Raw genomic sequence first — 60948 nt, 5'->3', positions numbered from 1 at the left:
ATTACAAACACAGTGGAGGCTGATGCCTCTGGTTTTCACAGTCTGCAGGCTCCCTTGTGGTGATGATGGTGTAGTTAATCTTCACATGAAGAATAGAGATTTTGTTTTGATGTATTTAATGGAGATGTAAATGCAGATGTGTGCTTGACTATGCTGCCATCTTGTGATTTCCTCTGGACATGTACAGGATGTAAATTAGAGAGCTAAGTGTATACCCTGGACATTAACATTAATGCAAAACTAAATGTCAACATTGAATTTTAGATAAATAAAGGATGTGTAGACGACTCAGTGTGTGACATTGCTGTCTTTGTTTTATGGATGTGAAAGCTTTAACTCCTTTGAATCTACATCAAGATGCAGATCGTATTCAGATCATATTTTATCAAGAGAAAATATCCTGAGAACTACTGAGAAGAACCTGCAGTGATCAGAAAAAAGTTGTATTGAAACTGAGAATCTCCCTCTTTAAAAATTTAGACAAGTGTCTGCCAGCACTGTGTGAAATCAATAAATCCTTTTTTTCATCTGGAAAGTTAGCAATTAAATCTTTATTAGGTCTGCAAAGACTTAACAAAAAAGGTTAATATAACAAAAAAAAGTCAATGTAACATTCTTAAACCATACAAAACCACATTGCATCACACTGTAATACCGTTGATTACTCCAGCATTTTTCTTAACATTCTGTATTATTCATACGTTTACACCAAAACAGAAAGCACAATCTTTTTATGGACCAGGCAAAAAATTTCAACCAACATCACTCATGTTCTTCTAATCCTCACTGACACATCTACATCCCTCTAATTATAAAAAACAGATTTCCTGGCATGAATACAAAACTTTGGCACAGTAGATGTGCTGCCATCCAAAAAGCTTTTGCAAAGCTGAAGTGCCAGAAAAAAAGTAGTAGAGGAGTTCAACCAATTTGTGCAGATGATGAGAAAAAAAAAGTGGCGGGTCAAAGAAGGAAAGGATGATGGCATTTGTGCAGTTTATTTTCTCTTGTTAAGGTACGGCCACTTTAAAAGGACTCCCAGAGACGTTATCATCACCCCATTTGACGATGACGGTGTAACTGCCCTTGTCCTTGACTGTATAGGTGACATTATAGAGCTTGTTGCCCATGTGCTTGACATATACCTCCTCACAGGGCGTATGGGGGCCATGCACGCCTACCATCAGCATGTTGGTACCTTGATGGACAGACAAGAAGGGGATTTAATGATTTTGGTGAACAATGGTCAGAATATATTTTTTTCCTGTATAAATATTAAGATATTTATAACCATAACCACACCTGCTTTGCTGCAATCAACAGTGAAATTATTCTTCTGCCCAACCAAGGCTTTGGACAGTCCTGTTCCATGACAAACCACCTTGCTGGCATCAGATGTCAATTTGGTTGAGGTGGTGGAAGAGGAGGAGCTGTAGGCTCCACCCATTTTGGAGGTTTTGGTGACAGTCTCGACCAAGACAGAGGAGGTCTCATGGAGGCTGTGTCCCCCTGACAGTCTTGCACCTGCAGGAAAGAAAAGCATCAGGAGAGACAATTTATCTCAAATTGTCATGTGTTGAACGTTGCATAACACACTCAGTATTGATGAAGATGCTAAGAAATGCAGGGATGCTGTTGCTCAGGGTAAAGGCAACAGCATCTCTGGCCTGAGCTTAAATATGAAAATATTTATTACCAACTTCAAATAAAGTGAAGTTCAAGGACTCTTGGGGATTGTTTGAATCTTGAATGTGTTTTTTTATGTTAAATTTGAACATTTGTGAGGACCGGGCAGTATCAAGAATTTATCAGAATAGTAAAGAAAGAAGCCACTTTTATCCAAGATACACAGTGTACCGCACAAATGTGCATGGCATAACATTTCTCCAGCTTCCACACTTTTTTTAGAGGAACATTTGTTTCATAATCAAGGCATTTGTCATCCACAGATCAGATGGGCGAATGACTGTCAAGCAGACCTGTGATTCTGGCTTTGAAAGGGCTGCCCACTATGTGCTGTGGCCCGCCGTATTTGATGGTGATTAGATAGTTGCCAGGTGCCATGGGTGTGTAGGTGATCCTGTAGCCCTCAGGACACTCTCGACAGTCCATCTTCACCTTTGACGGCCCATCGATGTTGACCGATAGGGTACCAGAGCCTGCATTGCAGGTGTTGACCACAAACTCTGAAGGTACACCTGGAAGAGACAGGGCAATGCAGATGTAAACAAAATTATTTATTCATTCCACATAAAACTCTGGTATATGTGAAATAGATGTGACACCTACCTGTGGTTCCTCCTTGCAATCCAGAGCCATGTGCAGTCACCATACCCGGGTCTCCAATCAGCCCTGGATCTCCCACTCGCACATTAAAGGGGCTTCCAGGAATGTGGCATCCATTGAACTTAACATCTATGGAGTGAACTCCGTTCTCACGTGGAATAAAACGGATTGCACTTTTGTCTGAAAAGACGAGGGGAGAGGATTTGACCCTGCGTTCATCCATGTTGCTTCATTATTGTGGAAAAATAAAGCATGGTGCTTACCACTGTCAAGCTCAGAGACGTAGCATTCTTCAGAAGAGCCAGATGGCGTGTTAACTTTGGCATCAACTACACCTCGGGCCCCATTACGCTGCACCATAAAGGATGCCTCTTGGTTTACCTTCAAGTCTTTATCCTACAAAAAAAGACAAGCTTGCAATTAACTTATTTGTGTGCATGTGTCTATTCCTGAAGGGACATGAGTGTGACTCATCAAGCCTGAACAAGAATAGTGAGAGCAGTTTGATGTAAGAGGGAGAAAAGGTCAGAGTTTACAACGAGGTGTGTAGTGTTTTTTGCCCCACCGGAGGACAAGAGGTAGAACCAGACAGAGATAGCATGACATTTTAGATACTGCTTTCCTCCTCATCTGCTGTCCAGTGTTAGAAAAAAGCTCTGAAGTGGCATTTCAGTTAACTAAAAATGCATGTTTTTTACATTGTTGGCAGCTGTAATAACGAAGGTATAAGTCAATAAAAACAACATACGCTCGGTGATGAGACCAATTTTGTGAGCTGCTGCAGGTTTGTTCTGTTCTATCTTGCTGCCTCTCAGGCAGAAACACAAACACTTGGACTAGTTGAGCGCTCACATAGCACAGCTTGTGTTGCCCCACATTAGAGGGGGACAGTTAATCCAGCCCTTCATCACCAGCCAGCATCACAGTATTATAGTTATGTATACTGCTCCAATACAAGCATTCAATTACACTTCAAGGGCAAAGTTAGACAGCAATATCTACAACCAATCATACATGCTGTCTGCTATTCAGCCTTTATATTTTGCATATGTTGATGTTTTATGTGTATGATTGCCATTGAGCAAACAATTAAAAGGACTGTTAACTGTGTGTGTGTGTGTGTGTGTGTGTGTGTGTGTGTGTGTGTGTGTGTGTGTGTGTGTGTGTGTGTGTGCACGCGCTCACCTGAAGACTTGTCACAGTGAGCCTGCGGGCCTCGTCTGACAGTGTAGCAATTGGAACGATGAAGGGGCTGTCAGGGATGTGCTCGTTGTTGAATTTGATTGACACCTCATAATCACCTGGGGAAGTGGACAAATGATTTATTTTGAAGATCAAAATGAACTGCAGGAAGCAGGACAAACTAATGGAAAGCTTAACAGTTCAGAGACATCAAAATAAACAGATAGAGCACATAATGCAGGAAATTTTGTACTTCTGGGGGAGAAAATGCACTACCTGGTTCTTTTACTATGTAAGAGACACCGCAAGACCCATCCTTCCTGTCCTCAAAGGAGATTTCAGCCTTGCTAGGACCTTCTACTGCAATAGACAGCCCACCAGCACCTGCCTCTCTGGTCCAGATACTAAATTCCGCTAAAGGGAATAAAACAACATTTTGTTAAGGCAGAGTCAAATACTGATAAGCAAGTTTTATAAGCCAAAAAGAAAACTGGATTCTTTTCCAGTCCACATCCACAGAGTAAACTTACAAGGAGCTCCAGCCACGCCTCTTTCAAGGCCAGGACCTCCTGCACGGACCTTGTGTGCTCCACCTTCACCCATGGGCCCCACAGTAAACTGGAAGGGACTACCAGGAACATGCTGGCCTCTGTACTTGACATTGACAGTGTGGGGTCCAATTTCCTGGGGGATGAAGCGCACGCTGTATGTGCTGCTCCCTCCATCCACAATGTCAGCGTCCACTGTTTTCCCACTGGGACTTGTCACCTGCGCTGTCATTGCCTGGGAACCACTCTCAACTAGTAAGCCAGAGAAAACAAAGGAAGTTAGATACAATCTCTAACACATGCATGGGATGTGGTCTTGATCTTAGGACTCACCCTCAGGTCTGGCAGTGATTCCAGCAAAGCTGCTGAGGCTCTCTCTGCCCAAAAAGTCCCCGAAAACATCTCTGAAAGGGCTTCCTCCTCCTCCCACCTGGGTGCTCTCCTCTACCCGAACCTCTCTCTTGGTCTCTCCACCACGTGTTTTGCTGATCTCTGTGCGCTCAGTGCGAGTGTAAGTGTGGCTGCTACGGGTGAATGTCCTGGTCAGTCTCTCCTGAGCCGAAACCATCTGGAACCAGTTTCCTACAGCATGGAAAACACCGTGAGAATACAAATATATGTGCACAGCAGCTTAATTCCTCTTAAAAGGGTTGACTGCTGCCCTCTAACTGTTTCTGACTGACTCCTGTGCTCACCTGGGATCTTGAGGTTAAGACCACATGTGCTTCCCACTGAGGCGATGGAAGATGCCTGTCTCTTCCTAGTAATACTCTCCTTGATCCTTCCTTCTCCAGTCACCTTCACTGTGAAAGGGCTTCCTGGAGAGAACAAACAAAGATAGAAACTAAATTAATTTAAGGATATACATATTTAAAGTATTTATAAATTCACTGGGTAAAAGAGTCAAACCTGGGATGTGCTTTTCGGCAAACTTGATATTAACAGTGTAACTTCCAGGTTCTGTTGGGCAGTATGTCACTCTGCACGTCCCATCCTCCACATCCTCACAGTTGATATCCACTTTACTTGGACCCTCAATCGACAATGCTAGACCTCCATAGCCTAAATAGAAAGATATCTGGCTTAGCTTCATAGTTTTATCCAGCTGTGTGTATGACAGCAAAGAAGAAAGAATTGTGGCACAGAAGATTTCAGAAACTCACCTGCATTCCTTGTATCCACAAAAAATTCTGCCATTTCAAAAGTGTGTGCCTCAATCAAGCCTTTACCAAAAGCCTTCACTCTGCTGGCCTCGCCAATCTCTGACTGGCCGACCATGATTTTAAAAGGACTGTTGGCAACATGCATGCCGCTCTTCCTCACGCTCACTTCGTGCTCGCCAACCTCTTTAGGGGTGAAAGAGATGCCTGGAAACGTAACAGGAGCAGGGAGGAAAAACAATCAAGACAGGGATACAGGAAAAGGAAATATCTTTCAACAAACTGTGGCTTTTCACAGTTCTATTAGTCTTATTTTTTGTGTTTCAGGCAAATATCTCACCAAGGTGTCTATTGGGCAGCCTCTTAAGCAGGCAGGGCTCTTCGTTGCCTGATGGAGCTCGGATACTGGCAGTCAAGGAGCTCAGATCAGTCTCTGCAATCTTCAGGGACACGTCGGCTGCTGTGCCGACATTCAGCTGGGATGTTCTAGTTATGGAGTCATCCCCTGACATAAAAAAAAGGCCATTTAGATGTTTGTCTACCCATAAAGATCGATTTACCACAAATATTCTGTATAAATTCAGGTGAAAAGGAAAAATGTCTGCAGGACACATGATATATTTCCTCACCAGTGATCTTGGCAGTAAAGGGACTGCCAGGAATGTGCTTGTTGTCAAATTTGACAATGATGTTGTAATCTCCAGGAGCTGTGGGCAGGTAGGACACAGTGCATGTGCCATCTTTGTTGTCTTTACAGGTGATCTCAGCTTTAGACGGACCCTCCACTGCAAGTGACAGTCCACCTGGGGGGAAGAAAAAGAGAAAACTCGTTTTCTTGTTCAAAACTGTTTTCCTGAAGGCAGACTACTACCAAAAAAACACAGGAAAACATGTTTTACCTTCTCCTGCATTCTTTGTGACTACTGTGAAAGTAGCAGCTTTGTTGACCATGCCATAGCTCAGACCTGGACCAAAAGCAGTCACCACTCCGCTGTTCACTGCATCCACATAAAACTGCAGCGGGCTCCCTGAATTATGAATATAATTCATTTAGTTCTGGCACCAACTCTCCAAGTGCAAAAGAAAAGTAGTAAATAGGGCACAATTTCTACACTGCCAACATGGTATATTACTGACCTGGGATGTGATTTCCATCATATTTGATGTCCATCTCATGGAGACCTCTCTCTGTGGGCTGGTACTTGATAGTGATGGTGCCATCCTTATTGTCCGTGATGTGCGGGCGAGCAGTCTTGCCAGAAGGCATCCGCACCTCACCTGGAGAAGAGTAAAATATCTTAAAATCAGTGGCCTTGCAAAAAGGAGGTGTTTTGCAGGTGTGTGTATATATGTGCTGGGTTAGTCTCACCTGTGATTTCTCCTTGTTGTGGTGTGAAAGGGACCAGGAAGTTAACAGGTCGGAAGAGAGGATCCACAGTATCACGGGGAACCACTGGCTCATTTGTGGCCTGTAAATACAGAGAGGAGGAAAATTACTGGTTTTATTTGACAAAATGTCAGAACAACAGTAGCCTCACTCAAAACTGTAGCAATTATCGAATACTCGTTTACTCACCACCGCATGGAAGGGGCTCTTTGGGATGTTCTGCCCCCCAAAGCGGATGGTAATAACATATTTTCCAGGTTCAGGAGCTGTGTAGTATATGTCAAAGGTCCCATCATGATTTTCCACCACATCCATGTCCAGCTCCATCCCCTGTGGGGTCAGCACCTTACAGGTCACCTTGCCTTTCCCAGCTGCCTTGGCATCCACAGTGATGACTGTGTCCTCAGAAGTCTGCAGCTTCTGGAGATTGGCTGTTAATGAGAGAGATGGAAGATGGGTGGAAGGTAATACATACAGATTCTTGTAAACTCTTGCAATTTAGCAAATAAATAAAGTCTTAGCCACTCACACACTCCATGTCCTCCAATTGAAACTGCAAATTAAAAGAGGGAAGGTAGTGAATTTCCATAACAAATAGCTGCTCTAAATGTGATAATGATTTAATTTATCAGAATCATTTCTACCTGTGAGGCGACATTTGCTAGCATCTCCTGTTGGCAGGGACTGGATGCGATATGGGGAGTAGGGAATTTCATCTCCTCCATATTTAATAGTAATGGTGTAGGGCCCTGTAGAGTCAGGTACATAAGACACAGTGTAGGTCCCATCCCTGTTGTCTTGGATGGTTGCATTCTTTGGTTTGCCTTCTGGGTCCTGCAGCAGAAATGTTAAGTTTATTTAAAGGACTGACTTTTAGCTGAGATTATTATTTTATAAATGGCAGCTGAACCCACCAGAATCTGCACAGTGAGCAGTCCCTCTCCAGCATCACGAGCATCAATGGTGAACTCAACAGGCAGGCTGGCAGACACTCCTTTGGTGTCTAGACCAGGGCCACTGGCACGCACCTTGCTGGCATCATGCCCAGGCTGAGACATTACCTTGAAAGGGCTGTTGAAAGGGGAGGAAATAGAGAGGGGTAATTAAAAAAAAGCCCAGTCTGAGAAAAGACAGAATAAGAACAGAAAATCAGCTGAGATGCACTTCTTTCTTTCTGAAACCCAGTGTTTAATTATACACATCTAAACCTGCTGCCTCACTGGGAGTTATTTAAAACTCTCAAAACTTCACATGATACCTGTGTGGGACTTCCTGATCTGCATATTTCACTGCTACAGTGTAGGGACCGTCCTGTGCTGGGGTGTAGTGAACTGTGTGGGTGCCGTCGCCATTGTTCTTCACACCAACAGGCTCCACAGTACCTGTAAAATAATGACATGCCACATAGTTGCTATTTTTTTCTTGAGTCAGCATGTGAAAGATTCAGTTAAATCTTCACACAGTATGCCCTCACCTGTTGGACCATAGAGTTTGACATCCAGAGGGGCCTGTCCAGCCTGGGTAGAGTCTACCGTGAAAGTCTGGGGAACATGAGCTCTCACTCCGGCACCCAGTCCTGGACCAGAGCATTTTACTTTGCTTGGGTCCACTGGATCCTTCACAGGCACACGGAATGGACTGCCAGGGATTGGTTGACCTCCGTAAGTAATATTTACGTCGTAGTCTCCAGGAGTGAATGGCACATACTCCACACTGCAGCTGCCATCTTTGTTGTCCTTGCATGATATTTTAGCCTCAGAGGCTCCCTCAATAGTCAGACCCAAACCTCCTGTACCAGCACCTCTGACAGAGAAGTCAATATTTAGAATTTCTCTAACACGTTTTTTTTTTTTTTTTGACAACTGGCAACTTAACAGCTAAAATACATGCACATTTTCTAATTAAAGCCCCCATAAATTGCTCAGCTTTGTTGTACCTGGTTTCCACGGTGAAACAGTTTGGCTTATTGGTTATTCCTCCCTCCAGACCTGGCCCATAGGCACGGACCCGAGTGGGATCACATCCTTCAACTACAGACACTCTGAAGGGGCTCTTTGGAACAGGCGCATCATCATACAGCACTTCAATCAGATGCATTCCTGCATACAAGCAGATTCATCAGTTCATTGTTCACTGATGTTGCACCTCTTTGTCTGAATATTCTCAAATATTTTCTGGTACTGCTTCTACGAGCCAGACAAATTCCCTTTAAGGGAGATAAACATCTGTTTATTTATAAAAGACACTGTCTAGAGTGCAGACGCTCTGGTGAATGTACAAGATGTTACATCTGCTCCCAATTCATTATTCTGTTACAACATTTTTCTGACAGAACGCTCTCAGTAGGCCTATAAGCCAGATTTCCAGCCACACTGCTATGATATTAGAGCATGTCTGGTGGTAGTGAAGTTCTCTGTGATCTCTTTGCTTTGTGTTATAGGTCTCTATTAATATCCCTTGTCATTCCCTTGCTGTATTGCCACATGCAGGCAGTCTTCAGCACACATACCTGCCTGGTTAAGAGCTTCTGTTCCAGAGCACACTATTTATAAAGCAGAGCCTGTCTGCCTCTCTGCCTCCCTGCTCCCTGCCCCTCACATCATTGCTCGACTGCATCATTCTGTATTTATACCCCTCTCTCACTCGCTCTTTCTTCTCCCGCTCTCTTGCCTTATTCCCAAATGGCGCCCAGCACAAGCACCTGTTAGTGATTTTTCTGTCTGACTGTAGGCTCTCTTTTTAGATTTTGTGCTTTCTAAAAAAAAAAAAAAAAAACTATCTGCATCAAATGTTGTAATTTAAATTTTGAAGCCTTATGTAGTCCCATCACACCTGTCTAACTTTTAATTGTAATAATCAACACTGTTGTATAAGCTTATGTGATATTTTTTCAGTGCTCTTACCATCTTCAAAAGCTGTATACTCCACTCTGTAAGTACCGTCTCCCTTGTCAGTAATGTAGGAGTCTGTGTTGGTGCCGGAAGGGTTGATAATGTGAACCTTTACGTGACCACCTCCAACCTTGTTGAGGGCACGGGCATCAACAATGAAGTGGGTTGTAACTTCCCTGAGGACTCCTTAAAACAAAAAAAAAGCACTTCAAGTGATTTGTTGCCCAATACGACCATCAAACAGGCTCAGTGACACTGACACATCATGTCTCATTAGTGATACTAATTTAGTACTTAATTTATTACTAGATAATCCACTCAGATTTTCTTCTTCTTCTTACAATAAAATGCAAATTAATTTTACACTTAAATTATTCTGTTGAGCGTTACCTCTGGGCTCCACTCCAGGACCATAGACATGCACTCCACTGGTGTCCACAGAGGGCTCAACCTGCAGGACCTTTGGAAAATATGGAATCATGTGGCCACCATACTTTATGGTGATGGTGTGTGAGCCTTGGAAAGATGGGATGTATGTAACAGAGAAGGTCCCCTCAGTAGTTTTCTGGATGTGCACTTCAGCTTTCACCCCTGTCTCTGATACGATCTCAATGGTGAGCTCGGCATCTCCTGCTCTGGTGCAGTCCACTGTGAAGGTAGCCGGTTCACCTGCCTTGGCTCTCTCCAGACCCGGCCCACTGGCCATCACCTTGCTGGGATCGAAGGCTGGGCGAATAGCAGCTTTGTAGGGGGAGCCCGGTATGTGCTGCTCTGCAAACAGGATGTTAATGGCGTATTCACCAGCCTCAGTGGGAAGGTAGGATACTGAACATGTGCCATCGCCATTGTCTTGGCACTCAATTTTTGCTTCACACGGACCCTCTACTGTCAGGCCCAGCCCACCAGCACCAGCTCCCTTTGTGTCAATAGTGAATGGAGCTGGTTTACCCACAATGCCACCCTGCAGGCCTGGGCCAAAGGCTCGCACCTGTGATGCAACAGATAAAGTCGTTTTTAAGACATGCTTTTAAAAACTTACTTTTTTTTTTACTCATGAGGTCTAATTCTGGTTCAAGTGTAAACCAGAAGTGTAAAAGTGCAGCTTTCAGAAGTATTTACCTTTGAAGAATCCGCTGGCATGACTGCTTCAACCCCAAAGGGGCTGCCCATGACAGGGTTCCCATCATAGCTGACATCAACCTTGTACTGCCCCTCCTCTGGAGGGATGTACTTCACACTGTGAGTCCCTTTGTCTTTGTCTGACTCCAGCTTGCATGGGATTGGACGGCCGGAGGGAGATGCCATCTTCACACCTACGTTGCCCTGCCCACCAGCCCCTTTTGTGTTTACTGTGAACTCCTGATCCTTTCCAACCTCCACTTCTGCAAGTGAAATTAAAAAAGTAAATGAAAAACCATTCCAGTTGACACCCTTCATAAGGTGCACAGATGCATAAAAGTGGGTATTTTATAACTTACTGGTGTCTAACCCCTCCACTTTCACCTTGCCAATATCCATAGCTGGTGCCACTGTGATGTGGAAGGGGCTCTTAGGAATGGGATCTCCTCCATGACTCACAGAAATTGCCATGTTGCCCTGAAATGCCGGCAGAAAAACAATGAATAATTGATGATGTGGGACATAATAGTGAATAATATTGCTCAACGGACATAGGCCTGCTGTACCTGTTTAAGAGCTGTGTACTTGACAGTGTAGGAGTAATCATGGTTATCGATGATCTCAAAGTCACGAACTGCCTCTCCAGAACCTGATGCTGAAAAATGGACCTCAGGCTTGGCCTTTCCAGCTCCCTTTGTGTAGATGGTGAAGTGGGTTGGAGTGCCCACCTCCACACCTGGAACATGCACACGTTTGATCTGTGTTACCAGGACTAGTAGGAACATGTTAGTCATACAACATTAAAGCACTGTACTGGAGGTTTGTTGCATATTTTAATGGTTGATTAAACCAACTATGCTTTTCAAAAGTCTCACCTGTCTTATTAAGTCCTGGACCCTCTGCTCTCACCTTTCCAGCATCATGGGAAGGGTCCACCTTGACTTTAAATGGACTGATCGGAATTTCCTGAAAAAGACCATTTATAAGCACTCAGCTTCCCAGTTGACAAGCAATGCATCATGACCCAGTCTCATCTCAACTGGAAAAGGTGTATTTACCTGGTCAGCAAACAGCACCATGATGGTGTATCGGCCTGGCCCGGGCGGAGTGTATTTCACCGTGAAGGTGTCATTGTCATTCTTGATGATGTCAAAGTCTATGTCAGCCTCAGCAGGGCCAACCACCCCCGGGGCACACTTGATTCCAATGCTAATGTCGCCTAATGGTGCATAAAAATGAGCCCAGTGCACAAAGGTTATTCAAAAGTAGATGATCTGAATAAACTGAAGCTGTCAATGCATTTCCTAAAGCTCAGTTTTTTAGTATAAATATGTATTCCAAATAACATTGCTGCTCAGTCTCCCATTTACCTCTCTCTGCTCCATCTGCTTTTTATATGTAGCACATTATTTGATCAACCAAACTAAGTAGTGCTTTTGTTAACACTTTCATCTTGTGCAGGCTCACCTTGACCAGCTTCACTGCAGTCCACTGTGAAGTATGTTGGCTCGTTAGCTTTGAGCCCTGTCTTCTCCACTCCAGGCCCATAGACTTTGACTTTATCAGGATGAGAGCCCTCTCCAACCAGCACCTAATGAATTCACAGTGTACTTGAAGCAGAAGCAACTGACTGAAGCACGACCACAGTGCTCTTACTTTGCCTATATTCGGTTAAGTATCATCATATCAGATCGACATAATCTTGTGTGTAGTGTATCGGCATGTGGCTGCTCATGTATCTTACCCTGAAGGGGCTGTTGGGCACATTGACCTCACCCCAGGTGATGATGATAGTGTGTTTAATGGGCTTGACAGGAGTGTATACACACACAAATGTGCCATCTCCCTTGTCAGTGATCTTGATATTGATGGTGCAACCTTCAGCGTCCTTAGCAGATACAAAATCCTGTCAGTTCTGCTCTGTGTAGCCTCATGAAATATAAATGATGCATTCATATGAATTAAAAATGAAGATTTCACAAGCTTGTTCACTCTGTACCTGTGCGTAAATCTTGAGGTGACCCTTCCCAGCCATGCGGGCATCAATGGTAAACTCAGTTGGTTTGTTCACAATGACACCAGTTGGCTGAAGGCCTGGCCCATAGGCTTTCACCTGTAAACACTCTGTTTAGTATATGCGTAAAGCTTAACCTTATGGCAAACCATTTTTAAATAAAATGTGAGGAAAATACCCTCTCAGGGAACACATCATTGACAGCAGGGAGGATGTGAGCCATGAAGGGACTGTCCTTGATGTCTTCATCATCGCAAATGACGTGGACAGCGTAGTCTCCAGGCTCAGTTGGCCAGTAGCGTACATCACATGAGCCGTCACCCTTATCATCACATTCAATTTTAGCCTGTGATGGGCCTTCGATGGAGAAGCCTGCTCAAAGTATGATATATATATATATATATATATATATATATATATATATATATATATATATATATATATATATATATATATTTAGATTTCAGACTGAAATCAAATTAAAAGGTTATTTTTTAAGCGCTCAACTACTTGTGCACATCTCACCCAGTGTTCCAACTTCAGTGCCGATGGCCTCTACCACAAAGTCAGCAGATTTTCCCACCATGCCTGTCTTCAGCCCAGGACCCCAGGCCCTTACTTTCTGAACACCTGCCTCCTCACTTACCTCCACTTCAAAGGGGCTGCAACACACAGGAACACATCAATATCACCTGGTATATTTATGACTGTACCCCATTAAAGAGGAGCTTAAGGTACTTTTAGGACCTTACCTGCGTGGGATCGGCTGGCTTCCCCAAGTAATGCTTACTGTGTATTTACCAGGTTTAAGAGGGAAATATTCACACTCATACACTCCATTTCCTGCATCTCGCACTTTCACTTGCTCCTCTGCTCCAGCTGAGAATAAATAACAATGTCAGTATGGATTCTTATCAGCACACTTCCAGCATTTTATTTAGTATATTATCATATGTATATGTGAAAGCAACCTGCAGACACAAAGCACAGACAAAGAAAATAATTTCAAAACTGTACAAGTAGGAGTGAGGAGCAATGCAGAGAAAAGAGAGCTGTCTGACTCACTTGGTCCTTTGACTGAGACATTCAGTTCACCGCTGCCAGCTCCTTTGGTGAAAACTTTGAAGTCTGCAACCTCCTTTACTCTCACACCTTTAGGCTGAAGCCCTCTGCCAGTAGCTCTGCATGCATTTGGGTTTATGGCTGAAAGAAAAAAATAAGTACACGTTAAAAAAAAAAAAAAAGCTAATACAACATACAAAAAACTGAGAGCAGCCAGAAGTTCGAAGCAATGTTAGTAACAGAATCCAGTTCACACGTGATTCCCTTCAAAACACTGACAGACAGAACCCAAAAATAATAATAATGCATTTTGTAAAAGGGCATTAAACAAAGTACACAATGCTGAGCAAGATACAGAAACATTGCAGTGCATCCATGGTGCATCCAGCAACATTTCAGTATGTCACTCTGAAATGTTGAGGGCAGGCTTTAAACTGAGTGCTGGCAAATGCAAATTTAAACATGATGAAAACAAACATGTCAACAGCGCAAGCAAAGATATTTAACAAGGAAGACCAAAAACAAAAACTGACAGATATGCAAAGTGGGAAAATCTAAGAACTATGTGTACAACATTACACCTTGTTTCTGTCAGAACTAAACCATCAAGCAGAAAGAGGAAAGAGCAGGCGACCAAGCATGGCATTGCACCATGGCACCCTAATCTTAGAGAAAGCACAGAGGAGCATATGCAGGGCCCGGCGTAGGAGGGACGGCACTGAGGTGACCTGAAGGAGCAATGGACACAAGCTCCTCCTAACAGACATATACTAACTTGGACGGCCAGGTTTTGGAGGGGGAGCCCCCTTCCCGCCCTTCGTTCCGGGAGGGGTTCGCACTGACTGAGGAGCTATCTGCAGTGGAGCTCCCGTGGGAGGAGCAACAGTTGGAGCTAGAAATGACAGATAGGAAGGGTTACGGTCTGAACAGGGCGGCTGTTCCCAGGGGAAACAAAGGTGACTGTAGACTGTGATGGATGGACCACCTTGACATTAACAGCATGTTAAGAAATTAGATTTGTCTGACAGTAATTTATAGCGCAGACAAATGACTTACCCTCCGCAATGTTGACATTGTAAGGACTCTTTGGGATCTCCTGGCCAGCAAACAGCACATGAATGGCGTGAGGCCCCTCCACCACAGGGCGATAGGTGCAACGGAAAACACTATCACCCTTATCCTCCAGGATGAGCTCCACGGTGTCATTTTTACCCTGAGGATCAACGATGACCACACTGACGTCCCCATGACCAGCACCTTAGCAAACCAGAAACATAATAATCTGTCTTACTGTGGCGACAAAATCCAACAGACTTCAGTGACTCTTAGTTTTCAAACTCGGACTCATCAGAGCAAGTGCTTGATGTCTGGTGGATGTTTTCTATACTCACCAGCTGTGTAGATGTCAAAGTAGGTGGGTTTGTTGGCTATGTTGCCTGTCGGCTCCAGACCTGGTCCCCTGGCATGGACCTTTTTTGGGTCACCCATAGCTTTCGTCACATTCACAGAGTAGGGGCTTTTGTCAATGTCCTGACCAGCAAACAACACTTTAACCTAAAGTTAAAAATTAAACCAAGAAAAGTTGACGTTTAAAAAAAATTGGTTTCATTATGATGCGGTGAGTGATGTAAAGAATATACTTGGAATGCATAACAACCTTGTGGACACCCTCAACTTTTGGGACATAGGTGACGGTGTAGGTTCTGTTTTTGTCATTGTTGGGTTTAACTTTAGCCTGTAAAATAAGATCAGCAAATAGAAGAGAAATGTTAAATCAAGGGTACGTGATCAGAGGTTAGCTAGCAGAATGTATGAAAATATCTACTCAGCAATATTCTAAGACTCGCCTCCTCCTTGTGTCCTTCAGGATCCTCCACATACACCAGAACTTCACCACTACCAGCTTCCAGGGTTTCCACAGTGAACACAGCTGGTTGCAGAACTTTGTTTCCATGAGGCTCAATACCTGCGGTGCAAATGCACACAAACAAGTGAGGTTTTTCGCTCATAAAGGCTTTGTGCAATGACTGATTTAAAAAAGATTAAAACAAACTAAATCTAGTGTCCAATTCATTTAGATATTGTACCAAAGTGTTAAGGGGGTAAGTTCATAAAATGTGCAAAAAGGTCATGTGTAATAAACAAAAACAAATCTAAAAGAAAAAGGTTATAGGGTTGTGACAGAATATTTCTTTTTCCCTGTGAGGTTTGAGACAAACAACACCTGTAGAAATCCTAGTGAAAATGATCAAGCAATAAAAAACCACAGTAAAATCTTATATATCAGAAGGATCAGTGCCATAAGTCGCTGCTCTGATATTCAGAACTAAGAAAGCGTAAAGCATTTATGATTCATGTCATTGTGTTTGTGTGATCTGCTGGTATTCGTGTCAGGCTACCAACCTGGTCCATAAGCTTTGGCTTTGTCTGGAAACAGCTGTTTAGGTCTAAGAGGTGCCCCAGGCTTCAGTTTGGCTTTAGGGAACTGAGACAGGTATGTCATGACTGAGTGCTCATCCACATCTGGGTCCACGATTTCCTCTGGAGCAATCACCTACAGCACAGAAAATATTTTAAGGTTGTTTGTACAAGGCGCCTGGGAATTTCTATACATCTTTGATACAAAATAGTCCACAAAATCCTTTGTGGTGACTTAAGTTATTCCTAAATTAACTTTATTGTAATTTGCAACAAAGCTATGGATTACAATTTTTGCAACTTTCCCTTATTAAGCATGGTGCAACGGGATTTAAAAAGGATTATACGTATTTATTCTCTGCAACTCTGACTCCTCTCTTTTAAAGCACTTACTCTGTCTGTCACACAGTGGCACAAAGCCGTGCTACACAACAGTTATATTTAACCTCAGGACTTCAGGGTTAAGCCAGCGAGGGGGGGATTTTATCCTGAGCCAGACCTATTCCACATCTCCTTAACACCACACTGGAATCCAGCCCCCCAAGGCCTGCAGAGCCATGACATACACCCCCAGCTATCTTTCCTGTGCTAAGCCTCATGGAGAATAACCAACCTGGTGTCTTAGACAAACAAGTAAACAACCGCCATGGTGCACATTACAATACAGCGAATCAAATGGGACTGGGAACACTGCATGCTTGGGCTGTTCGCATTGTTATTCTGATGAGCGCAGGCATATTTTACACCTCTGTTTCAAGCGCTGGCTTGGAAAGTGCTAAGAAATCTCACACCTCCACAAATAAACAAATTCAACCAAATAAATCTCCAACACACTTACTTACTGAGAGCTACAATAAAGTAGATGGAAATATAAAAGGCAAGCTGGGTAATAAATATTTCATTCTACCCTCCGGTACGATATCCCCAGGAAAACACTGGACTCCCAAGCTTTCACAGTACTATTTTTTTTTTTTTTTTTTCAAATACAGTGATATCTTACAAGGGTATCTGGTGAGCATGTTTGGATTTGCAATAGGGACAGCGTCAAGTTCATTTTTGCTAGCTGAATATTTAAAGTATCCTGTGAGGACTAACCATCAGAGAACAGAAGCACACTTGGATCTTGCATTTGTCTAATGACGCCAACCCCACCTAGCTGTGTGACAACAAAAAAAAGACGCATTTTGTGATGTTGTCTGTGATGCTTCTTACCTGTGGCACACCCAGCCAGTCATCAGCCTGTTGCATGGCTTCTCTGGCATTCTGCACAGGCTGGTTTGGGTCCCAGTCTGCCCAATCAGGACACAAACCTGGGGGAATGCAAAGGGGCAATTATATGATGTGCTGAGTAACGTAGGCAGAGCTAGATTGCAGCTGCTAATAATAAGGCCACTTAGGCTGTCAGTGCTATCTCTGCGACGCTTCCAACTACAAGTGTGCACGGCCTTACCCGCACCGCTGAGCTCCTGCAAGTTCTATATGTGTGACAATGAATGTCTCTATCGACCCCTCACAAGAGGCAGCTTCGACTGACGCAGTGGTGCTTTCACTGTAGCTGAGGCTTGCCTGCTTTGTGCTGCTAATGCCTAAATTGGATTAGTGTTGGCAATGGAGTGGCCACTCGCTCAGAAGGCCCATACAAGCACACCACAGAATAGTATTATCCAATTAATATAGACACACAACTACTGCATAAACAGGATTGAGTTTGTATGCATATGAAAGGGAAAAAAAGGAGTGTGCAGTGGCAGTGGAAAACAAAGCTTTGCAAGGTTTTTACACTAGTGATGTTTGATTTAGTTGTGCACAACAACTGCATAGCTCTAAATCTACTTAGAAAAGCTGTTGCCATCTGTCTGAATTGTTGCTTTCTCATTGGTCCAGCCAACAAACCCATTTTTACGCATTTGTACCAGAGTTAAATCAAAGACGTTTTTGTTTCAGAACAGAGCTACTTTCACACTGCCGTTTGGTAAAAGCTGATGAGACAACACAACCTTGTATGGTCCGTGTTTCAGCAGTGTGTTTGAAAGATGTGTCCACTCAGATCAATGGCTCACATAAACACAGTTAAACATGGTGTTGCTACTCCCCCACCTTTTACTTTGTGAAGTTAGTTAGAAGAGGACTTTCTAATGTTCATTGTTGGAATCAGAAACCCTCAGCTGGCAGGGACTCAAATAGGGGCCTCGTGGTCTTTGGATCTAAGGCTTAGGCACCTCCCTGCGACAGATTATTCTGAATTTTGATGCAGGGCCAAATACCCCCCCCCCCCCCCCCCCCCCCCCTTTTTGATGGAAGAAGAAGAATGGTGCCCAAATTTGGGGGTGTTGTGTTGCAGCAAGGCTATAAACACTAAGAGCAAGCGCTTTGGTCAGTGAAAGACCACTGGCAGAGACATCCTCTTGCCATCAGCAGCTTCTTAACAAAACATTAACATTACCTGCTCTCATGAGACAGATCACATTTACTGATGTCTGAATCGAGATGTGTGATTATCTGCTTGTGAGTGCTCAAGAAAGATGGAAATCTTAAATGAGGAGCAAAAGAGACAAGTTCTCCTGAGAAACTGACACTACTGCAGATATGCTGACTGACATGTGCCTGACCTCTACATCCATAGCAACCGAGGAAAACCTCCATATACATAAACCCTGTCAACGGCCACAACACATATTCTGACTCAGCACTTTCACCATCTGGTCTGAAGAGTCAGCTTACACCACTACAGCCTTCTTACCGGGGGCACAGTTGTCAACCAGAGCTCCCAGGGCTTTACCATCCCGCCAGTCACGGTTGAAATTGTTGATGGGCAGCTGGGGCACCTTATTCTGGATCCAGCCCAACAAGCGTTGCTTGGGGGTCAGCTTCTTCACCTCCTCATCGTCTTCATCATCCCACATGGGCATTGAGATGGAGTAGTGGAGGATGAGAGTCCAGATAAGACCCAGTATCAGCTTTAGATTCCCATCCACAATGGCTTTGCTATCTGTAGTAAGACGACAGAAGGGAACATCGTTCATGAGGATTAAAAACAAGCAAAAGCTCACCTAATGCATCATGTCGTGCAGCATTTGCTGATATACTAGTTAAATGCATAATCTTCTGACAGCAGATTGCTTTTCATTCATTGTTGCTATCACTGAAAACTAAGGTGTAATGTATCAAAATGTTCCTTCCTTGCAATTGTTCAGAACTGACCGAGCTGTTCTGGATAGAAATATAAACAATGATGATTGACTGCTGAGAAGACAAGAATCTAATGCTCCTCGCTGCTTCCCCCGAGCCCCTTTCTCTCAGACAGCTGTCTGGCTGAAGACCCCTGACAATCTGTCATCCAGTCACAATGGTCCTCTGAAGACAGTGACAGCTGAGGATATATGGAAATGGATCCCCTTCTGCATTAATACCACTCGGATTTCAATTACCTCCTAAACATGTAGCACTATAGTGTGATAAATCAGAAAAGAGATTATATTTATTGACAGTGAGCATGCGACACATTTCCTGAAGTTCTCAGAGGAAAAGTTTGTCAAATAAGCTTGTTAAAATTCGGTCTAATTTTGATATTCAGCCATTTAAACCAAATGAATAACCTCTGAGGAGTGGTAAGCTTTAATGTTTCATGAACTAATCTTGTGCGATACACACTTAATTCTCTAAAGTTTTAATAAGACAGGGACTTTTATGCCAGTTGTTGTTGTTTTACGAGTTTTTAACCGAGGACTTTGTGCAGATCAGCACACCACATCAGAGGGTAATGCTTGATGTGTCACTGCTTGACTGGCAGAGGCAGGTGACACAATGTCTGTCCGGCTTTAAGGGCAACTGCATGGTCAAAGAGGCATCCATCAAATGGTATCTAGTTACACACTGCGACACATGTGCAACTGGTGATTCTTTTTGGTGTCCCTGCTGAAACAAGGTTGAGACATTATCTTCAGAGGGCTTCCTTGACCCACTAGAGCTGTGTGAAGAGAGAGAAAGGGTGCCGGGAAGTAAAATGCCAGGACTTTTATTATCACGCCCTGTTTCTGTCAAAGCAGTCTGACCTAGTGTGTGTCTGTACAGCAGCAACAACTGTGCCAGACACACACCAGCATGTTAAGTCCCAGACTCATTATCCAAGACGAATGGCCAGTGAGGTATTATCTGTGATTGTGACCTTTGTCCTGCTGCGAGGGATTGCTTGAGATTGGATATTGCCATCTAGAGTTTCCCCGATTGTCAGCACACAAACAAATGCTCAAACAAACACACACACATTGCTTTTTCAGGGGGTGGGGTGTGGCCACTATGTGGTCTTCACAGTCCAACGACCAAAACCTCAACCCTGCCAGGAATTTCACCCAAGTGTGTGGCAGGATCATTAGACACTGAAACAGAAAAGTACTCTGTCAAAGTTTAATAACTATTTCCTGCATGAACTGCAGTGTGTAATAAAGCTGCTGTTCATCATACGATATCAGTCCTTTTTACTTGAGGCTGCCAGTTTCTTCTAAGCTGTTAGAAAATTCAAAGAAGTTGTGTTCACTTCACTCTCAGTCTTCCTTTTCTGATTCTGTGTGGGAGCCAGAAAAAAAATCCACAAATCCACCAAAAGCTAATGTAACTTCAGCTATCTGTACCACAATCTGATCCCCAAATCCCACTGCATAGGAGGAACTGATGGCTCCGGGCTGCAAAAAGAGCCCCACTGAGTCTTTCTGGCCCCTGGCCTGATAGAGACAAGCACATGTGTGTATGTGTGTGTGTGTGTGTGTGTGTGTGTGTGTGTGTGTGTGTGTGAGAGAGAGAGAGAGAGAGAGAGAGAGAGAGAGAAACTGCTGCCCACATGTATAAATTGTGTCAGTCTCATTAGCAATTGAATTAAATTCCAGACCATATTTTACTCCATATCAGCAGCAGGAGTTTCCTAAAGCAATGCTAAGAAACCAATAGATCTTGGCCCTGGTCCAGTTGAATGACCTCAATGACATCGCAGCAGCAAGTTTCCAATAAAGTGCTGAGCCCAACTCAACACAACTTTCCAGAGGCTTCTGGAAATCATCCTGCTAGCTGACAGCTGGCCTGATAACATGACTGAATGCCTGTTAAGATATCACAATGCAACAGTTATGTTTGTTGGTCAAAGATCAATTTCCGACCTAGTCAAGTATTATCATTGCTTTTTTTTTCGATATAAGAATGCTTCTATAGTATATCTAAAGGTTCCAGTACTAACTTACCAATTGAGACCAGTTTGATATGTTCTCTGTCCAGGAACTCTAGCGCCACAGAAACATTTTCCAGTTTCATCTGACGAAAATTGGGCCTGGTGTGGTGCTTTCTGTACATTTTCTTCTGGCTCAATACTTCCAGGAGTGAAATGAGCTTCAGCCCATCACTGAAATCCTTCTGCAAGTCGGTGACGGACTTGTTGACGCACTTCAGGTGTTCGTTGCACCACCTGGTGAAGGTGTTCTGTTGGATCTTCTTCCATGGCGCATCTTCAGCCAAGTCCTTCTCCGTGGCTGGCATCTCTTCGTCCTCCTCTTCCCCAAAGTCAGTGGCCTGGTAGTACTGGGGAGGCAGCTGGTCGTCGCCGTAGTTATTGCTCATCATGGTTACTCTTTCCCTGTCCACTTTTATACCTCGGTGACACTTGTGTGTCGAAGCAGCGCAGAAAACTTTAACAGGTCGATGGCAAGCGCGCGCGCGCTCGCGGAGGAAAGTTCCAAGCTTGGATTAGTTTAAAAAGCAGCCTCGAGATTCTTCGGAGGTACTTGCGAAAAGACCACTTGTGTCAGGACAGTGATTGATTAAAATATCCGATTTACGAGGCAGCTGCTTGTCCTTTTTCTCTCCTTTTTCTTTTAATTGGCACTCTGTTGATAGGTCGTCGCTTTTGGTTTTGGCCCTGAGAAGATAAGTGAAACGCGGAGTTCTGTCGCAGGTGAACTGGAACAGCACTGCTGAAGCTGACTGAGCGTGTTTAACTTGAATGTTTAGAGAGGACAGAAACGGGTTTATAAAGGACCCCCCAGGCCACGTCATTCAGTCTGTGATCATAGTCTATTTGCTAATCCATTAGGATAACTGGAGTCAGTTTACTGGGAGGATGGGATGGTGATTGGCCAGACCCCGAGCAGCGCAACAGTTGTGGCATGCACCTTATTTTTAGTCGCTCCTATTTGAGCGACTGGAGGGTGGGTGGTGAGGGGGAGCTGATTGTTGTAAATGTGTGTCATGCTGTAGGGTCCAAGTGCCAGAACCACTGAGCTAAGAAAGGAGAGTTAGATGTGTATTCAGACCAAAATATGTCCATATGATATCCATACTATTTATATAGTAGACTATAGAGCATGCATCAGTACACCAAACCATCATTTTACTCATGATAAAGGTCCAAAACAGAGTTCACGTGTATGAACTCTGTTTCAGTAAGGCCACAGGAGGAAACATTTTCAGGGATGAAGTCAGAGTGTGAAGATGCTGCATTACGTGTGTTTGTAAGTTATCTGCCATCACAGAGTGAAATGCATCTCTGAGTAGATAAGCAAAGCTCACTGGACTCCTAGAGGGTTATTAGATTATGTTTCAGCCTGGTTATGTCGGGATTCAGAGCTACAACAATTTATGTTTCTGTTTGATCTTTCAATGTATTCATACTCTTTCATCTCTGTATTGAACTGGACTATAATTGCCACGAAGTTGCCTATTTTGTCTTGATATTGTTTGGTTTCGTTGTGTAATTAGTACCATATAAAGACACACATCGGAACTTATTTGTTGGAATTATATGCAGTCATACACTGGGGCTCCATAAACTAAGAAAAAGAAAGAAAATAAATCAGTAAGCACTGTGCTGCAGTTTCCAGGTTTGTCAAAGTTTTGTGACTCAGCACTCACTGACACCAGCTGCCAGCACCAGCCTTGATGAAGTGGTGGGAGGTAAGAATAACTGTGACACATACAAAAGGCATTCTCGGGATACCCAGTGTGGTCACAGCAGAAGTCCACAGGTTGATCCCCCCCACCATGTCATAAAATACTCAAAAGATTCCTTTTAAAAGTATTTTTAGCTATTTGTTCATTAACTGTTTGACATACAAAATAAATAGCAAAAGTTCTTGTTGTAAATACATGATCTGGTTGCTGGATTTGAGTCAGAGCCTCTTGGAAAGCTAAGTGGACATCCAAATGTCAACCTTTTCATAGATAGTTTGCTTTCAGACAGAGTGCTCACCTCCCTTTAACATTTGGATTGGGACAGAAAGACTAGGAGAATGTACTTGAATATTCTTCAGTGAGAATAACTAAAATCTGTGATCCTGAGAATTTGGGCCACAAAACCCATAAGAGTTGTTTGTTGATGTATTTTGGGGTCTTTAATTGACAATAGCAACATGATTTCAATAAATACCGAACACAATGAAAATTGAACATCTCAGAAAAGACACTAAGGAAGAAAATAGTTTTTAAGAAAACAACTTTTAGTGAAATTAAGACTTCTGTAAAACACATAATTGTTAACAGGAAACACATCTGAAATCTCAGTAACATGAACGTTTTTACTCCCAGTATCAGGAAATGGGTTTTTGTTAAAACCAAGCCATAATTCAGTTGCTGAAAGCAATACAAATCCCTGACGTTTGTGTAATATTTCAATATATTTATATTTCCCAGACTTGATTAGAAGAAGTAAAAATGTGTGATAACAAAAGTGAAAAGTCAAATCATTGCTGATGTGGACATTATATCTCTGGGAATTGCCCCTTGCTGGTTTCACAGTCATTTTTTCACCTTTTTTAATTAGCTGTTTTCCTCTTAGCCTGTCTGTTGAATACATTAAATATTTAGGAAGGGATTTGGAGTGAATTTGCTGGACAGATAACCCTTAGGCTGAGGGATATCTGATGAGATTGTGCTGGTGATCTGGAACAAACATCCATTAAGACCATTTTTATTCCTTTAGCAATAACTTTGACAGATAAATGAGACAGGAGCCTTATTCAGAATCCAAAGGGAGTATTTTTCAACTTTGAAAACTAATTTGCTTTCAATCTAAAGTAGCAGAAGTCTGCCGAGTAAAAGTTTTACATGAAGCTTCATATCCAGGATATTGTGGCATAATTAGCTGTGCTTAATCTTGGTTAAAAGTGGGCATACTGTGTATGAGTGTTCAGAGGCTCGATCAACGGTGTTGACACACCAGTTCCTGCCATCTGTAAAGAAGCCGTGTCTGGGAGATTATGTCACGTCTCCGGTGTGAGGGTTATTAATATCCATACAACCATGTTACACGACACCAGTAAAGAGATGGTTCTTACTCAGGTCGAATGTTTTCATGAATGGGAATCCCAGAGACTTTAAACCTTGTGATTATGACAGCCGGTGAGACTAGCATCCAAGAAAAGAAAGCACTCAGACATCAAGTAGGCCGGATATATTTATTTTCTCAAGTCATTTACAGTGCAAAATAGACTTCCAAGTAACAAAATAACCACAAATATACTGAAAACAACAATGCTATCCTGATGCAAAGCTGCAAGCTCACAGTAGACGTACTGTGAAATAAGAAGCTTATGAAATGATGTAAATATTCATTAAATAAGTTAAAAAATAATTACAAATAATGTCCTAAGTCAGACAATTTAGACAAATGTAGTTCAAAGGAGTAAAATTTCTAGTTAATTAAGTAACGACCAGTCACGTGGCCTGTTATGTCCTTTATGCTTATGTCCAAATACAGAAATAACATGGATCAGGCATTGCTTATCAAGGTTCTGTTTAATGACAAATGCTTCAGAAAAGTTCTCAATACATTTCTGAAAATCAACAGAGTGGAAAAACAAAGAGTAATTTACTGGTATATCTGATCACTGGGACATAGTTGTTTCCTTTTAGCCTGTTTGTTGTAAAATGTAAACTAAATGCATGCAATTACTACACCACAGAGGTACTGAAATGATTAGAAATGCCAGTGACTCTTCTGAGGGACGTCACCATTAATAAACATTTACATAGTATATTGTTTGGCTATCAAATATACGATGCTCTTTCAAAATAGAATAAACTTTCTACAAAGCTAGTACAAATGGATTTCAGAAATATCTCTTCCATAGTACTGTATGTCACATTTATATACATGAAATTCAAAGTAACGGAATCCACGTAACAAACATAAATCATACATTGTGCTTCTATATGTTTTCTAGCATGCTTTTTTAGTTTTAAAAGATTGTGACAAAATATAACATTTCACTAATGTAAACAGATTCCTTTAACAAACACATTTTTTCTTAACTAACGCTTTAGACCCTTTTTCCATCTTCCTATTTACACACTGTGGACCCTCCCAAGCAAGCAACCAGTCTATACTGCCTTTACTTTTTAATTAATCTGTAACTGAAAACTTATTTCTTATTACTGCTGCTGTTTTCTTTTTGTTTTTCCACTTAAAGCTAACCGTATTTTCAACCTGTGTACCTCTAATATTTCTAAAAGTCCATTTGAATAAAAAAAAAAAACTAAATAAAAAAAACTAATAAAATCTTAATGGAAAGAAAAGAAGAGATTTGTTCTTTGACATGGGGATTAAATGCAAAAACAAACTGACAAAAAAAGCTCAATCAGACCAGAAAGTCCTTCTAAAGTTGCGAAAAAACCTTTTATAACCATCACAGTAGCTCAATTTAGGTAGTAATGCAGCAGACTGAAGGTGAACTGTGAGCAGGCGGACTTACACTGCAGTGACTCTGTTGGTTAATCACAGATGAAGAAAAAATGACTCCACCCAACAAAGGTTACATGCCTTAAATATAATTATACACAAGGCCAGATTGGCAAATATTTAGTTAGACACACCTGTGCATCTTGAAATAGCACATTACTGATGTTTACAAAGAAAAGAGCTGAAGGATCCACAGAACTGGACTGATCGGAAAACATTTGTGATTTGGGGGTAGTAACTGCAAGCTTGCTTTACAGGTGGATGTATATTTTCATTGACTTGCCTGAATATTTGTCATTATTATCAGTGACACTTATGAGCAATAGTTTAACAAACAAAAATAAATAACATTTAAATAAAATTAAAACATTTTAGTGCGCATTAATAGACATAGCCTTCATTCTATCACATTGTTAAAAGACAATAGGATAATATTCACTGACACAGAGGAGGAATGACACAGCACTAGCATACATTTATTGGACAAATCCGTCCTCACGTGGGCTCCCTGCAGATCTTGTCATTGTATTGATGTTTTCTTTCACAAGCAAGACTGACAGCTTCAGTCCCAGTCCACATGCTCACATAGTACCTTGGTGATCAAACCTCCAGCATGTTTTCTACTACACTGTATTTAAATCACTCCAGTTTGGTCTGTGGATGTGGCAGGAGACAATGAAGGCTGGTCTGGAACAGACGTCTGTCTTTGTGCAGTTGTTACCCATCCAATCAGCATCGGACGAGAGCTCTCAATAAGCTAGCCATCGCTAGAAGAACCGCTGTGGCTGCAGTGAGAGTCACAATGGAGCTCCAACCTACCTCACTCCCCTGACAGAGGACAGGGAAAAACGAGTGTTAAGTCTGCATACGGTTTGAGACCTTCAGTTTCCCCAATGATAAACATTTTTTGCCTTTTATGAGAAAAGCTTCACATTTTAAGAAATATGCATTTTTGCTCTCTGCTGGACAATAAGTGTAAACGTCTCTAATTAAAACACTGCAACCAGTCTTTTAAATTAGTTACAGGAGTCCCATGTCACTATTGCTCAAAATTATGACAGTGCTTAAATATCATATTTGTCTCCACTAGTTGTGGTAAGGACTTCACCCCCACCAATACCACAAATGATTGTTTATGTTGTCTGTTTGTGTATAAACTCAAACGCAATAAAGTGATTGTTCAGCAAACTTAATATGTCCTGGCAGGCTTATACTTTTCCTTGTCTAGCTTGCATCATCTGTAGCCTGCTTAAAACTTCCCTCTTTCATAAACCTTATGTCTGCGACATCCAGTACATCACTATCTTATTACTGTGTTTATGTGGGCATCCATCAGATCTATTTTACCTTATGATACGGTCTGCCAGTTTCGGTTCTTATAGGTTTAGTTTTTCTTAGATTTCTCTGTGCTGTTTCCTCAGTCTGTTTTTGGCTTTTCAGCTTAGACAGTTTTTTTACAGGATGAGTTTTCTGGCTTCCTGTTTCATTTTGTCGAGTTTTTCCACTCGTGCATTCTGCAGAAAATGCTTGTTGTAGGCCATAAGTCCATCAGTATCTAACTTACCCAGGATCCTTCTTTATCTATCCATTTGGGTTTTTGATGTAGTCACTGTTGACATCTGTTTACATTTAGTATCTGGGATATCCTCCCTGTTTGACTATGCCTACCTATCTCTCACCTCATAGTCCCGTTACTGGGTATAAAAATATTTCTGTTATAAAAATGATAATGTTTTATCATTTAGTCTGTGCTATTATTTTGTATTAGGTGTGTTTTGCATCTAATTGGAGAGGATGCAAGATGTGCCTTATTGAGGCATTTACGTTAAGTTTTCCAGACAGAATGGGGACAAAAGGTCCTCCAGCAATGTACAGAATGAGAAAAATAGTCATTTGTGAGAATTAAAACATGTAAATCTGTTCTTCTAGACTACAAATGAAAATTATAAATGAGTGAATATTTGCCATATGGGCTTTTTGATTACAAATGCATGACAGTAATATTAGGTTGCTTCTAAAGCTTGGCAAGAAAGAAATGCAGCATATTTCCCAAAGTGTTGAACTATTTCTGTAAAAAAGTACCAGTAGGACCTTTTTTACAGAAATAGTTCAACTGAGTAGGTATTATTGAAGGGTCGAAATAATAAAAAAAATTTTTAAAAAACACACAAATTTAATTTTGTCTTGTACTTTGTTTAAATATTGAACACATTATCAAGAAAGTCTCGGATTTCCAGAGTAATCAGAAACTGGATTTATCTATATTTAACAAACCCGCAGCTATGCTTAAGCAGATGCAAATGTAGGGAATTTATATGTATTTTTTTTTCTTTTTAATTAAGGTGAATTAATCCACTGTGACTGTAAAAACCCTGATGCATCAGACAGAGTCAGACAGAGCTGCTTCCATACCTTGCTCTCTGGGACGCCAGCTCCGACAACCAGCACCAGACCACAGCCACAATTACAATCATTCCTATGAAGGGGATGGAGAGAACAGGGTGCTCAGACGGATGGATGAATCTCTGAAGAGGGAACAAAAACAAACACAAGGACCATGGGGATGAGGGGGATGGGTGAATGAAATGATGGACTGAAGAAGCCAAATAATAAATACATAGATAAGGACAAACTGACCCACACCACAAAAACCAACAAATTAAATGTGTGACATGGACTATGGCTGTGATTTATAGAGGAAGGGTGGTGATGGAGTGATTTATATTTCCTATTAAACAAACAATGCATTACTTTATGGTGAGATAACCGTCAACTCAATGTGAGTATGTGTGCACAGGGTTGTGTGGCATTTATTGTCAGCGTGTGATGCCATGGTGCCAAAAACAAGACATACAGAATGAATGGCACAGGAAGTAAATGGAGGTGATTTAGTCTCTCTATCCTCATTTTTTTTGTATCATTCGTTTTTTTCATGACTAAATTTGTTGTGCTAGAGGCTGACAGGTCATGGACATTCAGAGAACAAGGACAGCATCAGAGACAGGCACAGGAAGACAGTTTGACACAACACAGACATGTCTCATCATGGCTGTTGTAGACAAAAGACAGAATTTTACTCCAGTTTCTCTTTGCTGTATTTGAGCTTAAAGAGCCTTGTTAGTTTTCTGCTAACTTTTTCCTGCACTGTACCGTACTTTCAAAGTTTCGTTTGGTTTTTAGATGGCATATTTTTCCGTTTTATACATTAAGTGGTGTCCACTCAGGGTTTAAGAGGTTTATATATAGTAGACATATTTAAAACTGAATAAAATGTCATTTTCAGTATACCATGTCTCTTACTACATGTTTATTAACTATTATTTAACTCGCTATCCATTCTGCAACTAAGAACTATGAATAAAAATGAGGTGCAGCAAAGCATTTTTCTCTTTTCTCCGTTGAAATTTCTCTGCTGCCTGCATTTAGCGATCCAGCAAGCTTTATTTCCCTTAAACATTAATGCTAATATTTCATCATTTTTTTTGTATTTGTCCATCAACAGTATTTAAGCATTGCTGAGAGACAGAGAGGTCAGGACACAGACACGGTGGGGGGGGGGGGGGGGGGGGGGGGAATGTTCCCCAGCCCAAAGCACACAATAAATACTGATATAGGCTGACAGGCCAGGTCAGCTCATATCAACAGACGTTTCGCTACGGTATGGGACACATAAAAAGTGGACTCAACACAGGATACAGCAAGGTGTAATGTGAGTTTTTATGTGTTAGTTGACAAAGTGATTGAATAGAAAAAGGGTATATTTAATGATGTAGAAATTGATACTGTGTTGACAATACATATCTGTCACATCAATGAACACAGAATCAAAGTCCATTAATAAAAAATTTTACATCCTGAGAATGTTAATATGAACAAAACGCATTGAATCATTCACATTTGTCCCATTGTGGTCCCAAGTTTCTGCTCCCTTACCTGAGTCCCCACTGACAACTTCTCCAACTCCGCCTTGCAGCGCTGCAGCTCCTCCTCCAGTTCTGCTCTCTCCTTCTGACTGCTGTCATACAGTATCTGCAGTTCCTGTAGCTCCATCTTAAGACCATCACACTGGGGGGGGGATACACAGATCAAATAGTCAGTCATTAAATTTTCATTCAGACCAAAACCAGTTTTCCTGAATTTTCACTTCAAAGTATAACATTAAGCCATAAGCCACTCAGGCATCATACCTCTCTCTGAACCTGTGAAGCCTTCTCCTCTGCCTGTTTCAGCTGCTCTCTCAGTGAGAAGATCTCCCCAACACCTCCATTCCAGCTTGTGGGTGTCATCGGCTTTCCATCAAATGAGATATTTTTCTGGATGGAGGCATCCACCAGGCGACAATTGTCAGACTGGACCATGGACATGTAGCTCTCAGTCATAACGTCATCTGAACCAGTTTCCATCTCCTTCCCTTCTGTACCCTCCTCTGTGTCTTCCTCTTTCAGTGACAGGTAGACGCTGGAGCTGTAAGGTGAAGGAGAAAGTTTTAAAAGGGCGTCGGCATACTGTCTTATTTTCCCTGATCAAAAAATCAGGTATGAATGTATTCTGTTTGCAAAAATAAATCCAAAATGATTATTTCATGAATATATGTGCTATTTTTTATAAACTTTTAACCAAAAAATGTTTTTTTTTATTGCTAATCAGCAAAGCATCAGATATCTTCTGCACTTCAACACAGCCCCTTACGCGATATTACAGACTTAGTGTAGAGAATAAACAGGTGGCTAGTATTTTTTTACATGACACATGGCTGTTTGGGGGGCACTATTCCAGAAGGCATCCCCCTCCAGCTGATCCACTGAGCACAGCTCATGAGTGAGCAGTCATTGACCTCTCACCATGTCCTCTGTCTCTGCAGCAGCTGCAGCCTCTCAGAGAGACGCCTGTTGTCCTCCTTCAGGGTCTGACACTCTTCCCTCAGCATACGGCACTCCTCCTTCAGCAGGTCCACGTCACCTGGCAGAGCAGGAAAGGTCAGGGAGGAGGATGTTGTAGAGTTCACATGATGCTCATTTTTAGATCATTATATTTTGGGATGAGTAAAGTAATGAAGCTCTAGACAGGAAACAAATTACAACATTGGCTGAAATGGATACAACATTTGACTGAGATGTACAATTGCATTAAGAGACTTGCATGGGTGTTTTCACCAAGGTATGCAAAGTTTTGTAGCTAATAGGAAACAGAAGATGTATTGTTAATGTTAATTTAGCTCCTCTTAATGGCAAACAATCCTTGAAGCAGGCAAAAACAGTAATATATTAAGAAGTGATGTAGATAGGAAACGAGAAAAGTCTGGGTTACAAGAGAGGTATTTTTGGTTCCTTTGTAGGAGAGAATCAATCAATTTTGTTTTCTTCTTGGGTTTGGTGACTTGATAGTTTTCTGGCCAAGAGTTATATGAGATGTTTGACCGACATCTGTTCAATATGAAGTTACAACCATCAGCCATTAAAGTGAGACCAGGACTGAGAGAAAACTGTGCGTGATATATAAAAAGAGTAAATTAGTAGGTTCACAGACAACGATGCTGTAAAGTAAAATTCGGTATTTTAAATCAATTTCAAGTCTGAATTGGATTTTACTTGCATTTTGAATGCATTTTGGTTTAATATTTGGTTTAAAAAGAGCACATCAGATTAAAACACAAGTCCCACTCCTAATGTTCCATCCAAAGCTAAGCTGAAAAACCCAGTGGTGATATCATGTGTTGGAAGTGTGTGTCCCTCCCCGTCATGACTTCATGTTCCTGGTATCCAAACACACACCACACCCTCTGTAACATACATCATACACTTTTGTAATTTGTGATTTATTATTGCCAACTTTTGATCTATGTTCTTGACTGCAGGATGCTAACGTGATGTGAAGGAATAGAACAATCCATAACCGTGTCTTGAGTTTTCATATCAGCCACAATGACTGAACGCATGCTATTTGTGTGAATAGTAAGCTGCAAAAATTCCATCGTATAAGCAGAGAAAACAGGTCTTTGTAGCTGACACTGTCTGACATTGACAACGGTTCCTTCAGTGTATAGATTATTCTTTTTAAAACAAAAATTTACATCTTCCTCTGATTTTCCTTCTGACATTTATATGATATATTTCTACCCTCACTTTCCATACCACACTGATTTCTCCCTTCCATCATAATGCCTCACCCTCTCTCCTCTCAGCCTCCCTGCGCTGACTCTTCATGCTGATCTCGGCCCTCAGCGTGGTGATCTCCAGTTCGTACTCTTGGGTCTCCTCGCTGAGGCGCTGCAGCTCAGCTCGCCTGCGACACAGCTCCTCTTGCAAGGACGCAATGTCGTTCTCCCGCTCTGCAGCCGCCTCCTCTGCCGCCTGTTGAAGCAGGACAATCTCCTCTTGGGCCACACGTAGCTCCTCCTGGGCCTCAGAAAGCTCGCTTTCCTTCTCCTCCTCCAGGCTGTCCATCTCCTCCTGCACAGAACGCAGCTGGGCTGTTGTAAGAAGAGGGAAACATTAGTTTTCTTTATAAGAGATGTGTGGGTGAGACTGCAAAGTCAGCCTGGGTGTACCAAAAACATGCGTGTATGATCTAACTTCAAGTTTGCAGCAGTGGGTCTGAGTGTGTTTGAGTGTGGGTGGTGTGTTCTTGTCTGTGTCTGTGTGTTTGTGTGTAGGTACTGTTTGAGAGGAGCTGATGTAACTGGAGGTAACTGACTGGCTTTTTTTATTTTCCACCAGGACACGATGTTTGATTATCAGTTTATAATGCAGGAGGGCAAACTTTTCCCAAATCTCGATACGTAGAAGTCAGTTGTCTTTTTTACTTTTATTTTTTACTCTTTTTAAAGGACTTGTTTGGGGAAACTATGATTACACAAATTGTAGGTCGTTTTTTTTTCTCCTCATACTCTTTCCTGTACTTGGCACAATTAAGCTTTGTATTTTCAGGTTAGTATGGAGATTTACAACAAACAGAAATTTTAAATCTGTCGACTGAAATGTCTACCAATAGTATTAATAGGACTTAAAAATGAATATTTTTCTTTCTTTTTATTTTCTTTTACAGTTAAAGGTGAATGTATGAATGAGTTTGGCCATAACAGCAAAAGGAATATTTGTGTGTATGTATTTTGAAAATTACAGCAACTTTTACAAAGGATGTGTAGTTCGCAACAATTTACAATGTAAATTTAAGTTTTCCTTTAAAGACACACGGGTACTGAACTTTCTTGTTTTAAAAGAAAGTAAGTTAAATGGTTTTTATTAGGAGAAACAATACTGGGGGATAAAGTAAAATTCAAACCAACAAATGTCACTTAAAATCCTCCAACAATGATTTCTAAAAAAAAAAAAAATTCATTTGTGTTATAAATATTTTGAAATGTTATGTTTACATCTGACAAAAAAACATCTTTTAAATATGAAGTGACAAAAGTCAAGTGAAATCACAATCAAAAAGGCATAAAAAAGATTAAGAGGAATCTAGCAAAACTGAAGTTTGACACCTTATAATAGAAACTTAATATAAAACACAACATCACAAAGAAATTGTCAAGATAAATTAACTGAGAGGTCTAAAAGCTCTTATCTTAATCACTGTTACTGTATAAATGGATTTGCTGAGGTGTGTAATACCTTGTAGGTTCTGGATCTGCCGTGTAAAGGCCTCAGCCTGATGCGCACTTGCCAGACGTTCATCCTCCAACAGACCTGACGGATGTGTGAGGTGGGGTGACATAGAAAGTGGGTGGAGAGGTAAAGAGAAAAGTCATTTCGGTTGGCCGAAAGAGGGCAAGTTGATAAGCTGTTCAAACCTGAGGCCTGACTGCATCAAAGGAGCAGCATTGTCAATCTTCTTGTGCATGAGACGCAGTGAAAATCATCTAAAATGTTATTTTCTACAATGCTGCATGCATTCCAACCTTGGTGATATGATTGTAAAAAATATCTGAGGAAAAAAGAAATATTTCATTTTTTTCTGTCTCTGTTTTTCAGGAGCCATTCTTACAGCTTTTTATTTGCTTTTATTCCTGGACTTCCAATTTATTTTTGTCCCCCATTAGAGCGGTGTGTCACTCCATTCCTGTCACCTGCGCCAGGAAGATTTCATGGTAGTTCTAACAAAACAACAGCAGCAGCTGGTTAAAAGCAGAGGATGGTCAGTCTATCTAATCTCGAAGGACCCATTAAACCAACTCACAAACAACAATTAGTACTGTGCAAAACCTTTACTTATTAAAGACAAGATGTGATATTTTTTAATAATAATGATCATTCAATGAAAAATTGTCCCTATTGGTTAATCCACTTTTTTATGGCTGATGTTATGGCAATTGAATTGCTAAAATATATAGAAAACTAATAAAAGAAAAAAATAGTGATACCACAGTGTGCAGCCAGTATGTCAAAATTCAATCAGAAACTGAGCTCAAGTTCACTACTAAGCCTGTCAGGTAAGATGTCATTAATTTTTTATAGATTTCCCTTTGTCTTTTTTTCTTCTTTTCTTTTTTAAATTTCATGTATTCTGTCTCTTATTTTTTTCTCCCAAATGTTGTTCCCCTTGTTATTATCATAATTTTTTTTTATTTAGTTGTATTCACTTTCCTTCCATTCTGGATTGTGTTGTGAAAAAATAAAGCTGCATGACTATGTTAACCCTCTGAGCACCCGGCCATGTCTCCAGAAAGTTCTTAAACAGCACTTTCCACCTCTACGCGGCAGACATATGAATCGGCCATCAAAAGTTGGACGCAGTGGTGAACAATCGACCTCTGCCACCCCACCTGCCATCTCAAAGTCACACTTTATTTATGTTCTGCATTCAACATTGGACTGCTCTTGTCCAGGTCACAATACTGGCACATCTTAACTCTGTCCAGTGTATTAACTGATTTTTTTCAGACTTATGGCGTGGCGGATCCATGAGAATTTAAATGCCCAACCTTGAAACAGGTCTCATTCTTTTCCCACCACATCAATAGTACTCTAAAATTGATCTCTTTCTAATGAACCGTGGACTTCTTCCTTTCTTATACCCAGCTGACTACGTCAGTATAGTTATATCAGACCACAGTCCTATAATCTGTTTTCCAGATAAGGCTCCTCCAAGGCTGTAGTGGCAGCTTAATACATAACCTCTGGTCAATGAGGAATTTGTGCAATTCATCAACACATAAATTGACTTGTTCCTTGACACCAACAGTTCTCCTGATATAAGCTGTTCCCTTCTCTGGGAATATTTTAAAACGTTTATACGGGATCAGATCATTTCCTACAGTTTGAGTCGCTTTCAGAAAACTGAAACACTTAGCACTAGTGACAGCTTAAAATCAATTGATCAATGTCAACCAGTCTCACCAACTACAGATTTATGAAAGAAAGTGTCATTAATTCAAGCTGATTTTGACCTTTTGGTGAATAAAAGGCCCACAGACATGCATGTGAAATCGCTACAGCATTACGTTGAACATTGAGGAAAGGCCAATGGGATGTTAAACCATCAGCAGAAACTAATGGCTGCAGTTAATTACATATCAGCGGTTAAAAGTAAGGACAGTAACGTTACCACAGATTAACTCTTAATTAACAAACAGTTAGCAGTATTTTATGAAGAGTTATACACCTCTGACCAATGTGAAGAGAGACTGGTATGAAATTTCCTTTACTGAGCAGGTGGTTCATAAATATCAGAGATGGTTTCCTTGTAGTAAGGAAACATAAATCAGGCAAAGCAACAGACTGATGGATTCCCAATTGAATTCTATCAAGCTTTCTTGCCTACATTGCTCTCACTCCTATGTTTAATGTATGACGAAGCCTTTAGGGTCGTCTCCATACCTGCAACGATGGCACAGGCCACCGTTTCAGTGCTTTTCAGGAAGGTCAAGGACCAATGGCAATGCAAGTCTTATTCCAATCCAATCCAATCCAGTTTATTTATAAAGCACCGTTAAAAACAACAAAGTTGACCAAAGTGCTGTACAGAAGAAACAATAAAACATACATATTTACATCATAATTGGGGCATCAGCACATTGTTAATAGTAAAACAACCCTTTAAATTAGTAAAACGCCAAAGAGAAAAAATGAGTCTTCAGACAAGACTTAAAAACAAGAAGCGATTCAGCCTGTCTAATGTACAGGGGCAGCTTATTCCACAACTTGGGACCAATAACAGAAAAAGCTCGGTCACCTCTCAGTTTACGCTTCGTCTTAGGAACCACAAGCAGAAGTTGATCTGTGGACCTCAGAGAGCGTGTAGGGGAATACCTCACCAGCAGGTCTGACAGGTAGCGAGGGGCCAGACCGTTCAGGCATTTAAAAACAAATAAAAGAATCTTAAAATCAATTCTGTAACGGACAGGGAGCCAGTGAAGGGAAGACAAAATTGGTAAAACATGGTCAGACTTTCGAGATCCAGTTAAAAGACGCGCTGCAGCGTTCTGCACCAGCTGCAGCCGTGCGAGAGAGGACTGACTGATCCCACAGTACAGGGCGTTACAATAATCAAGCCGTGTGGTTATTGTCCAGTGGACTTGTTTGCCATGACTATACACTTCTAACAAGGTTGGAATAAGCATTAAACCAAATCACCTGCTCTGATGTGACATAAGCAGCTATATGGTAATATCCTCTGGGTAAACGACATAATGTTTTTCTCAAGTAGCAACTTGACCTTCATAAAGCATTTGACAGAATTGAAGATAAATATCTATCCTGAGGCCTAAGAGTTTTGGCTTCAAACCTTTGTTTTGTTCCTGAGTGGATCTGATGCACATCTGCCCACATGCCGCATTCAGGACAAACAATTATATTTCTAAATATTTGTCCTCATTTAGAGGTGCAAGACAGGGTGTCCCCCTGTCTCCTTTACTTTTTCATGATGCTACTTAACACCCTCAGCTGTGTCACTTTGAAAGGATGGCTATTTCAGGTGTATCAGCAGAAGAGGACATGTGCATAAACATGGGTTTTGTATGTTGATCAGCTCCTCCTTTTTCTGTCTGACCGCTGTCAGTCATTTCCAGCAGCTATGAAAATTACCACTTATTTTGGATCATTTTGAGGATATGATATAAATATGGCAGAGTCTAATTTATCCAGTAATTTATTGAATATCATTGAACACTTACTCATTGAAGACAAGCAAAGACAAATGTACTTAAGTCAGTAACTAGCCAGGCTCATACTTCCTCTATATAGATCAGAAATGGGACCTCCAATTGAAGGTGCTTCATAAACTCCACTTTTCCAATAGTGAGTTTACCAAATCCCTACCAGGAACTGATTACAGGTGTTCAAGGTGTGAATTATGATCCAGAAGCCCTTGGCAAACTTTCTGCGTATTGCTGAAGGGCATTTTGAAGGCGATTTTCAACACCAACAGTGTAACAGTGTGGGATATAAGAATTTCACCAAACTCTGTCACAACTGTATATGTAGTGATGTTTCACTCAAGCACACAGCTCCACCTTGCAGCTGTCGTTCAAAGTGTCATTACAGACGTCTAGATGCCTCACTTTGATGTATCAACCTTACACAGCAGTTTAAATTCCTGGATTAAGGGTGGGATTATCAATATCTTATTGCTCATAAATGGGCACAATTCAGCCAAACTTTGTGGGTTTATGAAAGGAGATTTTTCTTGTGTATAACTGATATCAATTCATTTATTTACAAACAGGAAGAGTGAGAGTCAGGTAAAATTTGTCTAACATTACACCTACTGACAGACATTTACAGTAGCATTTAGGTGTTCAAACATTTTGAGTTACACACTTACATTCTAACATACAAAAACAAATACATACACTCATAAACACATATACATACAGATTAGGTTAGGAGTTAATGTTTGGTTGGTGTGTTGTGAATTTGTGAATATCAGACAACAGAAGAGGTAATAATAAGGAAGAAGAACCGATTGAAGCCAAATACTGATTAAATAATCCTGTTCTTGAATAAAGATCTATGAACACCCTGCCATCCAAAAAACTCTTCTCAGCTTCACATTAATATGGGACATCTATGTTGAAAGAGTCCCAAGTAGCACAGGCATTCTCCAGTTTTTTTTTTCTATCTGAAACCATATCTTGTAACAGATAACTCTATCTGTTGTGTAAAATACTGCGATGGACTGGCAAGCTATCCAGGATGTACCCTGCGTTTTGCCCAAAAGACTGCTGGGATTGGCTCCAGCTTCCCAAAGACCCTTAATCGGACTAAGCGGTCAGGATAATGAATGAATGAATGAATGTTGTTTGAGTGTTCTCACAGAGGTGCAGCACTTCGCATGTGATCTGCATGTTTGTCACACTGACACAAAAGGTTTAGCTAGATAAAACAAAACTAGCAAATCTTACTATCCTGAGCTTTGATTTTATGTAAACACCATTAGCAGCATTGATTTTAATTGACACGATAATAAAAAAAAAAACTTGTCAATTATTTAAAACTAATTTAAGTATTACGTAGCTCTTGTCATCGTATTGGGCACTGAATTTATGGCGCTTACAGTGGTGATAAAAGAGGCAGTTGATGCAACTCTGAGAGGTATATGATGTCCATTTTACTAATTCAATTTCAATCCAATCTTTATTACAGACTCAGGGTTCAAGATTGGAAAAATAAGACATTTTAAGGTAAAAAATTAATGAACAAATTATATATATATATATATTTATATCATTTATTTTTTTTAACTAAGTTAATGTGACATTTTTGCTATTCTTTATGCTTTCTACCTTTTTTCTGCCTTCTCTCTCTTAGTGTGTTTATGACATTTAGAAACTGTGTGCAATACGATTGATCTGCCAAGTGTTTTTGTTGTTTTTGTTCTCTCAAAAAAAAAAATCTCTAAAAATTAAATTTCTTGGATTAAATTTCCTATCCCACGGATAGGAGCTGAGATTATCTCTCGAGGTATACTTGCAAACAGCCTTCCAAGATTTTCCCAGGAAGAATGTTGCCTCAGTTGTTAATTATTCCTAAATGTACATGTCATCACAGATTGACTCCATGATGTTGAGATCAGGGCTCTGTGGGGTCGCACCATCTGTTGTCATCATTGTGGCTGAAGATAGATCTTTATGGCAGCAAAAATCATTATGGAAAAGATTAGATGTCTGTTTCATGGTTGTATGACACAACAGCCTGAATGTCCAGAGCTTTGTCTGTGCTACTATATGTACTGATCTCAACATCTATGACTTAGACTGACTTTCTACTTAGTCCAATGTCATGATTTATTGGTCTGTAAAACTAACACTTGTGATGGTTTTCAGCTCAAATGATTATTAACTGTTATAATCTTAAAGTTATAAATAACAGCAAAAACTAACAATCAGCTGTTTTCTTAGACGGTTTATCCAAAATGTAAGCAATATTGTTTCTAGAAAATTAATCTTCAAACATATAGAATATAATTATTCATTGTTGTAAGCACAAAAAAGAATCACTTCATAAAAAAGCAAATGAATGTTTCAACTACAAGCAAAACAGCTGATTATTTTCTCAGACTTGACCAATATTGTTTTTGTATTGTGATCTCGGTCTAGGACACTCAGTCTAGAAGCTTCGCTCAGCAAGCATGCAGTTGTCTGAGGAATGCCCTCACTGCTGCCAGACAAACCACTGAGCTCATCACAAAGTCAAACACACACTCATAAACACTCACTGATGCCTGTGGCCTCATACCTATGGCCTTACTCAACTGCCAGTGTCTCCGAGCGATAGGCTCATCATTTCTAAGGTGTGATGCGAAGCTTTATTCAGTAACTGTGAACAACATCTTTGCTTGTTTATTTCCTCCCAGCTTGCAAGGTAGATCCATGTACAAAGTGCATGTGGGATGTATTATATGAGTCTGTCCATTTCATTAAAGCAACTTTTAATTTTTCTTACATGCACTTAGAAAACATTTTCCCACGTGTGGATCCATTTACGTGACAGGATCAAACAATAACACTTAAATGGCCATTCTAATCCTGAATTGAGAGAAATTAGCTTTATTCAAAAAAATACACAAATATGCAGTCTTACTTATCATTGTGTAAATTATCTGACAACCAGTATAAATAGGATTTGATATGTGCCACAATAATGGAGAATCTATTCATTTAATTTAACAGACACTGCTTTAAGATAACAGGTTTGTTTTGGAGAAAGACTGATGACACTGATGAACAAACGGTGAAAATAAAATCTCAGTGTCAGGCTGGATTTCTCACCTTGCAACTCATGGAAGCTCTCCTGGTGTTTGTTGGAGGTCTCCCTCGCTTCCTCCAGCTCCAGCAGCAGCTGCAGCACCTGAGCTCTCAGCTCCTCCAGCTCCTGCTCCTCGGTCAGGGGCTCTTGCTCCTTCTTTCTTTTCTCCTCCCCTTCACCTTCCTCCTCCTTCAGTTTCTTTTCTTCCCCCTCATCCTCCTGACATCTCTCTTGATCCATGTCCTCCTTCTCATTGTTCTGCAGGATGTCTCTCTCCTTGGCTGTTATTTCGTTGTCCATAATGGGGCTGCTCTCAGCTTTCAGTTCACTGGGGTCATCTGTGGGAAAGATGGCATAGTTATTAGAAAAGCAGGCAAACTTATGTCATTACTTAAATTCATTCAAGCTTGTCCTTTCGTTCTGAATCAACAGCACCATCTTGTGATTCAAGTGGCGCTGATTGCTTTGTGCAATAGCCTCCACTCTACTCGTATATCCTCATGTAAATACAGCTAATTCAAACATTCATTTCAACTGACAGTGAAACAGATGTGATTAAAAACCAAGATGATGATTTTCATCTGCTTGTGCATCCATCTGTTATAGGAGGAGGATTCCATGCTGTCCTGCGTTTAATGTTTATATAGATGTTAAGGAGACGCTATCCAGTATGTCTTAAAGCCACTTCATGGCATCTATTAGCTACATACGTCAGTTAGATTTACACTCCACAGTCTACACTGAAAATTTAAATATTTGACCAGTAGGTGGAGTGAGTTAGCTGACACAATGCGGCAAGAGAAAGCTGGGGGGAGGTGGACCAGTATGCTGAAGCAATCACTATGACTCACCACTCAGCAATGCACCTCAAAGTCCATAATAACACAAGCTACCACTCATAGTAAGAGAGATGACACACGTGTTTCTTATATTGTACTCTGTGGTATTACATGGTTGTCTGAGGCTTCTCGCTTCATTTCTTTCTGTGTGTGAAAGTGCCCTCGTCACCCTGTCTGTTCCGACTCAGGCAGGATGGCTGGTGTTAATATTCGCCAGTACGATCAAATGAGACGCTCGACATGTTGTAGAGCTATGCAAATGAACTTGATTTGATTACAAAACAGCTGTTGCTTCAAAGAAATGCACAAAAGCAGAAACCTGCAAGGCAATAGAGACGGGTCATAAACAGGGAAACAACATAACAGCTAATTCCTATTTGGAGTAATTCCCCACATTAGTCAGATCATACACTGTGTGAGGCATGAAAACACTTTGATAATAGCACATATATTCACAGGGAAAAAAGAAAATCTCAGCAGCGATATAAAGATTAAAGATCACACGCATTCCAATTTCAGTGTCATTCCTGGAAATTCTGCTTGCACCACACACACACAGACCTGCCATCATTTTGCTCACACTTCTCAATAACATGCCCTTCAGGGTCAAGTCCATCTCAGAGATAAATGGGTGTATAGCATTGCACATTTGTGACTGAGTGGCCTCCAAGTGCCTTAAAACTCCTGTTTGCACTCAGAAAGTAGAAAGAGTGATGACAGGAGAGGGAGAAGATGGTGCAGCAGGGGACGAAGTAATGTATTAACTAAAGATCTAACTAATTAAGAGTGTTACACACTGGTGTAATCGGGACTCTAGGGATCCTTCCATCTCTTGTGATAATTATTTCTGTGCTTTATTTCCCCCTTCACGAGCTGTATCTGTTTCCATCCCAGCCATGCTCATACAACTTATTTTCATCCTTTGTCCATGAGAGCCTTAATACTTCCTGTCTCATAATAATGTTAATTCAAGCAATGCAGCCCCTGAGAGGAATGAGAACGGTTTCATGAGCACTGGGCTATTTTGTCATTAAACTTTGATGCTGGTGTAATGAGTTAGTCATAAAGAGGAGAGCTGGAACACTGTAGCAGGGAGTGAGCCAGAGCTGCTTGTATAGCCAGCGGCAGCTAAAGGCCATCAAGAGACAAAAGACTTCCTACTGAATATCACTCACATCCAAATCCTCTAGGATGCCTCGCTCAGGGTATGATTCTCTAAAAGATTTATTTCAAGTGGTTCCTTTTGCACTTGAGCATCAGGACTCTGAAAGTGCAGCGTCAACAGTATAAACACTTAAACTGTAAGTTTTAAACACAATCTTTGCTCATTTTGCTCACAGCTGTTGACTTTTTAGCTGATAACATCTTTTATCATTGGATGGACAATCTGAAGTTGTCGTTAGCCTCTGCAGACTCTATGTCTGAACATGCTATCGGCCATTTGCTCTACTCCACACCTCTCCAACACTCATTATACAGCCACCTCTATAGTGAAATGTCTTGTGACATTTACCAGATCATTAGAAGAGAGTTTCTAGCTGTTGCAAAAAAAAAAAAAAAAAAAAAAAAAAAAAAAATGCACAGCACACAGTAAATGTATCACTTCTGCTCCTCACTTCAGGCACCTTTCCAACATCATTAAAATCTGCAGTTGTCAGGCCTCTCCTAAATATCTGAATTCTTCAATACTATGTAACTACAGGCTCAACTTAATCATTCCCTACAGAAAGAAGACTATGGAGAAAGATGTTTTAATCAAACCAATTACATCTTGCAGACAAATAGCATCCTTAACAGTTCTCACCCAGGTTTCTGCGCACATCACAACACTGAAACTGCTCTAATAAATGGAATTAACACTATCCACCAGTTTTGGTGTTGTAACATCTTTTATAAAGTAACAATGCTGGTCTGTGTGTTAATTCTTAAAAGATTAAACATTTGTGAAATTGGTCCCACAGAAACATTTAGGATGAGTTTTGGATCATAGTGAAAGCCTTAAGAAGACAGGAACCCATGATGTGCAAAGATTTTCTTTTTTTTTTACTTTCATCTTGTTGTTGTTGTTGTTGTTATTATTGTTGCATTTGACCAAAATTTGCATTGGTTAACTTACCAAACTCTTTTACTCTGTGGAAGAGGATGTGGATCAATACCTTTTTGCTTAGGATAGGGATGAGTTGTTTTTAGATCCATCATAATGAAGATGTGAATGATTCGGAATCAATGTACCAATGTTGAAAACTGTAATCTTTTTTTTACAGTTAATAACAAAATAGGTGGTTTCATTTTTAGGGTTTTTGGGCTCTGGTGTCTTTCATTTGACGGTAGCTGGACAGAGAGAGGGGAATGACATGCAGTAAAGGGCCCAAGGCTGGGACATGAACCTGGGCCAGCTGCACCGAGGACCTTTAGCCTCTGAAATAGGGTAGCCACTCAACTAGCTGAACCATCATGGCCATCTGAATCATAATCAAATCAAATTGTGAGGTGCCAAAAGATTCCCACACCTACTACTTGCTACCATGAACAAGGAATATGAGAGGAGAGAATATGTAGTGAGCCATCAGAGAGCCTGAAGTCTCTCTAGAAAAAAAATTTCCCTCCCTCTTTTTTTACCTGAACTTCCTCAGCCTTTTAGTATTCTCCAAGACGATGGAATTGCCGATTGCAACTCTGCAGGAGGCACCTATATCATCTATCCCTCTCAACAAATAACTCTGCTTCTACTCTTCTCCAATTTCATCTCATGCAAAATGTTGCTGCAGGATCCTTCTAAACAACTGTGCACAATGAACACATTATTCCTTTTCTAATAGTTATGCAATAAGAAATACTGAAATTTAAATTGAGTTTCTGATATTAACTTTATGTTGTAACATTCTGGGACTAAAATTTGTCAGAGGCACGTGAGTACACGTGTGGAAGGTATTTTAAACCTGCAGGCTCCAATCTGGTGTCCAAAGTTCAAACCAAACCAGATAGCTTTTATTCATCATGATGCTCTCTACTGGAGTCCGCTCCCACTGTTTAAAACAAGCTAAAGACTGTTCTTTAATTAATTTGCCATTTTCACTTGATGGAAAGCACCCTGAATTCCTTCTGTGTTTGAAATGTTTGGTATATAAATAAACCCATTCTGTCAGTCATTCTCCTATTTGAGATAGCTTCAACACTTCCCCTTGCAAGTGAATGTCAAAAAATACTGTGCAGCAGTGACACCTGTGATCACTCCACTGCACACTTGGCACAGTACTGGTCCTCAGTCATGCGGGGATTGCTTTAGACATGGATGCCGCATGCATATGAGCACAGGGACGGACAGCAGAGTCATCTCAGGAGGAGTGTTAGAGCGCCAAGGGGAGGATGGCTTTATCTGTGCACAACACATGCCTTCCTAATCACACTGCAGCAAAACACACTCACAATGTCAGTGCAAACAATATGCCACTATAGAAAAGAGGAAACAAGCAAGTATACTCTGTCAGCATCGCAGAAGAACTATCTGAGATTGAATTTAAACATTAATGAGGTGACACAAGCCTTTTGTTCTGCCTCTAATTGGGTGCTCAGTGAGGAAGTGAGTAATGTAATGAAATTTGAATGGCTGAGTGAAGTTTTTACCAAAGTTAAACACGTGAGTTCATAGCGGAAAATGTAATTCTGCTGTTATATGTTTATCAACTAGAGCATTAAAATTCAGTATTCTTTTGGGAAAACTTAGATCTTGGTATTCATGTGTATTTTGTTTTGACATGTGCCATCCGCCAACGTACTTTTACAGACCAGAGGCACTTCCCCTCCTCGTTTACTCACTTCTGCTCCTTGCCAATGACAGAGGAATACAAAAGAGTCCAAGATGCTGATTCCAAACTTAAAGTATCTGCAAAAAGAACTGGACCATGCCTGATCCACAGAGGCCCAACTCTAACTCACCACACCCAAACAACCACTGCCAGCATCCAATGATGTATCACAAGGAGAACCAACAATATGCTAGGCAGGTGGTGTTAAAGATTTAGCTGTTTGTTTCTTTCCTTCAAGTAGAGTAGTATAAAGTATTTATAAGGAGTACTTCAAATAATCTTTGTTTGGAGAATTCTGAAGAGAAAGTTAAGCTCTTCGCTACTCAGGATGGGGCCACAGAGGAGCACATTTTCACCATTTGAATACATCTCATAAATAATAATGTCATAACAATTCAAGTGAAAGTTATATTTATTAAAATTTTACAGCAGATCTCGTGTGCATCACACAGTTGTTCACATCCTCAATGTTTTCTAAACTGAAGAACATTAATTTGTATTGAGGTCCCGCCACTGCTCAGTCCGTCATGAGTTGTGTTAAACTTGTTGCAAAGCTAAAGAAAAGCAGGTGCTGGTGCTCTTCTGGGATTTTAATTCATTTTATTCTGTCTTGAGGCTGGTATTTTAATTTGAGAATTTTAGGTTACAGCTAATCAGAGTCGGGAAACTTTAGACAGTCACCGTGCATTTTAATGACGCCTAACAACGCAGACACTGTTTGGTTATGAGGAAAGAGAAATATTAGATAACAGATACAAATGTGATGGTAGGTAAAATTCATTGTGTATAGCAATCCCTCAAAGTGCTATGATTTCTTTTACTTTTACGTGGATTCAGATGAGGAAAGTTTGCTCCTCCATGACCCTCTCGCTAATCTGCATCAAGCTTAGTTCCCCTGTTAGGATTCCTCTATCTGATAGATCAAACTGACTGATCCATTCATTAATCATGGAGAAAAACAGACTGATAACAGATTGAAAGAGGATATGTCAGCCTGAGGAGCCGATGGTTTATCCTCACTCCTTTTCACAGTCTTGATCCCTATTGTTTTCCTGTTTCATTTAGTCAATGTCATATTTTATGACATACGGTGCACAGCATCTTTCAGGAGAGCTTCTCCATTAGGAAAGTAACATTAAGTCTGGTCTAATCTCTCCCTCCCTGCTAGTAAGATATATAATTTTATTTTGTTGAGGGGCAAAGTGAAGCTGTGAAAAACAACAACAGCTCACTGAAAACTGGAGCTGGAGGCTATCACAGGTGTGGTTTGCTGATGTGCTTGTGCTGAACCATGAAAATAGGATTAGACAAGTGTTGGTGGCAATGTTAGCGATTAGTTTGTGAGCATATAAGCGTGTGCATGTGCTGTATGTGTTTCAGGTTGGGCATAAATAAATATACTGCATGTGACCAGTCCTGTATGCTGTTATACCTGCTTCTGTGTATGAATATTCATATTCTTAGCCTGTGTAAGATTATAAGGGTATAATCTCTTGGCATTACTTCTGCTACTCTGTATATGGTATATATGATTCTAGAGCCACTTTTGAGCTGCACAAGTCCAGTAGTATGTGTATGCAAGTCATGAATCTCTGTGTAGGAGGCCATGCATAATGCACAAAATCCCCTGCTATCCCATCTTTGAAACCAACCCAGCTCTGACGTAGCTTTTCCCCCTGCATTGGCACACTTCCTTAGCAACACGTTACAGGGTAGGGAGGGGGAGTTAGAGGGGGATAGGAATAGGTTGTATGAGCAAAAGGGGCATGGAGGGGAAAACAATAAAAGAGATCCAGGGAAGAACTATGACCACATGCTGCTCTCATCCTCATGAGGCTAACAGGAATCAGGTGCAGCCAAATCCTCAGGTTCTTTCACATAGTGACCCCTGCACACCAACAACCAAAATTTCAACATATAGAAAGTCTCCATGGTGATAAAGCTGTTCTTTGTGCACAGATTGGCTTCCTATGGAGACATTTCTCTCTGTCATTAGCTATTTTCATTCTACAAAGAGGAGCTAGAGGGATCTCATCAGGTGAACTTTTCATGGTGCCTGTTCGCTTAGATCACCTTTGGAGGAGATGTGTAGTTTCCAAATTGTTAGGAGCAGAATACAAGATGTAGAGCTCCCATGAGTTTTAGCTCATTTATTTCTCACCCTGTGTTTTGAGACTGAGCATGACGAACAACAGCAATGAGGGGGGAAAAAAAACAAGAAAGGGAACAGCAACCACACATGCTTAGAAGTTGGACTGACTTAATCAGGCACAAGGTTAGTTAAATGGAAAATCCATGTTTGCAGTTGCAACAGGAATAGGGGAAAGTGGGTCACAGGCATTGCAGAATGTGCTGCAATTTTGTCTCATTAAATGAGCGGGCACAGAAAACTGTGTGACTGTGTGTGTGTGTGATTTATTCAGGAAATGTTGTTTTTAGAAATGGGTGTTTGCATGGTGGCATAGAGTGTGTAGCATTTCCATTGTGAGATGTGAATAGTGACAGAGGACAAAGCTTGAAAACAAGGGATGCAGTAATAATCCATTTGATCACAAAACGATCAAGCCTCCCACCTGAAAGCAATCTCTCTGGAACGCCTTACATCACCTAAACCGCAGAGGGAAGAGTGGATGCCACAGCTCAAAATGAGCCTGCAAAATCCAAAAAGGATAAAGCCTTTAAGAGTAAGAAGGGGTGCATTAATGACAGGTGTCTACTCTGCCAAGTAGTTTTGAGAAAGAAGAGAAAAGTTGATGAAACAGAAAAAAACAGAGCAGAAAGGTTCAGAAAGGCAAGAGTTCAGGAACATTCGTCGTTCACTTGGGGGTTTTAAGAATGCTCCATCATGAAGCCAAGTATAAAACAACATATGGCAGTTTTGTCAAGGGGCTTGTTTTAAAAGACTATTTGGAAGAGGGCTCAGGCCTGAGAAACTGAGAAAGAAGAATGTGAAAAAGCATGCAGCATTTTGTTTTCCTTTGCTGTTTTTTCTCAAGGGTCTCTAATATCTCCAAAGTTTGCCAAAACAGCAACTTGGCTGTTTATTAGTTCCAGAAAGCTAAGAAAAGTCCTGTTTGTGTACCTTTGGGAGGTATCACTGCTGGTGTGATTTTTTTTTTTTTACAGCATGAGGGCCCAACCCTGGAGAAGAGTGGAGGGAAAGGCTGAGAGGACACCAGAGAAATGCTGTGTGGGCTGTTGGTGCTGCCAGGTGCAAAGGTTTGTGCGTGAGCGCACGCGTATGTGTGCGTGCGTGTGTGTTGGTGGGTGTGTGGGCGTTGGAGAACAGAGGATCACAACTGTAAGAGGGGAACTGAGTGGGAACACATATATAACGATACAGAGAGAGATGTTTGGTGACTCGTGCAAGTGGTAGCGCTGTTATCATATAATGTTATGAAGACAGCTTGCAAATGTCAAGTGCAACCCTGGTGATGTTTTATTGATTAATGGGAGCATGTGTTTGTGTAAGAGCATCTGTATCCTTTGACGGTGCATGTGGCTAGAGATTTTCAAAGTGCTTTTCCAGTATGGCTTCAAATTTATTCCCAGCAGCATATGGAAACAAGGAAACAGTCATTTCTCTCTTTGCACCCAGAATCACGACTGATGTCAAGCTACAGATGACCCCACACAGGGTAAATGCACTTTAATCCTTTCCATGTGTATGTAATTTAGAATTATGCAAATTATAACTAGTTATCGCTCACTCTAATTTATGTTTGCTGTACGCCTGTTTATATTTGGTGAATCCTTTAGGATTTATATTTCCTAAAGTCACACTCTTGCCATCACTGTGAAGTAAATTTCCAGTTGGAAAATGCATGCCTCGGGCTGTGATGAAAGGAAAAGGGTCCCTAGAGTTAAGATAACAGGAACAAGCTTGTTGGGGAGGAAGAATTTCTCCTGAGATTGTATCTGTTATGATGGTCAATACACAGCCATTAGCATCATGACAAAAAACATTTGTCATTATACAACTGACGCAATAAGTACATTTTTAAAATATTACAAAATAAATGTTTGTTCAGTTGAGGAAAGTTGATGAATATAACATAGTATTTGTAATATAATTCTTATATAAATACATACATATATATATATATATATATATATAGATATATATACAAATCTTCAAGGTACTTAAACATGTCTAACTTTGCATTTTTACTTTTACCTATAGTCTGACAGGTTATGAATTGGATTTAAATGGATTTATATTTTATATATCATCCAAATCTTGGCGTATCCATGAAAATACAAAGATGGTTAATATAATATCTCTGAAATTATTTGGCAATAAATGGTCAAATGCAAACAAGAAAGCCCAAGTCCTCTTTTCTGTAAATAAAAAAAAAAAAAAAGTTTGACAGTATATGATCATTTAAGATTAATTTGCATATTTAAAAACAATCTGTTCTGAGTATTTAGTGAAGTTCAGTTGGAAATTGTTTACGTTTTAAACCATAAACAAGGAGAGTTTCCTCTAAAGACATAATCCACTAAATACATTTAAGTTCACTTGCAGGACATAACTTCCCAGGAATAGGAAGTCAGACTCTGGCAAGCCAGCCACTGCTCACATTGCTGTTGACCTGCGGTTCTCTCTCAGCCCCTCCACACCAATAAACATCCTCTAAGCAGTGTCCCTCACAGAACTGGTCTGTCTACACACCCACTAAAAACATGCAGAAAGCACACATTTCTTCCATGATGGGACTCAGAAAAAAAAAAAAAAACATTCCACACATTTTTCCCTGAACACAGTACTGCTTCTGCATGTGGAAAAAAAATAGATGCATTGAACTTTATGAAGCAATGAAGTTGCAAACAGCTAATGATTGCGCCAAGAAACAAATTAACAATTCCGAGCTGATGAAAATTACCATGAAACACTGCATGACACTTAGCATCAATTCTGACTCAGCATCAGACAAACATATGCCTCTCGTTTAACAGTGCCAGGACTAATGAGTAGGCTTACAATTTTCCTGCCTTTTGGCTGTCAGCCATTTATTACCTGGCAGTGTGTTGCCTCCATCAAACGTCGACAGATGCCATATCTGACCGTAATGCCCAGTCGTCAGTCAGTGTGTCAGAACGACAACAGCTCCTCATAAACACTGGCTTCCATAATAATCTTCCCCTCGTACCACATGATCACCTCTCTCCTCTTTGACCCTCGTTTCTGGAGTAAACACTCTTCCTTAGCAGAGTAAAACATCAAATCTTTACCTTTTCGGTTGACCCTATGCGTTCTGTGGCACACAGCTAAAATAAATACACATATAAATAAATAAAAGACACGACACGAAGTCGCAGACAAAGACACACACACAGAGAGGAAAAGAGCTGCACAGACCTGTAGAGTCCAAAGCCTCCTCTATTAGTGGAGGTAATCGCAGTCCATCCATAGCCCCCAGGAGCTGCAGAGAAGAGGGAGAGACGTAGAACGCGAGTGGGCGACAGAGGGTCAGAGGCTCCGCACGCCCACCTCCGCTGCAGGGAGACAAACACACGGAAAGTACTCAGCTCAGTGTCAAGTACTTGCATACAGGCTATGCGCGGAAAAAAAAAAAAGAGGAGAATCAAAACAAAGCTGTACCTCTGGAGAATATGGGAGGATCCGGGGAGCTGAAGGCTGAGCTCCGGAGCGTGGGAGAGATGCCGAGAGGGAAGAGGGGAGGAGCAGAGTGAAGGGAAGGATGCTGTTTTGCCAGACGGCAAGCTTCGTGTCCCTGCACACACCTCCCCTTCTATTCTCCCTCGTTCTCTATCTCTCCCCCTGCCTGTCTTGCTTTCTGTTTACTATTTTGGCTCTAAACTTTTCAATTTAATCGCTTTTCATTGTCTTTGGTCTTCACACCCCTCACCCGCCCATCTGCTTCAAATAATCTTGAGTTTTTCCTGAATTAATATTTAGAGGGAGTTACATATTAAAAGTAAATAATAATTAATAACATGCTTCAACATTGACAGCTGCACTGTTGAGGAGTGTGTGTGTGTGTGTGTGTGTGTGTGTGTGTGTGTGTGTGTGTGTGTGTGTGTGTGTGTGTGTGTGTGTGTGTGTGTGTGTGTGAGAGAGAGAGAGAGAGAGAGCGAGAGAGAGAGAGATGTGGTGGGCTAGGGCAAGTGTGGATTAACTTTGTCCTTAGGGCAGCATCTGCAATAACTTAACCATTTGGTGAAATCAAATAAAAGAAAAACAACAGTAGAACTCAGGGCCTGTAAGAGCATTTCCACATGCATAAAGGAAAGGGACTGAGCAACTGTGTAGCCAAATGAAAACCACTAATGGTCTAATCAGTCCAGATCCTGTTCCACAGTGATGGCGCATGAGGGTAAGAAGTGAGACAGGCCCTTTATGCCTGGTTGTAGCTACAAGTATGGGGGCAGTACTGGCGACTGCAGCTGGTCAAGTCTAACCTAGACTTGGGCACATGTTGATGAACTTTGGCTGTCTTGGTTCAGCACCATTTTGTGCCTAAAGAATGGCTGACTACCTGAATATGCTAAATGCATAGGTTATTCCATCAATTAAGTTTTTTATTTTTCAGGGAGCATGTGACTTCATTTTCTCACTTGGATTGGCCACCACAGAGTCCAGGCCTCAACCCAAATGAGAATCTTTGGAATGGGCTGTAAAAGGCTTTGTGTCATGGCCAGACTGTCCAATCACACAAGATCTTAGTGAATAATTCATGTAACACTGGATGGAAATAAATCTGGTGGCATTGCAGAAACTGATCAAACCAATGTCATAGTGAATGTTGCCCTTATCAAAGCTAAAGGAGGTCCAACGAAATATTAAAGCGTGTGACCTTTACTTTTGGTGGTGATTTCTTTTTTGGCAGGAAGTGTGTAAAAAAAACCTGGGTAAACAGATTGGTACAAGAGGGGCCCAAATCTAATCCGACATGCCATGCAGTTTGCCTCACAGAGCCAACTTGAACATGTTTGGGGGGAAAAGCACTTTAAAAATTCTAACCAGGAAACAGAGAGAAGCATCCATCGATCAAAGTCACAGGTGTACTCAAAGCAATCAATTGGACCAAGTTTTACATGCAGAGCCAGTAAATGAACAGGTGCACCACTGCTGATTGCTGTGAGAGCCCACCATAAGTCAGCAGTATAATGTTCAATCCATTCATGGTGGCATGATGTTTTTCTTCTCATTGTTCTCATTCCAAGTAGATGAGAGGTTTGCATGCAGTCTTCCAAAAAGCTTAAAATGTTTAACTCTGATATATAAATATCCATTGGTCATAAGGAAGTCATGGGCAGTTAAATGTATCACAGAGTAACTTATTCTCTACTATTATTTCTACATTTCCTATAACTAATAAAAGTATAAGCAACCTATTCATGTGATTTTTCCATGTATTTCTGAGGCTGCCCCCTACTGGCAGCAAGCTATGAACTGCCTGCAGGGCTGATGTTGCCAACTCCAAGACCTGCTTTTCTTGCAGGGTTTTAATGCTTGGTTGATGCAACACGCCAGGGTCAAATGAAGTGCTTCGGGAATAGTTTCCTGCCAAGTTCTGCTCAAGCCTCTTAATGAGTTGAGTTAGAGGAAACCTTTCAAGCCTGCAGGATGGAGGCCCTCAGGGACCAGAGCTGGTGACTCATGGCATAGGGCACAAAATTTTGGAGGTGCACAAACATTCCCATACCACCTCTTAATCCTCTTCCAAAACACACAAAACATGAACAGAACCATCCCTTTAACTTCCTGTCAACCAAGATGTGTCATAGTTCACTATAATAATTGACAGATGTTGTTATCTCTGAGTTTCTGACACGTTCAATGACAAGATGTAACGCCAGCACAACAGTAAGAGAATATTTTGGTCTCATCACAATCATTTGTCCTTTGGGCACCTAAATGACAAGCAGCACCCCTGTTACAACAAGAAGACGTGCATTTGCAAAGCTGTCCAAAGCACCAACATAAAGCAGATGTAAACAGCAAGCGGTGCATTAGTTTAAATGTCTTTGTAGTGGCTTCAAACTGATGGGGTCTGACAGGGTGAATTCTCTTATGAGTGACAGTTTTAAGGGCAGTCAGAAAATGTTGCCAGATTAAAATCAACCAGAAATTTAACACCCAAGAAAATATTGGTTTAACTTACATTTTATTAACTGAAGTACTCAGCCACTGTAGAAAAGTTTATCACTGGTCTGGTATTCTATCTAGCACCCAAACTATATAGGTCACTGATCAAAATTTTCTCCCAAACATCATCCACCTTGGTGTCTCACACCTCTCAAACTGAGACATCCCACTAGCAGTTTAAAAGAATTGGCAAGTATGTGTGGTGCACTGACTGCAAAATAACCTAAAAGTATCCATATTTTATTAAGTCAGTTCCAACTTACTTCTCCACTTCTGACCGGACAACATGAGGGGATTTGCATATGTGTCACAGTGAGAGCAAAGTGATGGAAGAAAGTTATCAGATTTCAACAAGTGGCTGAGAAAATCACTGAACCAATAACATTAGTAAAATCTTTCCTTTCATCACATCTCATCATATTTGTGAGGACTTGCATACACTCACAGAATTCCTCATTTGCTCGTGCACATTTTGCTCAAGGCCCCGAAGTCAAATGACTTTACCTATAATGAGATCCAGGCAGGCTGTTACAGTGCAGGTTGACAGCTAGTGTTGCAGATTACTGATCATTTCCCCTCAATTGTTCATTTCCTCCTCTTCTCTCGACGATTCTCGCTCACTCTCTGTTTACTGCATGAACAGTTGCTCTTATGCTATAAACAGCCATGACACCACCCCCTCCCTTTTCATCATACCCTTCACACACAGTCTCTATCTGCAACAGTTCCTCACTTCTTTCACTCAGCTGCTATCACATCTGGCAACCTCTGCAAGAAGCCTCAAATGAGAGGTGTGCTGTGATGGTTGGAGATAGTGCCAGTGGTGAGAATGGAGGGAGGCCAGCCCTAACCGTTGTCTGTCTCTGTAGGAGAATATTCCTATCACAGCATTGTCAGAGCGCAGGAAGTGTTTTGCAGACACACTAACACAACCACACAATATGTCCGCACAAAAATATGTTCTCGTGTGCAACCTGGCGACATCTGAAAGAGGAAATGTTTAAAAGAAAAGGAGAAGTTTCTATAATGGAAATAGGAAGAGACAGAAAACCTGTGTCTGGCTATCAGCAAGAGCTTGTTTGTACTGTGATAAGCAGCAAGTGTTTTGGAGCGAAGGAGAAGAAGCAAAGGGATAAAACTTACCATGGTGAAAAGAATGTCTGCTTACAAGCACTTCCTTCACTTCTGTGTGGCACCGTGAAGCTTTGCTCAGGCTGCTATAATCCCTAGACAAGGAGTCTGAACAGAGAGACATCTTTCAACTTGAAAACATCCCAAAGTCTTTTTTTTTTTTTACCACACACAAGAACACCCCCCACACAGAGAGAGAGAGAGAGACATACAAGCACACACACAGGAAGGGAGAGCTGAGACAACACAACAGGGTGTTTATAATTAGCCAAAGATGTCTGGTTTCGGTCCACAAGTGTCATTCTAATGTGGCAGCAGCCTGGTTTCACACCAGAAGGGGCAAAAGAGGAATTCAGATACCAGCTTTGACTTCCTGAACCACACAAATGCATGTCAGTGGCACTAAACAGTTCCTCCGAGCCAAGTTATTAAGCTAAACTAAAGAAAACAGACTGTTAAATGTTGTGCCACAATGACAGTGAGTTTTCTATCTGTGAGCTGGCAGCAATTTAACGTCCAAAGAAAAAAAAAGAAAAGTTCTATAAGAACCACACTGGGTCAACCAGCTCTTTAACAAAGAGCATTTCCAGAAGGAGTGAGGTCATCTGAAGCGACTTGCTTCAGTCAGCTCATACTGTGGTCTTTGTCTTGTCCAGATTCCAAACGCCATAAAGTGGTCCCCACTGCGACAGTAAACTTCTCAGGAATGTAAATCTGAATCAGACATGCAATACAAATTGACGAGCACATAAAAAGCATACAAAAGGCTAACATCTTAATTTTTTGTTAAGCTGACATGCAACACAGACGCTAATCTGATGTTTTACATATTTTGAATGGGATTGCTTGAATGGAGGTCTGTAATTTGAATGTGTTCAAAAGTGGAAGTAATCCTTTACTTTAATGCTGCAGCTTATGTTCGTGAAAGTCACACAAGATCTGTGAATCCATTTAGTTTTGTTGATTCTCAGACTGTTTTGTTTGTTTGTTTCTGTTTGTTTTTGTTTTTTCTTGTGGTTCTATTCTATTGCAGAAACTAAAAACATTCCCAAACTATATAGGTCACTAATCAAAATTTTCTCCCAAACATCATCCACCTTGGTGTCATCCCCCTTGGTGACGAAGCTTCATAGTCTTATTTAACAGAAGACTTTTATTTTGTTGAGGTCAAACTGGTGCAGTAAACAGTGCTAGTTTGGTCTATTTGATCAGCTCATAAGGCACTGATGCGGTGTAAACATGTGGCTGGTAGACCTCCTAATTGAATAGCTGACATTCTATATTTTATACATACATTATGGATGTATAAGTTGTACAAGGATGTAAGTTGTAAAATTCAGTGGTAAGGCTTCATATTATTAAACCATGTAATTACATTTCATCAAAATTCTGTAGAGGGCCCCAAACAGACGAAGCTTAAATGATTTTTTTTTTTTCATGTGATTTTGGGATTGTGCAGTGCAGAGTCTGTTTGAGGGCAGTGTCATTAAGGAAACTAAGAGAAGCTGTGAGACTGGTATTTATCGAAAATAGGTTAACCAGAAACATATGACATTAAATTACAAAATATTACAAACATTAATCAGCCCAAGTTGTATTTTAAAAAATATGAAACATTCTTTTATGACAGCCTTTTTAGGATGTTAGATTTGATTAATTACAGATCACATTTTCTATTCTACTTAAATTATCCTTTTCTACATTTGGAAGTATTTTACACTCTTCAAGCTTGGTGGATTTTGAATGTTTACCTGCTGAATTGTCCATTTTATTGATGGTGACTTGAATGGATGATTTCTATTAGCACTCTTGGTAAGAGTAGTTTTCTTTTCAAAGTTTGTTTTTGCACTAATTGTTGGATCCATTCATACAAATTTCCAGACTTTTAGGTTTTGGTATTGAAAATGAAAGCACAAGTAGTTAATGCAAAATATGAACTAAAACCAAAAATGGAACACAGGAAGTCTAAAGGCGTTTCATATAAACTGCAAATCTTGCATGGACACTATAGGCATTGAGGACATTACAAAACATAAAACATCAAAACATGTCTCTTTAATGACCACTTTAAAATATTTTTGCACGTTTTTCAGCAGACCCCTTAGAATTTTTTTACAACTGTTTCTTCACTTGCCAGTCGTCAAGTGTCTAAAAGCACAGTGCAACCATTCAGCTGACATCATTAGTCTGAGGACAAACCGCAGGGATCAACAAGCTGTATAATTACTCTGTTGTGACAGCGTATCATTGTCATTATCAGCTGACCATGTAATGGAACCTCAGAGCTAAAAAGACAGTGATTCACCCAACAATCCATATTTTCACCTCTGGGCTGCCAGCCTTAAACTACAAGCATCACTGTGCCGCTCTGTGGTTGCCTAGCAACTAAAGGAAATTGGAGGTGCCTTTGAATTAGGGCTTTTAAGAGGTGATTTATATGTGGATCTTGATGACAAATGTCTCCATGAATCTGGGATTATCTTCTGGCTATTTCTATGTACTCATTATTTGAGTTTCTAATTATGGCCACTGCAGCAGTACTGAGCTGCAGTTCTTGTGCTTGTTGAGAAAGAAGTTTGAGGCTGATTAGGTGATACTGGGTAAGTTTTCATATTATAGTAGGAAAGCAGAGGAAAGGAACACAGGCTGTTTCCATGACACCATAAACAGGAAATGGGAAGGGCCCAGTGCAACCAGCAGAATATACGTCATCTACAGTGGAAGCTGCCAAAGAGGTCAGAACTTTCCCAGAATTTGAGTTGCTACATTAGGAGCCAAAATGCACAACTTACACACAGATCTCTAAACACTGAAACATGCAAATATAAGTAAAATGAAAAAGATGATCAAATAAAATAAAACCAGCAATACTTGTAGTTAATGCTACTTTTGTCCAATTCTCTTCATCTTAAAGAACAAACTATGTGTTACTTTAATTCTTCCTCTGTAGGGCCGAGCAGCAGTCAAGCTGCAGCAGTCCTTTTGGTGACCTCTTCCAGGTTCTCATCCCCTACAGTCACCATGCCAACCTGTATGAAGAGGAGGCTTAACTGCGGACCCAAAGAGACTTGATGAGGTCCTGGGATAATTAACAGCTCATTATGGAGCCCAGTGAATAGCCCAGTGAGCACCAGGAGCCACAAGGGACAGTGCAATGGAAAACACTCAGGATTGGAGCTCACATCAAAGGGAAGCGCTCGACCATGTGATGAAGAGCGGAAAGAGATTGAGAAAGGAAATATTGCTCTTCATTCACACCTACAAATATAGCCCATAATCCCTGTTTTTAAGCCTCCAAGTGTGTGGGTGGCTGTGGGTATATGAATTTTATATGATAACTACACACACATACACAAACACATATATACATATATATATATATATATATATATATATATATATATATATATATATATATATCGATAGATAGATAGATAGATAGTATAGTTTTTTTCCCCTTAAAATCTATGTATGCAAATCATTCTTTGTAGTTTTCTCTCTCCCTCCCTCTTTGCCAATATAATGCATGTGATGCTTTGTTTCTAACATAGAGCATTTTCAAACCATGATTAACATTTAGCACACTGTTCTTTTCATCAAATCCTGCTCCTTTCTTTCTTTTACTTTTAAATCCAAAAACTACCTTTTGGTAATTGAGGCAAAAAAGCTGCATTTGGACTTCATGGTCCACCTCATGCCTAAATGGAGCCTATCCAGCTGTTGCTTTGCAGGATTTTGAAGTTGAACTTTGCATTGAGGACACAGGTAGAGCTTCTGTCTGATGAGTCATCCATGTAAATTCATCTTGTGCAACAGTGCCGCAGAGTGAAACGGTGTACCTGCTAAACGGTCAAAAGCGCCTTCGTGCAATTATGTTACTGCTCTGCTTGTTTTGCTGTTCAGACATGCAGGTTTATCATGTTGTAATTTTACCTGTCCAAAGGAATGTTTCTGGCAATGGAAACTGGTAAATATAAGCGCTTTCATAATAAAATTTCACAGCATATTACCTTTTTTGTAGGTATTAAAATTATTTTCAGGTCATATGTCAGTTGCTTAGAGAAGCTCATTGTTGCTGTGTGTTAAAAGTTGAATTTTTTTCTATTCTTGCAGCACATAATTTGCATGACTTTTAGGTACTATATATGACATTGCATAATGCTGGGGCTATTTGATATTGTTAAAGCTGTGTTCATTCATTGAAATGTATTTAAACTGAACTCAATGCATCTCTGATTATTTTCCTCATGGGTACCAAAATCCACAATGATGGTTGTTGCATCACATATTCATCAGTCTACGGAAAGTATTATTGATGGCATCATGCAGTGCCAAATGAAGTATATAGAAATGTGCTGCAGTGGAAGTGCTCAGAATTGTAAACATGTGAAAAATATATCTGCTTTCCATGTTCAGCTACAGACAAGTGGGCCTACTACACTACTTCACGCTGGCTTTAGTACTACAAAAATTCTGTTTGGTTGTAATGTTTGTGTGAAGTGCTGGCAGTGGCCAAATCCAAATAAATTATTTAGATTAAGAGCTGAGGATAAAAAAATAAAAAAAAAAAAACATATGAACCCTGCTGGTCGCAGGAATTCTTTGTGCAGCTCTGCAGTCTATGCTGTGTTTTTTATCTCTGTCATGTCCACGATGCAACAATTGTACCCCCTACTGGTGAGAAGGAGGTAATGTTACCACAAATACTACTGGTGTTTACAGTAATGAAGAGTAACCTGTGTGTTTCTCACATTTCTCTGCAAAAACGAGAAGCAGATCCTGCCTTCATCTATATGTTAAACATGAAAACATTCCTTTTCAGCACAAGTTACAAAACATATTAAGATCCATAAAAAGTACCATACTTAGCAACCCTGCTTACTTCTTCTCTCACTAAATCAGTTTAAATATTTCTTTGATAAATTACAGGACGATTAACCAGTTTATTATTTACCAAGTTATGCACTATATTTTTTGTGTTTGTGTGTATTATCTGTGTTCTCTCCTAAATCATCAGGACTTTTGCTTGCAAATGATGGCTGGAATTAACTTTATACTGAGCTATTAAAGATTTTACTGGGTTTTTTTTTTTTTTTTAATTATCTTTGATGGACATTACATGGGTTGGCCTATTCTCTAAAGGATACTGTGTAAAACCTTATACAGTTCTATTAGTGACCTTCAGTAAACTTTCTACAGTGAAAGTTAAAGTACACCTCAACATAGCGTTGCCACCATAAAGTGGTGCAGGGTTTTAGAGCACTTTGATGATCCAGAGGGCTATGGCCCCTGGCTATGATTCAAAGGGCACCTGGTAGGGTCTCCCAAGGCAAATTGATCTCAAGAAGGACTACAAAGATCACCACCACTTCCTGAAGGGGGGCACCAGGTGCTCATAAGCCTTGGTCCCTGAGGCTATGTTCAGTTGGGTCCTCCACATCTCCACATCTTAAATCACCTGTTGCATGTATTTCTTAACATTTTCCTGAGGTTTCTATTAAATTTTTAAGTGAATTTAAGGGTAACATTTATGGAGCATTCCCAAAATATTATTTTGTGATAAATTCAGGGAGCAGCATTTGAATTTTGAATGAATGATGAGGGTTTTTATTCATTTATTTACCAAGTGAGGATCTTCAGCAAACATTCCCAGAACCCTTACTGCTGTTTCTCTGAAAGTTTAATAAACATTACCACAATAACCCATGCATGCAGATATTAAGCCACCCATTCAGCATGTCTCTTTTCTTCTGCCATACTTGTAGGATATAAACATTGTGTTGATCCTATTTGCTTATACATTGCTCTGTCTGTATTTAAAAAACTATTAGTCTTCTACCTCATTGGTCTATGTACATAATAGTAACCACAGCCATATCAGTTGCTCTAACAGTTTTTGACAAATAAATGATGAACCCTATGTATGCATCATGTAAATTTAGAGGGTTATGTAAATATAGTTTATCCCAATGTATTCAGAAATCAGAAATTGTTGTAGGAGCTTATCTGCTGTCTTATGACCCTCTCCTTTTTTCAGTCAGTACAACAAAAGCAGTTTCCTTCTCATTTATTGCAGTTTGCTTAGTTTCACCTTAACTTTATGACCTTAGCGGTTCAGGCTTCTGTGCTTTTTAACCATCACCAAACGCTGTCACTGGTGGTGTATACTTTTTTTTTTACCCTTTTGTCTGTTCATGAATTTTTAAGTTTCCTCATGAATAAAAGACTCAGTATTCTTTTTGAATATATTAAGTTTACTTACTGTAACATCATAAGAAAGTATACGCCTTTCATCATTTTTCAATCTTTAGAACATAAACAAAATGAAGAAATCTCCAATTTTCTCATTATAATCCATGTTACCACACCTGTAGGTGTGCAGATATTTGTAGAAAAACCCTGAATCACATGACAAATACCACAAAGAACTAAATAATGGCAAACACCACTCACATGCTGATTAAAAATGTTTGTTTAATTTAACAGAAATTAGCAGACAAAAGGCACATAATGTATGAATCAAAACACCATTTGATTACATTTTGCACCAGAGATGACAATAGAATGTAAACCAGGTCAAGTTCTGCATGTAAAACTTTCTCAAAAGTGTAAAAATGGGAACAAAAATGTAACATAAAAGATATGAAACATAAACCTAAACATGTAATTATGGCAAACATTACCAGTGGTTTGTTGCATCACAAAAAAAATTTGTAGGACTTAAGAAAGAAAGAAAGAAAGAAAGAAAGAAAAACTTGGCTCATAGTTTATTACCGATAGCCGGTAATGTGTAATGTACTCCTCAGTGTCACTGGAGCTCTTGAAGGCTGTTCATTGCTTTTGTTAAAAAAAAAGGAGAGAATTGCATTTTACCTCAGAAAAGGCCTGATATCACAGTATACCCCACCGCCTCCGCATCACAATATTAGTAAAAAAAAGAAAAACTACCATTAAACTGGACGAAACCAATAAGAGATTTATACTTAGAAAACAAAGTGACAGACTGTGTTTTGTGTTGTCTTATTAACGTGTGTGCCTGCACTGGAGCGCTGTTCTGTGTTGTCGTGATCACATTACCAAAACAGTAA

The 60948-nt window shown here is 40.6% G+C and overlaps 2 protein-coding genes across 4 annotated transcripts; both read right to left on the bottom strand.

Moving 5' to 3' along the window:
• Positions 1 to 531: 531 nt before the first annotated feature.
• LOC306765318 (filamin-C-like) lies at positions 532 to 22036 on the bottom strand. 2 transcript variants are annotated; one of them, XM_079252735.1, is made up of 47 exons: positions 21296 to 22036; positions 18808 to 19056; positions 17280 to 17377; positions 16053 to 16203; positions 15497 to 15615; positions 15307 to 15384; positions 15041 to 15203; positions 14706 to 14906; positions 14425 to 14541; positions 13653 to 13790; positions 13340 to 13466; positions 13113 to 13249; positions 12766 to 12959; positions 12573 to 12686; positions 12318 to 12461; positions 12041 to 12164; positions 11632 to 11792; positions 11449 to 11539; positions 11140 to 11309; positions 10933 to 11050; positions 10574 to 10836; positions 9845 to 10442; positions 9467 to 9640; positions 8500 to 8662; positions 8038 to 8366; positions 7822 to 7945; positions 7478 to 7634; positions 7208 to 7397; positions 7093 to 7116; positions 6753 to 6994; positions 6546 to 6645; positions 6314 to 6454; positions 6076 to 6204; positions 5806 to 5979; positions 5517 to 5681; positions 5180 to 5383; positions 4926 to 5078; positions 4712 to 4834; positions 4350 to 4598; positions 3999 to 4268; positions 3745 to 3882; positions 3472 to 3587; positions 2550 to 2682; positions 2290 to 2466; positions 1980 to 2198; positions 1303 to 1524; positions 532 to 1198 (listed from the first exon to the last, which is right to left on the bottom strand). In XM_079252735.1, exons 1-47 carry the CDS (start codon positions 21669 to 21671, stop codon positions 1011 to 1013), a joined length of 8235 nt encoding a protein of 2744 aa, XP_079108861.1. In that variant the 5' UTR covers positions 21672 to 22036; the 3' UTR covers positions 532 to 1010. The 2 variants fall into 2 exon arrangements, with proteins under 2 accessions (XP_079108861.1, XP_079108862.1); XM_079252736.1 differs by lacking the exon at positions 14425 to 14541.
• A 2490-nt stretch (positions 22037 to 24526) lies between these two features.
• LOC306766631 (uncharacterized protein) lies at positions 24527 to 50093 on the bottom strand. 2 transcript variants are annotated; one of them, XM_079254434.1, is made up of 9 exons: positions 49976 to 50093; positions 39992 to 40306; positions 33396 to 33470; positions 31949 to 32251; positions 30624 to 30741; positions 29970 to 30246; positions 29716 to 29847; positions 28195 to 28307; positions 24527 to 26610 (listed from the first exon to the last, which is right to left on the bottom strand). In XM_079254434.1, exons 1-9 carry the CDS (start codon positions 50025 to 50027, stop codon positions 26598 to 26600), a joined length of 1398 nt encoding a protein of 465 aa, XP_079110560.1. In that variant the 5' UTR covers positions 50028 to 50093; the 3' UTR covers positions 24527 to 26597. The 2 variants fall into 2 exon arrangements, with proteins under 2 accessions (XP_079110560.1, XP_079110559.1); XM_079254433.1 differs by lacking the exon at positions 24527 to 26610 and having other exon boundaries at positions 28094 to 28307.
• Positions 50094 to 60948: the final 10855 nt, after the last annotated feature.

Source organism: Telmatherina bonti, assembly GCF_933228915.1.
Source record: "Telmatherina bonti genome assembly, chromosome: 2".
Lineage (NCBI taxonomy): Eukaryota > Metazoa > Chordata > Actinopteri > Atheriniformes > Telmatherinidae > Telmatherina > Telmatherina bonti.
This window is presented reverse-complemented; position numbering and strand designations above follow the sequence as displayed.

Bases quoted from the DNA above. Each gene is read 5' to 3' on its own strand.
- LOC306765318 (XM_079252735.1), bottom strand. From the start codon at position 21,671: ATGATGAGCAATAACTACGGCGACGACCAGCTGCCTCCCCAGTACTAC. The intron at 19,057-21,295 runs GTAAGTTAGTAC...GTCTTACTACAG, and splicing joins TATCAAACTGGTCTCAATTG to ATAGCAAAGCCATTGTGGAT. The intron at 2,683-3,471 runs GTGAGCGCGTGC...CTTTTTTTGTAG, and splicing joins TCACTGTGACAAGTCTTCAG to GATAAAGACTTGAAGGTAAA.
- LOC306766631 (XM_079254433.1), bottom strand. From the start codon at position 50,027: ATGGATGGACTGCGATTACCTCCACTAATAGAGGAGGCTTTGGACTCT. The intron at 33,471-39,991 runs GTGAGAAATCCA...CACATCCGTCAG, and splicing joins GAGCTTCCATGAGTTGCAAG to GTCTGTTGGAGGATGAACGT. The intron at 28,308-29,715 runs GTAAGGGAGCAG...TTCCCTCTTCAG, and splicing joins AGTTGTCAGTGGGGACTCAG to AGATTCATCCATCCGTCTGA.